Raw genomic sequence first — 72,089 nt, forward strand, 5'->3', positions numbered from 1 at the left:
ATGTTGGCTTAGAGAAAGAACATTTCTATTCAAGATGGTGGTAATTAGAACTTTTGTTTTAGTGCTCATACCTCAAGTGACGTGTGATTTTTCCAAAGTTACATGTAGCATCAGTGACCCTCTGCCTTTCCTTCACAAGCAATATCAGTCAGGAGACCTCATTGTTGTGGATTTTCTATCTCAGATCTACATCTTCTATACGATAATAAACTTCCGAAAGTGTCCCTCCAAAGAACTATTTGATGACATTGTGTAAGTTTTTTAAAGACACACTCAGAAAACAGATTATTTTGAATTGTTAGGCCTGTCTTTACATTCACATTAGCTTTAGCTCCATATCTGGTGGGTGGCATCTTCATCATCCTCCACCTCCTCCTCCATCCTCCACCTCCTCCTCCATCATCACGTTCCTTCTTCATAATCCTCACCCACTCAGCTCTGCTGAGACAATCTTTCAGCTGTGCTGAGAAGAAATCTTTCAATTGCCCCCCCCTTCCCCCTAATTATGTGATAATAATAAAAAATTCCACAGAAATGAATTTGTATTAGGAAAAAAAATAATAAAATAGAAAATAGGGAAGAGAACAAACGTTTGTGAGTTTTGTGAAACGATACTGTTAGGCTGTTCCTAAAGTAGAAGTACTTTAAAGGAATAGGTGAACTGGGAATATACATAATTTCCTCAAGTTGAAAAGGGGTCCTGTTCATTACTGGTTTAAGCTTTATGTTCAGTGCATAAATCCGTTGTGTAAATAAGAGTTTTCCCTGGTAAAGGGTGGGTTTTTCAGTATCAGCTCTTACTCATGGGAGTTGGATTTTGGAAACTGGGTGTTGCAGCAAACTACTCGTGTCAAGCACATTCTCAAGGAAGCCTTAGAACTACTTCTGTGATTTGTCCTTCCATCTGTTTGCCAAGTTTGTAAAAATAAAACAAAAAACCCACCATTTTTAAAACTTCTTTTTAAGTTAAATTATACAGGAAAGAATAAGCACTACTGAAATTAACATCTCTCCCAATTATCTCTCCCTTAATAAGCCACAGAAAACAAAATATAGTATAAATGTATGAAAATCACAGCTAGCATTACTATCCTTCAAAGACAGTATCTCTGATTTACTCATAGATGGAATGGAGGAAACTGAACTTCTAACTCTTTATTTCAAAAATGATATTGGATCCTTTATTAGTCATTGCGTTTGAACTCTGTTTTATACTTTGATGATGGGAAAGGTCAGAGTAGAATAATCATCCTGATATGTATTCATTTTAATTGATGCAAGTAAAGTTTTAAAGGAAATTGTGTGTCTGTCATTCTGAAACTGGCAACTTTATCCTTTTGGAAAGCAACAATAAAGGATTTCAATTTTTAAAAAAAAAATAGGAAAAAGATTATTACATGAGAGAATATGAATTGGAAGAATGTTGAGACAAAATTATTCTCAGCACCGATAGTTGGTGATAGAAAGAATATGATATTTGTCCTTTTGCAGGCTATTTTAAATAAATAAATTTCATCATATTCACCTGAAAGGAAGCATATTATCAGATTGTTTTAACTGAATGCATTTTAACTGAATATATCATTCCCATTCCAGGGTCATGACTCCAATCTACCAGCACATCTTGGCATTAGAATTTGCCATCAAGGAGACCAATAGAAATGCCCATATTTTACTGAATCATACCCTGGGTTTCCATGTCTACAATAGCTACTTCAGTTCAAGCTGGACCTACTGTGCCTCATTGGAACTCTTCTCTACAAAGGGCCAGTTCATCCCTAACTATAACTGTGATAGGCAGAACAGACCAATAGCAGTCATTGGAGGACCTACTTCTGAAGTGTGTCTCCACATGGCTACCATCCTGTCCCTGTACAAGATGCCACAGGTATGGTGTTTCTATGGAGCATACACCAAGTAGGTAAAAGTCTATCTACTATTTTCTTCTTTTTATGGAAGTATTCATGCCCTGGCATTTGGACTTTAACTATTCTGTTTCTTTGCTGTTCGGAGGTTGGGGGACTAGAGGATTCATGGGTGTGCTAAGCCTTCCCAATGAATAATGCTGTCATTTTCCCCCTTCTTTAAGGGAAACAGTTGCTAAAATGGTGGAGTATCCTCAGGACTACAGTCTAGAAGGAATATTTAAAGGGAGAATATACCACTTTGCCATTCCAATTCCCATGAACTCTATTGAAAGAAAGGAATGAGAGAGGAATGTGGGAAAAGATATATAGAAAATGAGATATTGGGCAGTTTTAACTTTTTATTTTTGTTTTTTGCTTTAATACGGACAGAGAAATAAGATCTTAGTGGAAATCTTGCATCAATTATATCTAATATACTGTAAGAGAAATTCTTGTATTGTTGTTGCAATATAACATTGGAAACCCCAGAGGTACGGAATATGTTACAAATGTTGCTTTAGGCACAGAACACTTTATGTTCACTTTCTATGAAATTTGCATGGTGTAGATACTAGGAAATTCTGGTCCAAGTATGTACCATAGGTCAATACTGTAATGCAGTTCAGCCTTGAGAGTGACAGCATACCAATTTCCATGTATATTTAAGGACAGATTTCACCATTTTTTCCCCTAGTCTATACTTTCATTAAATACTGGATAGATTCTGAACTTCCTGGTCTGATAGTATGCCCTGAGAATGAATGTTAAATATAGGCGAATTCATGAAATGCGGACTGGATCTTCATTTTTATTTTGAGGGTTAAAATGGAGAAATAGTGCAACTACTGTACAAGCCAACTTTTTTTATGTAAACAACTTGTTTCATTTGCTCAATGGCCTAAATATTTATTTTTTTTAGCTAATATACAGCTCAGCTCCAGAAAGTAATACAAAAAACCAGGTGGTTTTATACCAACAGTTGTTCCCAAATATGGACCATCATTACAAGGGCATTTGTCAATTATTGCTGCATTTCAGATGGAAGTGGATTGGGGTCTTGTCTATGGAAAATGACAATGTTGAGAAGTTCCTACAAAGTGTGGTTCCCATGTTTGCCCAGAGAGGGATCTACTCAGCCTTCGTTGAAACATTTCCAATAATTCATTATTCAAATAGCATTGCTGAGTTGGTTGAAACAGGACTTGAAATGTACAAGGTGGCTATGACTAGCACCGTTAATGTAGTAGTAGTTTATGGTGAAATTGAGGAAATGATCATTCTAAGACTTTTCAGCAATCTGAAGTCTGACGATGCACCACTACAGAAAACAAGTAAAGTCTGGATCATGACACCTGAGATGGATTTCTCATCACTTCCCTTTCTAAGAGATAGTGACCTAAGCTTCCTCCATGGTGCTTTATCTTTTGCAATTCACTCTGAAAAGGTGTTGGGATTCCAGCAATTTGTTCAGATGAGAAATCCTCTATTGGAAAAGGAAGACAGTTTCATCAAGATCTTTTGGAAAAATACATTTGAATGATCCTTCCCCACCTCTGGAATGGAGAAGGAGGATGGGGTCACCTGTACTGGAGAGGAAAAACTGGAGACTCTTCCTACATCTATGTTTGAAATGGACATGACTGGCCACAGCTACAGTGTCTACAATGCAGTCTATGTGGTGGCACACGCATTGCATGACCTCCATTCATCTATAATGAAATACAAAGTAGGAGAACCTGAAGACAAACTGGAACTTCTGAATCAACAACATTGGAAGGTAAAGTTTAAAACTAATTTCAGACTGTTCAATGTATCTGCAAAATAGACTAAATTGAAAATAAATTCTTTATTCCAAATGAGTAATTTAAGGTGTAATTTTGCTAAACATCATTTTGTCACTAACTATACTCCAGATAATTTCTTTTTTAAAATAGTATTCTGCATATTCATTTCAACCAATATCTTCAGTATGAAGGCTAAGGGTCAAAATTAGCTGAGTCTTGTAATGGTCATCAAAAATAACAGCAGCAACAATTGTTTAGGTATATGGGGGGCAATAAATGGTCGGTCTGCTGGTTGGAAAAAATGGTAAGATGGTGAAAGACCACAGGGAGAAATCTGTATGGATGAATCCCTACTTTGAATCTGCCTTTTTGTAAAAGGAAAAAAAAGTAGTCCAACTTCCAGAATCTGTATTGGGATGAAGAGAAGAGATATGCAGATCAAAATAGACAAGGCAGTGGTGAGAGAAGGCCTAGCTGCTTTGAAAGGCTTTAAGGTGCTGAGGATGGATGGATTACATCCCAGAGTGACAAAGGAACAGGTGGGTGTGACCTCAGAACCACTAACGGTCGTCTTTGAGAACTCTTAGAGTATGAGGGAAGTGGCTGAAATGTTGCACTTCTCTATTCGTCTGGGCGTTTTAATAGTTCCCAAAGGCACTGAAAATTGTATTTTTTAATTCCCTATTTTTTTCATCCTCCTAATAGTTAGGTCTATTATGTATGTTAATTAATTTACTGTATATCTTTGTGTTCTGATTGCCACATCATTATAATCATGATTAACACTACTTATTTATTAACACTTTAACACTATGTATTTATTAATAACACTATAAATAACATTTATTAATAACACTATGTATTTATTAACATTTTTATTACATTACATTTTATTACATTACCTAAGCTTCCTTCCTTAAGCTTTGAAAGCCTTATTATTGGTAAGTTTGAAAGGGGAATGAAGGTAATCACTTTGTTGTAACATTCTATGCATGGGATGCCCTTTCCTAATTTGAGCTCTCTGACTAGAGATGGAGAGCTGTGATGTCATCCTTTCATACCAGAAGGTTCATGACTCCTTCATCCCAGAGAGGGGGATATTTCTTGGCACTGCACTGCCACTTGGTAATCAGGTAATACTTAAAAGCATTGAGTGGCCACTGATACATCTCTGTTCGCTTGACTTTCTTCCAAATTTAGCTCAACCACTTTATGAGAAGCATCTCATTCAATAAAACTGCTGGGCAAACAATTTCTTTCAACCAAAAGGGAGAATTAGAGACTGGATTTGATATTATCAATTGGATCACATTCCCTAACCTGTCATTTCGAAAAGTCAGAGTTGGAAGAGTAAACCCCATGGATTCCCAAGAAGTAATCTTCACCATTGATGAGGATGCTATTATATGGCCAAGGACATTTAACCAGGTATGGTCCAGTTACATTTTGGCTTGTGGATAGACATCATTTCATCTTTCTGTGAGCTCTCTTCAATCCAAACTCCCATGCACCTGTTACATTAAGATGCATATACTTCAGATGCATATACTTCAGATGCATATTCTTCATATATTCCAAGATCTCTAAAGATTTTCCAATCCATCTGGGTGACCAGTCCAACTGGTGACCCCTTGGGCATCTTGTAAGGTCTGTGTCTGAACGGAAGGATGGGGGGGGGGGGACGTTCAGGAAACAATAGCTATGTGTTTTGGTGATTGGACTCAGAAATAGAAGATAATGTTTTTGCCAGGTCACACCAAATAAAATAAGTTGGTCAAATGAAAGATCTGAATCAAACATTCAAAAAACAAATGTTACACAAAGCTTTAGTGGATAAAAAGGAAATTTTTTCTGTGGCAATATAGAAAAACAAAACAGAACAAAACTCCATCCAGTTTGCAAACACCTGCATAACTTATAGTCCTTGTTTAATGCTATGCAGTCCTTAATATTGGTAGGTCTGAATTCTCTCTCTCCATTTGAAGGCTTCCTTCTCTCTTGCTATTGAACTGAAACAAAAGGCAGACCACACATGACAGCAGGTAAGCAAGCAAAGTAAAATGATACTTCTAAATCCGGTGTAACCATTAAATATTATTTTTTCATAAAGAAAAGGCATTTTTTTCTCCTTCTTGAACAGGTCTGGCCTCTATCTCTGTGGAATAATGAATGCCATCCAGGTTATACAAGGAGCAAGATAGAAGGGAAGCCATTTTGCTGCTATAATTGTCTTCAGTGTCCACCTGGGAAGATTTCCAACAGGGAAGGTAAGAGTTATAGTATACATATTTCCCAGAAAATACAACTCTATAGTATTTGAGCCAGAACAATACTGAATATTTTAGAAGAATGCTCAAGGTTAGCTGCTATATTTGGCATATGAATCCAGTAAGGAAAGTGATCATGACCTAATGAAAGATGGATTCAGCTCACTCAATTAATTCCAGCATCCATACAAAGCAGTGTGCATCACAGCAAAGACATGGAAATGTAACTATTGGAAATGTGCTAATGTAGACTTAAACAGCCCTCTTTTTTAACAATGGAACGTGTCATTTGCATATTTCATTGCAATTTGTAATTGGCTATTTAATTTTCCAGACACAGAGGACTGTTTCCAGTGTCCAGAAGATCAATATGCAAATGGAAATCAGGATTCTTGTCTTCCAAAAGTTATCACATTTTTGATGTATGAAGAGCCTTTGGGGATGGTTTTAGCCAGTTCTGCTTTTTTCTTTTCTATGCTCACAGCTGCAGTCCTTTGGATCTTTATCAAACATCAGGACACTCCCATAGTCAGAGCCAACAACTAGAATCTCACCTATGTTCTCCTTATTGTTCTCCTGTTCTCTTTTCTCTGTACATTGTTATTTCTTGGCAAGCCTTCCAAGGTGACATGTGTCCTTTGTCAAATTGCCTTTGGGATCATCTTCTCCGTGGCTATTTCTTGTTTGTTGGCTAAAACCATCATTGTGGTTCTGGCTTTCATGGCCACCAAGCCAGGGTCCCAGATGACCAAATGGGTGGGGAAAAGATTAGCCATATTTATTGTGTTGGGCTGCTCATTTATTCAAGGAATTATTTGTGCGACATGGCTGACAACCTCTCCCCCATTCCCAGATGCTGACATGAATTCAGTGGCAGAAGAAATAGTTCTGGTGTGTAACGAAGGGTCTGTCTTCATGTTCTACTATGTCTTGGGCTATATGGGCTTCCTTGCCATTATCAGCTTCACACTGGCTTTCCTAGCAAGGAAATTGCCTGATGCTTTCAATGAAGCCAAGTTTATCACCTTCAGCATGTTTGTCTTCTGCAGTGTTTGGTTGTCTTTTATTCCAACACACCTGAGTACGAAGGGAAAATATACGGTTGCTGTGGAGATCTTCTCCATTATAGCTTCTAGCGCTGGGCTACTGATTTGTATCTTTTCTCCCAAATGCTACATCATTTTGTTGAGGCCTGATCTGAACAAAAAAGAACAGTTGAAAAGAGGGGAAAAAACAGAATAATATAAATTCTATGGCTCTTTCCTATTTTGCAGCAGGTATGGGAAAATATTAGGAATCACATCTATTCTAGTAGCATTTACTAACAGGTAATCTCTCTTGAGTTTTAAAGATTAGAACTCAGGCTACATATATAATGTAATTGATTCTTTTTCCTTTCCAATTTATATCACTTTTTTTTATTTGAACTTGTTGTAAAAGTTGGACTGAGATCTATGATTCTGCTCCATTATTTATTACCTATGAGAATGTATGTATTCGTTGAAAAGAAATGGAAAAGTTAAATAGACTAGTTTCCACTTTCAGAAACTATTAGAAAGACATATTAGATACATATTAGATTAGATACATATTAGAAAATATGTATTTCAAGTCTAGACTTCTGGTGGGGAGTGATGTTGGGTATATGCTCTCCCAAGGCATGGAGAGCAACAGCAGCTGTGAACGCCAGCTGGGAGGTGGATTCTGGCTGGCATAATCTCCCTGGATCACACGTGCTCCGGACAGCGGTTCCTTCTGAGTGAACTGCAGAAACGGAAAAGTTTTTGTAGCAGGCTCGGGAGTTGAGGTGCCAGTAGTCCTGGAATTTCATTTATGCTCCTAACTGGAGTGGGACCGATATGGACATTAAAGCCTTGTTTTCCCCATTTCTTAAGCACTTTGGGAAGTAATTAAAATTATGGTTGAAGATAGATTTCCTCCGTGGTAAAAATAAGACTCCTTGCAGTGTGTTAAACGTCTGAGATTACACCCGCCCACCCACCACCCACGCACAAAAAGGGACTTTGATTTAAAGATTCAAAACCTATTTGCATAATAGTTTAATTAACAGAAGATGTAAGAGTTTTAAAATGGACAAGGGCATAGTCTTTTTTCTTATTTTTCTATTTTCTATTTTTATTTTTAGATTTTTTACTTTTGATGAAAATGCTTTGGCATAATTTTTCACTAAGCTAGTTAAAGAGGCTAGCCTAGCATGGGAACATTTGCTATTTGTCCTTACAGAGTGTATGCAATTGGCGGAATATGCATAACAAAAGATAAGGTAAAGAGACAGACTGTAGCATTTAGTTGTCCTGGAGATGTGATACCTGTTGTAGCTGAAGCTATCAGGAACGATTAATAAGGGGGAAAAAAGAGAGGCTTGTCTTTTTATTTTGCCTGCTTGGGACATCTTCACTTTGGGATTAAAAATGGCTACTATAAAAATGGCAAAGGAGGGCGGAACGGATTCCCTGGATCTGTCTGCAGGAAAACAAAAAAATAATTACACAAGATGTGCTTCAGAAAATTTTTGAACAGATGGAAAATAATTTAAGCAGATGGGAATAAAATGGATCCTTTGTAAAATAAGAGAGGAGATGAGAGAAGGTTTTAAAAAATTGAAATTTATATAAAAAAAATATCTGGAGAGGTAAAACAAATGACAGAGTGGAATGTTAGAGAGTAAGGCAAAGGTTCAAGGCAGAGAGTTGGAAAGAGAATTGGATAATCTTGCTTTACAGGAATTGAGAGAAAGCATCCTGTTTGAGATTTAGTGCTGATCCAGATGTTCAAGGTGAAAATATTAGAGAGTGGCTTGTCACTACTTTGGCAAATTTTTTTGGTCTGGAGCAAGAACATATGGAGGCAGAAATTGATAAGATTTATAGAATAAATTCCAATTTTGCCAGAATGAGGAATGTCCCTAAGGATATTTTGGTGCACTTTGTTAGAAAGAAGACGAGGGATCAAGTCCTTCAGCAGCATTTTAACAGAAGATCGGAAATGGATAATGGTGACATATTTGTTTTGAAAGAGATTCCTATTAGAACCTGGCATAAGAGAAAAGAATACTCCTTCTTGGCTGAACAACTGAAACAGAAAAAGATCCCATTTCAATGGAATAAACTGGAAGGGGTGATTTTTTACTTTTAAACAGCAAAGATTTAGACTGAATTCTGTTCAGAAGACAAGAGATTTTTTAGAAAGATACAAAGGAGAATTTGAGGAGAAAGAAATGCCAGTTGAGGGGAGGGGGGGTGGTCTGCACAAATCCATCTTCTGGGCCAGTTGTGCCATTCCTGGACTGGGGAGCCTTACTCACATTCACCTCCCATTTGCATTACTGCAACAGACTCTACATGGGGCTGCCCTTGAAGACCATCCAGAAGCTGCAACTGGCTCAGAATAGAGTGGCACGTGCAATTTTGGGTGCTCTGCAGTTCTCCCAAGTAACACCACTGCTGTGTGAGCTGCACTGGTTTCCAGTTGTCTTAGAGGTGCAATTCAAGGTGCTGCTTATCACCTTTAAAGCCCTACATGGCACAGGGCCAGGTTACTTGCAGGTCCACCTCTCCCTGAGCGTAACTGCCCATCATATTAGGTAAGAGAGTGTGGGCACATTCCAGATCCCCTCCATCAGATGTTGGCACACCTTCTCTGTGGCCATCTCAGCCCTTGGGAACAGCCTCCCACCTGAGATCCAAGGGATCTCTACGCCTTTTAACCTTCCGAAGGGCTGTGAAGATCTGGATCTTCCCCCCAGTGTTGGGCTAGGATGGGGTTTGAGTGCAAGGATGATTGGGCTGGCATCTGGGGGGGGGGGAGTACTTTTGTTTTTAACCATGTTTTTAACCTATTGTTTTGAGCCACCTAGGTTCATGGGGTCACGAAGAGTCGGACACGACTTAACGACTGAACAACAACAACAGGGTCATGATAGGTGGCTATATAAGTCCTGTAATTCAAGTAAAATAAAATAAGAAATGATAAAAAGAAAGGGAAAAGAAACGAAAAGAAAGAAAAGAAGAGTGATAACATAAGGTATCTATACAGCTGGATCTGGATCTGGATAATACCTCTTGAGGAGAAGTGGGATCCCAGCTGCTTTGAAAGAGACAAAGGCATGCTTTCTTCTGAAGAAGCCCTCTCTTAGCCTGAATGTATTGAACAATTTTGCTCAGTCTGGGACCTCTGCTTTTGGGGGAAGACTTTGAGAATGGAATGCAGTTAAGCTACAGAACATCCATGGGGACCAGCCAAGATGACAATGTTTTAAAAGAAAGTTCAACTAAAATTAAAAATGAGGCACTGTAAAAAAAATATGTTTTTTGCATATGAACTGGGAAGTACCCTTGAACAATTCAGGACTGATTACTTCTCAGCATTAGGAGACCTTCGATTTAAATGCAAATGCTTTCTCATGGTCTATATAAACTAACACACAAGACTAGAACTTACATTTTTCTGTTGTTTAGTCTGGTGTTTTATGTGAATGTAGACAGGCAGATTCGGAGGTATTTCCTTGAATGTTTCTGTAAACCGGATGTTAATGCTACATATCGAGCTATCTCCTTGAGGTGAGGTTACTTACAGATACTTTACTATTCTATTTAATGATGATTTTTTTCATTTTACTGAACATATACTTTGTACATATACTAGACTCCATGAGAAACAGAAATACATGGGTAATTGCACAGTTTCTTGGATAACATCTGCCGAATTATCCACTTCGCAAAACCCAGTTTACTGTTGCATATACCTGATATATCATAGCCATCCATTTCCAGAGAAAGCATTGCCAGGTCAATGCAAAAGAAGAAAATGAATTTCTACATGGAGCAGAATATTAAATCCAACAGTTAGAATTTAACCTGACCTCTTCCAACTCTATCATTGTATAAATACTTACAAATCTACTACTCCTCAGAGAGGATTTCCAATTTAGCCTAAGAATGTTTTATTATCCCATTTCCCAGTTCAGGTTTCCTCTTACCTTTCCGAATTTTACATGATGTACTTTTTTTTTTAAGACACCAAGCTGCATTTGTGCTAATGTTCTGATTCATTTCACAATGTTATGTGGAAAAAAAATCCCCTCAGCTGAGTTTTTGTCTCAGCCCAGCTATGTGTAATCATCACATTGGATGAGGATTATGAGGCAAGCAAGCCATCTGCAACAGCTCTTAACCTATATGAGTCTTTTTTAATCTTTGTGACCACAATCATACATGCATACATACGCATTAGGTCATGAGTTACTTCCAGCCCTCTGCTATCAGTTTCAAAGAGAAATATTATTCTAAGAGAAAAGAAACAAATCAAAGGGAGGGGGTGGTTAAGAGTGCCAAAATGCTAGGACAGATTGATGAGTTGCTGTGGGAATGCTCTGATAAAATAGGTGTAAGCCAGCTCCAAGGCTATTACAAATTGCTTCTGTTGCAATTGAATTTATGCGTTCCCATCTGAAAACTTATTTTCCTCACAGCTCTCCCCAGTTTCACATGCAGAATGTCAAACAAGATGTCTGACAGGGAAACTGGATTCAGCCTTGCACTTAAGGATTGTTTTAAATGTTTAAAAAAATACAGTAATGAATTTGGATTTAATTGCAAGAAAATCTGCCCTGGGAAAATTGGGCTTCTGAAAATAAACATAAGATAAGAAAGAGCCTTCAAAGTCAGAAGGGACGGACACTAACAATATTTCTCTTTTAACAATGGAGCAGTATCCTTCTTCCAAAGAATTTTTAGCTCTTTGGAATCAGTGTGTCCAGGAACTATTTGTAAAATTGGGGCTAACAGAGATTGGAGAAGAAGAAAAGATTTTACTGGACAAAATAGCAGTGGAGGATGACTGGAATAAGGACTTTAAACTGGACTTTAAACAAATGACAGGTTATAAGAGGGACATGGAAGATGGACTCAAAGTTGCTTGATTATGAGAATGATATGGAGAAAGCAGCTGTAATGGACTGGAAGAGTGACTTTGAGAACTATTCTATTTTGGACATCTTGAAGGGAAATACCAAATCTCTGAAACCTTTTTTGAAAATAGATGGGAAGAGAATGATAAGAGATTGTTATTTGGGGTTTTATTTGGAGAGGAGACTGAAGACTGAGCCTTTCAAAAAGAAGAGAAAGAAATTCAAAGTGGATTTATCAGATCAAGGTTCAATTGTCCATGTTTTGATTTTGGATTGTTACTGTTGAATTTTCTTTTTCTGCTCAGGACTGTAAGATAATGCTTTATACCTGTAAAAGTAATTTATTTGGTTTATCTTAAAACACATATGTGATTATTAGTGATCTTTTGTATGGTTAAGGGGAGAGATCATTTAGGTTTCACTTCTCAGAAAAAAACTTAGAAGCTAAAATGCAAAATTGACTTATTTGTTGAAGCTTAAAATGTATACTTTATTATTATTGGCACTCTTAATCCTTTTGCTGATTCGACTGATTGCTAAATATTTTTTTACGATTCTGTTATTATTTAGGGATGAGAAAGGGGATAGAGGTTTTTTTGTTTTTGTTTTAGTAGTAATAGAGAAGGTGTTAAGTTACTGTTAATACATACACTTGTTTGGAGGGAGGGGGAAGTCATCTTTTCTATTTCTTTTTTCTCTTTTTCTTTCTTTGTTTTCTTTTTGTTTGTAGGTTTTTTAGTTTTGTATTACTTTTTATTTATATAAATTTTAATTAAGATATGGAAAAAAACAGGGGGACAGGTAAACAAAAACAAATATATGGCTCTATTACGTACATATTTTAAAATGAAACAAAGACTAATTATACTGAGTTTAATGCCATATTAGTAGTTTATGCTGGGAAAATCTTCTATTTGCTTTGATGGTTTCAAATTATAGACTTGCAATAATCGCCCTAATCTTTTCAATTGGCTTATTATTCTATGTTGAGAAATATTTTTGAGGAACAAAATAAATCTGAAATTGAAAATTGCTATAGCTTTAATGTCTTTTTGATGTCTCATTCTGTTATCACTAAGTTGCGCACGCTTCAAAGTTCTTTCAATGTTTGGTGTAAAAGGCATCATGAGTTTCATCAGAGCTCTGAACAATTGATTTCCTGGTATTTCTTTGAGTACTCTCAATAGGGTCATTTTTGCCAAATTACAAGGAGAAGTCGTACGATCTGCTTCTGGATTGTAGGGACAAATCTCATCCAGAAGTTGAAAGAAGAAATAAGAAAGTAGTCTTATTTTTTTATTTCATCTTATTCTTGACAACAGTTAAAAGTTCGCCATTCTGGCCAATTGTTTACCATAATTTTCCAGAAATCTCTGCCAGTTTGTGCCAGCAGATTTTTTTTTTCTGAGCCATTTTAAGTTGAACCAGGAACTTTCCAGTGTTCCAAGCCTACAGGAATATTCTTAAGTAAACTTGATGTAGGATTTTGAAAGGGAACAGTCTAGCTGATTTGTGATGGTGTTGACTGTTATCAGTTGTGCTAGCTGTTCATGTTGTTGGTTGTTTTTGTGATTCCATTGTCTGCAGCTGGTTTACTCACAAAGCAGGTAGCCCAAGAGGCTTCCCCCCATGCTGTAAACTCCCTCTCAAATACCTGATCTGTTCTGTCAGAGCTGATTACATTTCCTTCTCCACCAGGTGAGGGGTTTACAGGTGAAAGTGCCTGCAAGATCGAAGGTCCCACACTCCCATTCTGCTTCCCCACAGCTCCTCCCCAGAGGACACAAGACTGGAGTCAAGTCATCCTCACCCCTTTGGAAGTAGGACAGGAGTAGCAGATCTTCCCTTGAAGTGGAGGGCCTAGTCTTTTGAACCATCATCTGGGTGATTTGTCATTCAACCACATCAGCCCACAGGACACAAAAGTCCATTTGGCAGAGATGGTTCTGCTCAATTTGCACTCAAATGGCCTGCAGCAGTCCTGAGGCAAATGGAGCCCCACTGTGACCACCTCTCCTCCTGTGAAAGGTATCCATAGTATTTGTCCACTCCCCTGTCTATGGAATGACCACTCTGAGCACAGCTCTCCACTCTCATTTTGCATAACAATTCTCTGCCAGGCAATGGGGATCCAGGCACCTTCACAAACTGACTGACAAAGTCAGTCTTCTCTCCCAAAATGCAATCCATTGATGAAAGAGACATTCCAATTAGCCTTTCCCCTGTTGCTTCAACCATGGGGGTGTTTCCAGTCTTCCCCCCTTGTTTCATTTTGACCAGGAACTTGGAGGGGAAAGAGGAATTGCAGATCCTGCAGCCTCTGTTAGCTCACTCCTCTGTGTCACTGTTAACTTCTTCCTTACTGATCATTTGGGCTTCTGACTGTAATTTTTCACAAGTGTGTTTGCAGATCTTCATCCAAATCTGTGTTGCATGTGGGGCTTCCTTCGACTCATGCTTTGCTTGAAAATTATCGACTTCTTTCTCTTTTTTTCCTTTTCCTTTTCTTTTCTCTCCCTTTTCCTCCCAGAGATTCTAAATTCCCATTCAGATTTACTTATCTGATTTTGCGATCTCTGCTCATGTCTGACTTCTGGAGTTTATCCTTGCCAGATTCTCTCTCTCTCCTGAATCGATTATTTACCTTCATAGATTCATGTAACAGGTTGCTGGTTCTGAACAGGGAGGATCAGCTGTTTCATGATCCCTCATGCTTTCATTCACTCTCTCTTTCACAGTCGATGGGGGCACGGATGTGGTCCTAAGACTGATACCAAGCCCTAGGGAATGAGAGGTTAACTAAAAGGGGAAGCAAAACATTCATAGTCGGTACCAGGGTTTTAAAAAAGGAATGTAACAATCACTTATGACATAACAAAAACAATACAAGATCTATAATTAATAAAAGGATGCCATCCTCATCCCCACAATGCAAACCCACAAAGGTTTCAAAGGTCTTGCCACTGAAACATAACCCCAATTCTAGTACTGACAGCACCCAAAACGGTACCTCTTTTGAGGACCTATCATGGTGGTAGACAACTTTGGGATTAGGCAGTCAATAAGATAATTTTTAATGCTATTTCCTCCTTAGGTACTTCCTGCTATTTAGCTCAGGTCTCAGTACAAGAATATATATTTTTGGGAAAAAGATGCAGACCAGTAAGCCAGCACTGGAGGCCAAGATGGAAAAGATCTCCACAGCCACCATGTATTTGCCCTTTGTGCTTAAATAAGTGGGAACAAAGGACACCCAGACACTGCAGAAGACCAACATGCTGAAGGTGATAAACTTGGCTTCATTGAAACTGTCAGGCAAGTTCCTGGCCAGGAAGGCCACCGTGAAGCTGATGGTAGCCAGAAAGCCCAGAAAGCCCAGGACACTGTAAAACATGGTGACAGATCCTTCATTACACTCCAGGATAATTTCTTCCATCATGGAGTGCATGTCAACATCTGGAAAGGGGGGTGCAGTTACCAACCATACACTGTAAATCAAGGCTTGAGTAAAGGAGCAGGAAAGAACAACAGAGCTGGCCAGGTGTTTCCCAGACCATTTTCTCATCCCAGGTCCTGGTGTGGTGGCCATGAAAGCAAGGACCACAATGATGGTCTTGGCCAAAACTGAAGAAACGGCTATTGAGAAGATGATGCCAAAAGCTGTTTGTCGAAGGAGACACATAAGCTTTGTGGGTTGTCCAATGAAGAGCAAAGTGCTAAGGAAAGAAAGCAAGAGGGAAATGAGGAGAACATAGCTGAGGTTCCGGTTATTGGCTTTGACAATGGGAGTCTCCCTGTGCTTAATGAAGAGGTGAAGCACCAAAGCTGTGAGGAAAGAGAAGAAAAGGGCAAAAGCAGTGAGCGTGATTCCAAAAGGTTCTTCAAATTTCAGGAAGCTTATTGTTTTTGGAAGGCAGAGATTCTGGTCCTTGTTGGGATGCTGATCATCCAGACATTGAAAACAGTCATCTACATCTGTTAAAAAAGAAGAAGAAGCTACTTCACAGACTACAGCTGTATGCATAACAAATATATAATATATTTTTGTACATAAGTCTCAGCTGTGAAAGAAAAAAGACACAATAAAAGTAACAACACAGATCATAGGATCACATTAAGAGGAACCTGAATAAATCATTATTTTTGGGTTGTCACCAAATATTGCTCCCTTTCTCCTTTTTATTTAAGAACCTAAAACAGCTTTGCTTATTTTGGTGTTTTTTTGTATCATTATAAAAGGATACAATAAATAAGTTTCCACATTTGATTACACTTTAATATTTTTAATTTATGTAATATAATATTGCTGCTTTTAACTGCCAAGGTGGGCATAAAATAAAGATGCCCCACAGTCACCGAAATGGTGAAAGACACATGAGTGAAGCTCCAACCTTTGTGTCCCAATGTTTGACGCAAGTATCTATGTTGCCATTTTATGTCATAACATTAAGGTGCAGTTTCTGTCTTTTGCCCTCTCCCACAGACACTTAAAGGCTTTCTCCAAGCAACATGTGATAAATGTGAATTTGGTGAAAGTGAAAAGAAAGTAAGACCCACAAGTTGCTCTTCAAACTCCATGATCTCCCAAAATATTCAGTCTTCAATCAACCCTTTTTAGTGACTCCTCAAGACATAGGGGATGATATGAACCTGACAGGTTGTACATGAATACATTTTGCTACAGCAGTTCTTACTCTTTGGATTAGAAATCTTCCCCTCTGGGCATCGATGGCAATTGTAGCAGCAAAACGATTTCCCTTCAATCTTGGTCCGACTGTAACCAGAATTGCAATGGGCATTACACAGAGAAAGAGGGTGTCCCTGCCCAGAAACATGAGAGGAGAATTTTTTATCCTTCCTAAAACAGATATTGCAAGTATCTGCCTAAAGATTATACCCAGGGACCTTTTACAAAAATATTAATTGATGGTAGCCTTGAAATGAGCCATGCAATGAAAGAAATTCAAAGAGATGATAAAGTGATGAGCACAGGTGAGTGTAAACATCACATTTGTCAACACCCCTGAAAGAAGCTAGATATTCCACCCAAAAGATTTATTTGATTTAACAAATAGCCCACAGATGTGACCTTTTCCCCCCCTTCAGATGAGTACCTTAGCAGAATCCAAAGTTGGATTAAAAAATAGATTAGCTCGTGGCTTAAATTTCACTGAATTGTACAATTATACATGTACGGTGAGAATTGGAGGATAGTTGCATCTGGCCATTAAGTCTGTTCTTTACATACAGAAATAAGCCAAATATTTGTCGATCCCCACTATATACTCTTCACCTGCAGCAACTCTTCAAGAAAGCAAAGAACCTGCATGCTGCAGATTGTGTAATTCAGAAATTAAATTAAGAACACGGAAAAAAAAGTTATAATGGTGGGATGGGAAGCAATGAAACATATAACATCCATAAATACACGGTGGGAAAATGATTGACATGTTTTAGTACGAGATCCACCTGATTAAAAGCCTTGGGCCATTTGATCGCATCTTCATAAATGGTGAATATTTTGTCAGGGACATTCTGTGGTGCCATTCTTCCAACTTTGACTCTAACGAAGGACTGATTTGGAAATGTGATCCAATTGATAATATCAAATCCTGCGATCAGTTCCCCTTTTGAAGTAAAGGAAAGCGTTTCTCCAACACTGTTGTTAAATGAAACACTTCTCAGGTAGTGGTGAAGCTACATGAAAATGAGGTCAACAAATCATCATCATAATCATATTAAATAAATACAGTTACAATCAAAGTGAATGTTAATGGCATTCTTTCTGTGAAAACAAATAGTCTGGCATACAGATTTATCCTATATATTTCAAATAGCCAATTTCAATTCATTCTTTCCAGCTTTCCTTTTGGAGATTCTGTTGCTGTTGAACTAGGCAATCTTAATTTTGTTTGCAGTAATTGTTGCCCTGGAATGTATGGGATTACTTCTAGGCTGGGTCACTTACTTTAAGCAAATGGAATCTCCTACTCTGGCTACAGAGATACTAATTGAATCTCTAGAATAATTATTTCCATTGCTTTCTAGGATAATGTATGCTCCTTCACTGCCAGGAATGATTAAAGATTTATATCAAGTCGATCATAACCTTTCCATCCAGGCAGGTCACAATAAATATTTCACAAGTAAAATAAAAGACAATAAGCTCTAATTCTCTATCCTCCATGCAAAGTTAGGGCTGAGTTAACTTCATATATTCTGAGAAAGGAAAGATGTCAATATTCAGTAGTTTGCTAGAAGATGAGCAACTTTATGCAAGGCTTTCCTGTTCATCTATCCTGCCAGGCTATGAACACAAAAACAAAAACAAAACCTTAAAAGGAAAAATATTTTAAAAAATGAAGTTGATCATCCTCATTATCTTCGTTCCATTTATCAGGAATGGCCAATCAGCTTCCACATTGTTTTAAGGCAATGCTATGAACTGGGTGTGAAAAGGCAGCCAAGACACAAATTCGAAATTCTGCAGTGATGTCAGAATTTGAACCACTGTGTTCAAGTGCCTGGAGCTCCCAAAAATGTGTGTAGGTGTTTTCTCCTGCATTATTGATCTCAGGAAACTACCTGCCAAGGTTGTTGCTTGAGAAGTTGCTGCCTCTGCTTATCTCGTCTTGCTCCTTGTTTCACTGTAGACAAGTGCATCACATGCAAAGCTTCTGCCACGACATGGACAGCGTTATAGATGCTGTAGCTGTGGCTGGTCATGCTCATTTCAAAAATCGACCCAGGAAGATGCTCCAGGTTCTCCTCTCCAGTGCAGAGTTCTTCTGCCATTGTTTCTCCAGCAGCACTGGAGAAAGAACACTGAAATGCCTCTTTCCAGAAATCCCTGGAAAAAAGATCCTGTTTAGATGTGAGCTTCCAGTGCTGAAGGAACTGATGGAATCCCAGCACTTCCTCACTGTGAACTGCAAAGGAGAGTGCACCATGGATGAAGTCCAAGGGCCAGCTTCGTTGAAAGGACATTGATGTGAAATCCATCTGGGCTATGAAAATCCATACTATGGGTTTTATTAGGTTCTCCTCGAATTCAGCCATATAAAGCATCACCCTTAAAATCACCATAGTTTGAATTTCACCATACACAAGGACTACATTAGCAGTTGATCCTATAATGATTCTGGTAGTTTTCTCTCCCTCCGCAACCATTTCAGAGATTGCAGTTGAAAACTTCTGTTGTGGAAATGTTTCTATAAAGTCAAAGCAGATACCTCCCTGGGCAAATATGGGGAGCTCATTTTCTGCAAATCTCTCCCCACTTTCATCATTAGTGAAAATCACTCCAATCCACGTCCACTGGAAATGTAGCAGCAAGTGGAGAATCCCCTTATATTGTTGTCTGACGTCTGGAAATATCTGGCGAAGGAACACGTTTTGGTTTCTATCACTCATCACTGGAGAGCATCCATATGCCAACTAAAGAATACAGCAAGCAGTCAAGAAGGAAATATGTTTGAGATATTTTGTGAATACAATTAATTTGAGTACTTTCACCATTTCTAAATTGCTAGGCATGTGCTCAAGCATTAATTGTTTTTCAGTGCAGACTTCTTTCAAATTCAGTGATACTTTGGGGTTTGGATGGCCATGGATTTACCTACTCTGAAATAAACAGAAGAAACTTTTCTCAGGACATGATCAGTAACATAAACCCCAAGTAATCACATATTCATACATGACATTTCCCTAGGAATGGAAGGACTTAAATTCTCTCCCACTGATATGTGTGTGGGGAATGTAGAATTTTATGCTAATTGAAAGTTTGAATGGACTTTTCATATGATGTCTATACAATCATCTATATTAATATTCCCATACATTCTGAAGAACCTACTGTCTAGTTTAGGTCCTTTGTAATGTCACACGTAACTGAAGTTGCCATAAAACCTCAACATCAAACCAACAGAATCTAGATCCACTGCCTGGAACAGTAGCAGTCACCAATTTTTGATTACAGCCTGCAAAATCATCTGTTCTTTCTCAGAAATGGGCCGGTTTCCTTAACTGTTGCACATATCTGTTATTCTTTGGGAGCTCAAAGTCTCTGAAATGGGAAAATGTGCTTTTGAATTTAAGCTATGTGAGCAGGAAAATCGGAACTCATTGGCTGATAAGCCAGTATCGACAGTAAAGAGTGAAAACTGTACTGGTACAGGGTGCTCTTGAATCAGGACCTGCCTCTTTTAGTTTCATCCTATCTCCATAATGGTATCAAAGCCATTTCTCAAAAGTATTGCTTGCTTAACAATATTGCATGAGGCCAACTCACCTGTGGAATCTTATACATGGACAAAATGGGTGCCATGAAGAGACATGCATCAGCACTGGGTCCCCCTATAACCGCTGCTGTGTTAGTCTGCCGATCACACTTGTAGTTTAGAATAAAGTTGTCCCGTGTGGAGAGAAGTTCCATTGAGGCATAATAAGTCCACTTAGCCCGGAAATGATTGTTCAACACATGGAAGCCCAGCGTGGCATTAGGTAAGATCCTTGGACTTTCATTAATGGTCTCTATAGCAAATTGCAAGGCCAGCAGATGCTGGTAGTTCTGAGTTACTACACTGCAATGAGAAGACTGCCTTATGAATAATGAAATCTTACAGTCTAAACAAATGACTGTCTCTCCATGGAACAAATTTCTTGGAAATTTCTTCTTTCTAAGAATAAACATTTAATAATAATACAAGAGGGGAGAGATTTTGACTACTTATTTTTTTCTGTATTTATCCCAGGTTTTCAGTACATTACTTATTATTATGAACTGTTCTCATAGATTGCTTGTTTCTGGCTTTGTCGACCTAGAGATATTTATTCAAGCCACCTGGAAGCTTTGCCCGTTCTGTCGTGGTAACCAAGCTGCAGAAGGGTGAACTCCCCACCTGGAGTGAGCAACTAATTTTTCTCTCCTGGGATCCAGAGTTTGGTGCTACGTGGAAAGGAGGGTCCAAGCAGCCCCACGCTCTCCTTCATTGGAGAGTTTCTTTTATGAAAAGGGGACTGAAAGCCAGCATGTGCCTGGCTGTGCCAAGGAAGGGTTAAGCCAGGGAGACAGCAGAGCCTTGGGAAAGAGAAAGCCTCCAGTGCAAAGACAACCACTTCAGCAGTAGGCTTCAGATAGGAAGAGAACACTTCAGTTCTTGGAGCTGCAAGACCGCTGAGAGGCAGAGCTGAGAAATGGGGGAGCAAAGAGCCTGCCGAGAATCTGCAAGCCTGCAAACCGAGCCAGGCCTCCTCCGTGCAGCAGCCCAGGGCAGAGCTCTACAAACCAGAACCAGGGGACTATGAGTGCTGGGCGGGAGGGGGGGACCTCAAAGCCCATTTGCAAGTCTACAAAGGGAGAGAAGGGTTTTCACATGCAAAGTGGACTGAGATTGGCCACAAGAGCTGAAGACCTGGGGGAAAAGGAAAAGATTTAAACCGCTAAGCAATAGTTCAGATAGGAAAACATTTGCCTCGAACATAGGAATAGGCACGTAGAAATAGAACATAGATATTGATAGGTTAAGTAAGAATAGAAATAGATAGTAGAATAAGACAGGAGTTTAATTTTGCACACTAAAAAAGTCTTTGTGTCTGTGTTCTGTACCTTATTAAGAAAAACCCTAACACACAAAGGGATACCACCCACTCTGAGATCCATAATAAGCAGTAATAATAAGCATAATAATTTAGTGCTTGGAAGGGTTAATCTAAGCTCATTTGAACCCTGTAGAATCTTGAATTTAATCCTGCTCTTTTATTAGACCATATCTAGTTCATTAAGTCGTTAGACCTAATACCTTGTTATCAAAATGTACTCAAATCATTGGAAAAAGAAATTTGAGTTTTTGTAAAATGTTCATTTGAATGAAGGCAATTCCACCTGGCCAAGCAATTTAGGTTCATTTTTTTCCATCCAGAGAAATCTGCTGTTATTTTTCTCAGTAAGAAGATTCCTTAAGTTGTAATTATTCCCTTTATTAGTCTTCCTTTGTGGGTAATTCTTCTGAGCATGACTATTTGTTCCTGATTCTTTCAAGGTTCATGCCTCCTTAGTTAACACTTCAATGAAGCTTCCATGTTTTGTAACACCCTAAATATTGGAATATTAAACCTTCTAATGTTTACTTCCACAATGCTAGAAGAGAGAAGGCTATGAAATGACTGGAGGTGCCTTTCTGTAACAAGTCCTTTAAGCAAAAACTCACACATGAACTCCTTTGCATAACACTCTGAGTGCAAAAGAGCCAATACATTTGAAAACCCCAAAGGAGAGCAAGCTAGTTTGAATAGGGATGTTTGGATGCAAAAGAAAACTGCAAGCCGTTTATCAGCGTTAGAGGAATACTTAGTGCTAAATATTGCCTTTTAAGGTATTAATAACTTTGAGTATCAATCTTTGCTCAATCATAGCATGGTTGAAGCATGAATGAGACTGAAGCTTACAAGTTTGATTTATTTGGGATAATAGCTGAAAGCAAAAATATGCATATTTCCATGAATAGCTACATAATTATTTAACCCTGGAAATAAATTTTTAAAATGGTGAAAACTCTATCTCGCTTAATCAGTCCGCTCCTGGGGTTAATTGTGTGCTACTTAAAATGTTCTGAATGAACGCTATTGCAAACCCTGGATTCAATGGGGCTGTGTTCCAGCAAGGAGCAGTTGCTGCATTGTTTCTATTAAATTTTCCTTTAACTTACCTGGCATGAAAAGAAAAAGGGGATTTTGAGACAGAATTGCTCCCCATACTCTATGTTTCAATCAATCTCCTAAGTCTCCCTATTGTTATACTCTTTACAGTAGGCATACAATGACAGACTATGATGCAATAATGGCCCCGTTAATTCAGAAAGAATCTCATCACTTGACCGTTAGACAGGGGCTTGCCAGGAGATGTAATGTGCTTACAAATCACGGGAAAACATGAAAAGCCTTACATGATATTGTCAAACACCTCAAAAGAGGGATTTCTTTCAAAGGTTGCTGGAGTGGAAAATAGATAGATCTGAGAGAGAATGCCACCAATGATAAAGTCTCCAGGATGGTAATGTTTGTGAAGAATAGAAACAGGGTGGCTTGTAGGGCATTTCACAGGAGGACTGTTATAGGTTTCTACAAACATCAGTATCATTAGTATTGAAACCACGAACATCCCCATCTTACACGTAGATCTTTCTTCAAGATTTTCTGACACATATACCTTCCTTGTTGAGCTGGACATGCTGACTTGAGTAAATACTTGGATGTCTAGCTGTAATAATAAATATAATCAAACAGATAAAATATTGTCCGTCTCTGTCCTAGCTCAGAATAGATATTAATAGCAGTTAATTAGTCCTGCTTCAGTGTTTTGTTATTGATTATTTGGATTCTCTAGGGAGTTGTACAAGTAACTTGTAGAACTTCCTTGAGTGCAAAATTATACAGAAGAGAATCACCAGTGTAATGTTGTTGATCTATGCAGCTCATCAAAAAGATTTATCTGATCTCTAAAGTTGACTCTTGCAGTCTTCCACCAGACGTTTTATAAATATATTTTATTAGACATGGAAAAGTGAAAATAAAAATTAAACATGAATGCCCATTTCAAAAAGATACTTAAGAAGTGTTCTAAGTTCTCTTCTCCACTGCAGTTTCCCCCAACTTCATTTTTTGTAGTTGTTGAGATTATTATATGGTTGATGGTTAGTCATTAGTCTTCTTATTGACTCTGTCAAGAATAAGCCACTCAAGGGTTACAAGCTGTATGAAAAGAATGAAATGGAAAGGGAATGTATAGCATATGAGCTGAAGTGTTATGCTGGCTGAAATTTCATTTTTAGATGAAATCCCAAGCTTCTCTGCACTTCAGCTTTGTGGACTTTGAAGATTCAAAGCCCACAAAGTTGAAGTGCAGGGAAGCTTGTAGAATGAATCTCTGTTTATGCACCTCAACATTTCTTGTGATAATCTGACAATATAGAGTTGCCATGAGCTCATTTGACAGTTATTTAAGGTGGAGCTTTCTCGGTGGTCACTGAAGTTCTTTTGAAGGAGTTCCCAGGAGGCTTGAGGGGCCCAAGATATTTTTTACTCTGTGAAAAGACTCTTCCGATACATCTTTCAGTTTTTTTTCACCTAATTTTATTAAAGATTATAATTACAATAGTAAAAACTAGTATAAACCAAAAGAAAGTTAAACAACAGAAAGAATAAAAAGTAGAAAGGGAGAAGTAAAAAAGTAAAGAATACAAAGAAAAGAAGAAAAGAAAGTAAGGACATAATAAAGAAAAAGAAAAGAAATATATAAAGAAGTGACTTCCAACCATCATAACAAGAATAAACAATTTTAGTAACTTTTTACCTCCTCTTAAATTACACAAATGATCTCTTCTTCCCATATCCCATCTCTTATCTATAAAAAAAATCCATAAAGCATTGTCATTTCAGTCCTGGTATAAGCAAAATCCATTAAGAGTTACCAGAAATTACAACATATCTATTTAAACCTGGATCAAATAGATAAACGTAATATTCCTTCCTTTACTTCTAACAGTCTTAATCTCTACTCCATTCAGATAATGCTGTAGAACTTGATTTCATTTCATTTCTTCTTCATCCCTTCTCACAAGATTCTTCAAAGCTTTGTGAAGTCTCTTTCATAAGTCCAATATAGAAAAATGATTCAGGTCACTCTTTTGGTTTCTTGTTTGTATATCCCTTTTAATTATTAAAACATCAGCTGGTTTCTTTTGTATGTCCAGTGTAACGTCTTTTACCATGTCATTCCTGTAACCTCCACTTTCAAATGCACTTCAAGTCAGTCTTGATCTTGTCAGGAAGAATTTGTTCTTCTTCCATTACATCTTTTTGGCACCATCTACCTATAGAGGCAGATACTATTGAAACTAATTTCTAGGACCATGTTTCAAAAATATCCTTCAATATGCCCAATGTTAAAATATTTTGCTTCATTCACTAATTGTAAATTGAGCTTGAGTGTTCTTCTCTTTTAATTGTAATCTTTAGTTCCCTCTAGTTCCCTCTAATGTCCAATTTTTAATGTTTTATCTTATTATTTTTTTTAAAAAAAATCAAAATAAAAGGGTTTTCCACATAATGCCCCTGGCAAAGTATTCACCATTTCTGAAAATGCGATCAAATGGTCCAAGGCTTTAAATCAGGTACAGCTCATAGATATGTCAATCATTCCCCCTTCACATACTTACAGATGTGAAATGTCCCATTTCTTCTCATTCCACCATTGTAAAATTCCTTTTCATGTTCTGAATTGCACACTCTACCTATAGCATGTTGATGTTTGCCCATGTTTCTCTGCTTTGTCGAAGACCTGCTGCAGTGTTGGGCATAGAATGTGGACCAAGAAATATTTGGGGTGTTTCTGTATTGAATAAACAGAAGTAATGGCCAGATGCAACTACCCTCCAAGTCTGTCAAAGTCACCTTATGTGTATAATTATACAATTCAGTGAAATTTAAGCCAAAAATCAGTTTATTTTTTCATTCAAACCTAGGAATCTAAGATACTGAACTGAAAGGGAAAAAAGGGTCACATCTCTGGGCACCTCTTTCAATCAAATTATTCTCTTTGGGGCAAATATCCAACTTTTTCAAAGGGTTGTTGACAAATTTTATGTTTGCTCTCACCTGTGCTCATCAACTCATGAGCCCTTTGAATTTCTTTCTTTGCACAGCTCTTTTCAAGGCTAAAACCTGCAAAAGTTTTTGGCAGGTGTGAAAAAATGCTGTAAAGTAAGAAAGCTTTCAAAAACATATATTGTAATTGTGTATATTTATCAATTTACAAAATGCAAAGTGAGCGAACAGAAGAGAAATCCAAATCAAATCAATATTTGGTGTGACCACCCTTTGCCTTCCAAACAGCATCAATTCTTCTAGGTACACTTGCACACAGTTTTTGAAGGAACTCAGCAGGTAGGTTGTTCCAGACATCTTGGAGAACTAACCACAGATCTCCTGTGGATGTAGGCTGCCTCAAATCCTTCTGTGTCTTCATGTAATCCCAGACAGACCTGATGTTGTGTGGGCTCTGGGCTCTGTGGGGGCCAAACCATCACTTCCAGGACTCCTTGTTCTTCCTGACACTGAAGATAGTTCTTAATGACATTGGTTGTATGTTTGAGGTTTTTGTCCTGCTGCAGAATAAATTTGGGCCCAATCACACGCCTCCCTGATGGAATGGCATGATCGATAAGTATCTGTCTGTATTTCTCAGCATTGACGATATCATTGATCCTGACCAAATCTCCAACTCCATTTGCAGAAATGCACCTCTAAACTTGCAAAGAACCTCCCCCATGCTTGCCTGTTGCCTGCAGACACTCATTATTGTACCGCTCTCCAGCCCTTCAGCAAACAAACTGCCTCCTGCTACAGCCAAATATTTCAAATTTTGACTCATCAGTCCAGAGCACCTGCTGGCATTTTTCTGCACCCCAGTTCCTATCTTTTCGTGCACAGTTGAGTCACTTAGCCTTGTTTCCATGTCAGAGGTATGGCTTTTTGGCTGCAATTCTTCCATGAAGACCACTTCTGGCCAGACCTCTCCGGACAGTAGATGGGTGTACCTGGATCCCACTGGTTTCTGCCAGTTCTGTGCTGATGGCACTGCTGGACATCTTCCTATGTCGAAGGGAATTAAGCATGATGTGTCTTCTATTTGCTGCATTAAGTTTCCTTGGCTGACCACAGCGTCTACAGTCCTCAACGTCGCCCGTTTCTTTGTGCTTCTTCAAAAGACCTTGAACAGCACATCTTGAAACCCCAGTCTGCTTTAAATTTTTTGCCTGGGAGAGACTTTGCTGATACAGTCTAACTACCTTGTGTCTTGTTGCTGTGCTCAGTCTTGCCACGGTATATGACCTGTGACATCAAACTATCTTCCACAACCTCACCTTAGTAGCAGAGTTTGGCTGTTCCTCACCCAGTTTAAAGCCTCAGACACCGCTGTTTCTGTTTTAGTTAATGACCACATTTCAACCTGCATATGAAATTGATGATCATTAGCACCTGCTTGGTATAATTGGTTAATCATACAACTGACTAATCCTACAAGATCCCTGACTATGTGCAAGTGTACAAAGTGTGCAAGTGTAAGAATTGACGCTGGTTTGAAGCCAAAGGGTAGTCAAACCAAATATTGGTTAGATTTTGATTGTTCTTCTGTTTGCTGACTTTGCATTTTGTAAATTGGTAAACATAAAACAATTACAATATATATATTGAAAGCATTCTTACTTTACACCATTTTTTCACACCTGCCTAAAACTTTTGCACAGCACTATAAGTTTAGGCAAACAGAAAGAGCTTTGAAGAATCCAGGGAAAATATCCCATAGGAACTCTGCTCAATAAGCAAAACTTGATCTGGTCAGTTCATGGTGGGTGGAGAAAGGATGAAGCATTGTTGTTGAGCCATCTTGATCCATTTTCCTGTCCAGATCATTTATTTGATTTATTTCCTATTTTTATGGCAATAATAGCAGGACACACAGACCTCGTTGCCCAAAATACTCATCTGGGCATGGTTCTACCCTAGGGATGGCAAAGCTCATATTCCAGAGTATTCCGCACACATTGTCAGATTCCAAAGCTCCAAAGAATACCACCTCTGGGGTTGAGGAGTGTAACATCTTCTCTGATGTTGACTGAGTAACTGGCTAATGAGTTTGATCCACTCCCTAAACTATCTGCTTGACACAGCTCTTCTGGTTGCAATGCTATATTTTCTTTTTGTTACTTATGATAGTGGATTCCAACAAAAATGACTTCAAGAATGATTTGAATATGTTTTGGAGCACATAAATAATGAAGTCGGGGAAGTCGCCACTTTGGAGGGCAGACTCGCAAGAGAGCCAATGCTTCATGCAGCACCATTTTGTCCCCATCTTCACCCATCCTGCTCACACAAATCCAGATGAGAACAAAAAAGTGCAGAAGTAGCAAAGTGGAGAATGCTTAAGACAAGTTGGTGGGTCATGACTATGATACCCTAAGAGGGTCAAAGGTTCTGGTGTAGGACATCATAGGACATCACACTGTGTCATTGACAGAATTGTCAATGGAAAGTTTTCTAAAGTTGTCATTAGACATAAGGGTTTTTTTTTTTTTATTGCTGTCACTAATTACACCTTCTCTATCTCTTGCCATGACAGTGAGGAAGACCAGAGGTCATGACTGCTGTGGTGAAAAACTTTTTTTTTTTAAGGTGGAACGTCTCCTATGACTTTGATTCTGAATTGATGACTATTCTGCCGTAATTATCAATTCACACATAACTATTTCAACTTCACCTCTTTGCCCTGGAGACTTGCCATAGCCATAAGGAAAAGTAGAAAAATATTTAATGAAGGATAATGTAGACTTACAGAAAGAACATTTTTATTCAAGATGGTGATAATTAGAACTTTGGTTTTAGTGCTCGTACCTCAAGTGATGTGTGATATTCCCATAGTGAAATGTAGCATCAGTGACCCTCTGCCTTTCCTTCACAAGCAATATCAGTCAGGAGACCTCATTGTTGTGGATTTTCTATCTCAGATCTACATCTTCTATATGATGATAAACTTTCAAAAACGTCCTTCCAAAGAACTATTTGAGGACATTGTGTAAGTTTTTTAAAGACACATGCATAAAACAGATTATTTTGAATTCTTAGGCCTATTTTTACATTCACATTAGCCTCAGCTCCAGTATCTGGTGGGTGGCATCTTCATCATCCTCCACCTCCTCCTCCATCATCACCTTCTCTTCTTGTTCCTTCTTCATAATCCTCACCCACTCAGCTCTGCTGAGACAACCTTTCAGCTATGCTGAGAAGAAATCTTTCAGTTGCCCCCCCTTCCCCCCTAATTATGTGATAATAACCAAGAATTCCACAGAAACAATTTGTATTAGAAAAAAAAATAGAACATAGGAAAGAGGACAAACGTTTGTGAGCTATGTGATAAGATACTGTTAGGCTAGAATGTTCCTAAAGCAGAAGTACTTTAAAGGAATGGTTGAACTGGGAATATACATAATCTCCTTAAGATGAAAAGGGGTCCTGTTCATTACTGGTCTAAGCTTTATGTTCAGTGCATAAATCCGTTGTGTAACTAACAGTTTTCCCTGGTAAAGGATGGGTTCTTCAGTATCAGCTCTTACTCATGGGAGTTGGATTTTGCAAACTGGGTGTTGTAGCAAACTGCTCATTGTGTCAAGCACATTCTCAAGGAAGCCTTAGAACTACTCCAGTGATTTGTGTTTCCATCTGAAATGCATGTATTTCTCAAGTTTCTCAAAAAGACAAAAAACAAAAAACCATTATGTATGCATTTTAATTGATGCAAGCAAAGTTTTAAAGGAAATTGCATGACTGTCATTCTGAAATTTGCACCTCTATCCTTTTGGAAAGCAACAATAAATGATTGCAGTTGAAAAAGGAAATCAGAAAAAGATTATTACATGAGGGAATATGAACTAGAAGAATGTTGAGGCAAAAATTATTCTTAGCAGAGATAGTTATTCAAAGAATATGAAATTTGTCCTTTTCCAGGCTATTTTAAATAGATAGATAGATAGATAGATAGATAGATAGATAGATAGATAGATAGATAGATAGATAGATCGTAATGATAGTTTATCATATTCACCTGAAAGGAAGCATATTAGCAGATTGTTTTACTGAATGCATGTTAACAGAATATATCATTCCCATTCCAGGGTCATGACTCCAATCTACCAGCACATCTTGGCATTAGAATTTGCCATCAAGGAGATCAATACAAATGCCCATATTTTATTAAATCATACCCTGGGTTTCCATGTCTACAATAGCTACTTCAATCCAAGCTGGACCTATCACGCTTCATTGGAACTCTTCTCTACAAAGGGCTAGTTCATCCCTAACTACAAGTGTGATAGGCAGAACAGGCCAATAGCAGTCATTGGAGGACCTGTTTCTGAAGTGTGTCTCCACATGGCTACCATCCTGTCCCTGTACAAGATGCCACAGGTATGGTGTTTCTATGGAGCATACACCAAGTAGGTAAAAGTCTATCTACTATTTTCTTCTTTTTATGGAAGTATTCATGCCCTGGCTTTTGGACTTTAACTATTCTGTTTCTTTGCTGTTCGGAGGTTGGGGGACTAGAGGATTCATGGGTGTGCTAAGCCTTCCCAATGAATAATGCTGTCATTTTCCCCCTTCTTTAAGGGAAACAGTTGCTAAAATGGTGGAGTATCCTCAGGACTGCAGTGTAGAAGGAATATTTAAAGGGAGAATATACCACTTTGCCATTCCAATTCCCATGAACTCTATTGAAAGACAAGACTGAGAGAGGAATGTGGGAAACGATATATAGAAAATGAGATATTGGGCAGTTTTAACTTTTTATTTTTGTTTTTTGCTTTAATACGGACAGAGAAATAAGATCTTAGTGGAAATCTCGCATCAATTGTATCTAATATACTGTAAGAGAAATTCTTGTATTGTTGTTGCAATATAACATTGGAAACCCAAGAGTTAGGAAATATGTTACAAACATTGCTTTAGGCACAGAACACTTTATGTTCACTTTCTATGAAATTTGCATGGTGTAGATACTAGGAAATTCTGGTCCAAGTATGTACCATAGGTCAATACTGTAATGCAGTTCAGCCTTGAGAGTGACAGCATACCGATTTCCATGTACATTTAAGGACAGATTTCACCATTTTTTCCCCTAGTCTATACTTTCATTAAAGATTGGGTAGATTCTGAACTTCCTGGTCTGTTAGTATGCCCTGAAAATGAATGTTAAATATAGATGAATTCCTGAAATATGGATTGGATCTTCATTTTTATTTTGAGGGTTAAAATGGAGAAATAGTGCAACTACAAACCAAATTTTTAAAATGTAAACAACTTGTTTCATTTGCTCAATGGCCTAAATATTTATTTTTCTTAGCTAATATATGGCTCAGCTCCAGAAAGTAATACAAAAAACTAGGTGGTTTTATACCAACAGTTGTTCCCAAATATGGACCATCAGTACAAGGGCATTTGTCAATTATTGCTGCATTTCAGATGGATGTGGATTGGGGTCCTGTCTATGGAAAATGACAATGTTGAGAAGTTCCTACAAAGTGTGGTTCCCATGTTTGCCCAGAGAGGGATCTGCTCAGCCTTTGTTGAAACATTTCCAATAATTCATTATTCAAACCGCATTGCTGAGTTGATTGAAATGGGCCTTGATATGTACAAGGTGGCTATGACTAGCACCGTTAATGTAGTAGTAGTTTATGGTGAAATTGAGGAAATGATCGTTTTGACACTTTTCATCAATCTGCAGTCTGATGATGCACCACTAAAGAAAACAAATAAAGTCTGGATCATGACACCTGAGATGGATTTCTCATCACTTCCCTTTCTAAGAGATAGTGACCTAGGCTTCCTCCATGGTGCTTTATCTTTTGTAATTCATTCTGAAAAGGTGTTGGGATTCCAGGAATTTGTTCAGATGAGAAACCCTCTATTGGAAAAGGAAGACAGTTTCATCAAGATCTTTTGGGAAAATGCATTTGAATGTTCCTTCTCCACCTCTGGAATGGAGGAGGAGGATGAGTTCCCCTGTACTGGAGAGGAGAAACTGGAGACTCTTCAAACACATCTGTTTTCAAAACAGGGACATTTTCCCTACACATCTGTTTTCAAAAAGGTTTCTAGGTTCCAGCATTTCTTCCAGCTCCAAGAAAGGAACTGATCTCATTTCTGCAATTTATGTTTTATGTGGACATGTATGCAGGCTAAATATGAAATAATGGTTCATATTCTTATTCATTATTGAAAACGTGGAGGATGGAACTAGGTGATCAGCTATACTGGGCTTGATACTTGCTAACAGTAAAAACAAAAACAGCTGAAGGGGTGGAAGCCGTAGGAACCCTGGGAGAGGGGGACTATGGGATCCTAGAATTCCCTCTATTGCAGGCAGGGACAACCGAAGGTGGCCAGATTAGTGTTCCAGACTTCAAGACACCTGCCTTCAACACCCTAAGAGAAGAAGTAGGAGGGATTCCATGGATGGAGATCCTGAAGGGAAAAATAGTTCAGAAGGGTTGAGAAATTCTGAAAAATGAGATTATTAAGGCCCAAACGGAAGCAATGCAAAAGGTAAAGACAAATGAGAGACAGTTGATGAGGCCAACAAGGTAACATAAGGAGCTTTCTGAGAAACTGAGAACCAAAAAGGGCAAGTTTGAAAAATGGATAAAGGGTCAGAAACAGAAGCAGAATATCAGGAAATAGCCCAGGTCTGAAATGGTGGAGGCAAGAAGGCTAAGGGTCAAACTTAGCTGAGTCTTGTAATGGACATCAAAAATAACAGCAGCAACAACCACTGTTGTTTAGGTATATGGGAGACAATAAATAGTTAGTCTGCTGGTTGGAAAAAATGGCAAGAGGTGACAGACTACAGGGAGGAGGCTGAACTCTAAATTCTAAAAAATGGGATTATTAAGGCCCAAATGGAAGCAATGCAAAGGAGAAAGACAAATGGGAGATAGTTGATGAGGTCAAGATGATAGCATAAGGAGCTTCCAGAGAAACTGAGAAACAAAAAGCACAAGTTAAAAAAAAAAATGGAAAGAGGGTCAAAAACAGAAGCAGAATATCAGGAAATAGCCCAATCTGCAAGGATGGAGGCAAGAAGACTAAGGGTCAAAATTGTCCCTTCTAATGAACACCAAAAATACCAGTAACAACAACAAGAACGATGGTTATTTAGGTATATGGGGGAGAAAAGAAAAGTCAATAAATAATCACTCTGCTGGCTGGAAAAAATGGCAAGATGCTGACAGACCACAGGGAGGAGACTGAACTGCTGAATTCCTATTTTGCATCTGCCTCCTCCCTGTGGAAAAAAAAAGTAGTCCAACTTGCCAGAAGCTGCATCATGAGGAACAGAAGAGATATGCAGATCAAATTGGACAAGGCAGTGGTGAGAGAACACCTAGCTGCTTTGAAAGGCTGTAAGGGGCTGAGGATGGATGGATTACGTCCTAGAGTGTGAAAGGAAGGGATGTGACCTCAGAATGGCTAACGGTCATCTTTGAGAACTCTTAGAGTATAAGGGAAGTGGCTGAAATGTTGCACTCCTCTATTCACCTGGGCATGTTAATCGTTCCCAAAGGAACTGAAAATTGTATTTTTTTATTCCTTAATTTTTTTCATCCTCCTGATATTTAGGTCTATAATGTGTGTTAATTGTTTTACTGTACATCTTTGTGCTCTGATTGCCACATCATTATAATCATGATTAGCACTATTTATTTATTAACATTTTAACACTATATATTTATTAATAACACTATAAATAACATTTATTAATAACAATTGTAATCAACAATGTTACAATTAAACAATTTAAATGTTATTAATAATAATAATAATTACTAATAGCACTAGTAATAACACTATATATTTATTAGCATTTTTATTACGTTACCTAAACTTCCTGCTTTCAGCTTTAAAAGCCTTATTATTGATCAGTTTGAAAGGGGAATGAAGGTTACCTCTTTGTGTTAACAGTTTATGAGTGGGATACCCTTTCCTTATTTGAACTCTCTGACTAGAATGAGAGCTGTGATGTCATTCTTTCATACCAGAAGTTTCATGACTCCTTCATCCCAGAGAGGGGCCTATTTCTTGGCACTGCACTGCCTCTTAGTAATCAGGTAATGCTTAAAAGCGTTGAGTGGCCACTGATACATCTCTGTTCACTTGACTTTCTTCCAAATCTAGCTCAACCACTTTATGAGAAACATCTCATTCAACAATACTGCTGGGCAAACAATTTCTTTCAACCAAAAGGGAGAATTAGAGACTGGATTTGATATTATCAATTGGATCACATTCCCTAACTTCTCTTTTCTGAAAGTCAGAGTTGGAAGAGCAAACCCCATGGATTCCCAAGAAGTAATGTTCACCATCGATGAGGATGCTATTATATGGCCAAGGAGGTTTAACCAGGTATGGTCCAGTTACATTTTGGCTTGTGGATAGACATCATTTCACCATTCTATGAGTTCTCTTCATTCCATACTCCCAGACAGCAATTATGTTCAGACACACAGTATTTCAGAAATGACAAGGTCCCTAAAGATTTTCCAGCACATCTGGGTAACCATTCCAATGGGTGATTCCTTGGGTGCCTTGTAAGATATGCGTATGAACGGAAGGTTGGGGACATTTATGGAAGAGCTTTTTTGCAATTTGACTCAGAAATAGAAGAGAACATTTTTGCCAGCTCTCACAGAATAAAATAAGTTGGTCAAATAAAAGTTCAGAATCAAACATTCAAAGCTTACACAAAGCTTCAGTGGGTAACAAGGAAAGTTTTCTTGCAGCAATTTGGATTTCATAGAAAAAGAAAGCAGAACAAAAATCTATCCAGTTTGCGAACACCTGCATAACTTATAGTCCTTGTTTAATGCTATGGAGTCCTTAGTATTGGTAGGTCTGAGTTCTCTCTCCATCTGAAGGCATCTTTCTCTCTTGCTATTAAACTGAAACAAAAGGCAGACCACACATGACAGCAGGTAAGCAAGCAAAGTAAAATGATACTTCTAAATCTGGTGTAACCATTAAATATTATTTTTTCATAAAGAAAAGGCATTTTCTTTCTCCTCCATGAACAGGTCCAGCCTCTATCTCTCTGCAATAATAAATGCCATTCAGGTTATACAAGGAGCAAAATAGAAGGGAAGCGATTTTGCTGCTATAATTGTCTTCAGTGTCCACCTGGGAAGATTTCCAACAGGGAAGGTAAGAGTTATAGTATAGATATTTCCCAGAAAATACAACTCTATAGTATTTGAGCCAGAACAATACTGAATATTTTAGAAAAATGCTCAAGGTTAGCTGTTATATTTGGCATATGAATCCAGTAAGGAAAGTGATCATGACCTAATGAAAGATGGATTCAGCTCACTCAATTAAATCCAGCATCCATACAAAGCAGTGTGTATTACAGCAAAGATCATGGAAATGTAACTTTATTGGAAATGTGCTAATGTAGACTTAAACAGCCCTCTTTTTTAACAATGGAACATGTCATTTGCATATTTCATTGCAATTTGTAATTGGCTATTTAATTTTCCAGACACGGATGACTGTTTCCAATGTCCAGAAGATCAATACGCAGATGGGAATCGGGATTCTTGTCTTCCAAAAGTTATAACATTTTTGATGTATGAAGAGCCTTTGGGGATGGTTTTAGCCAGTTCTGCTTTTTTCTTTTCTATGCTCACAGCTGCAGTCCTTTGGATCTTTATCAAACATCAGGACACTCCCATAGTCAGAGCCAACAACCAGAATCTCACCTACATTCTCCTTATTGCTCTCCTGTTGTCTTTTCTCTGTACTTTGTTATTTCTTGGCAAACCTTCCAAGGTGACGTGTGTCCTTCGTCAAATTGCCTTTGGGATCATCTTCTCCGTGGCTATTTCTTGTTTGTTGGCTAAAACCATCATTGTGGTTCTGGCTTTCATGGCCACCAAGCCAGGGTCCCAGATGACCAAATGGGTGGGGAAAAGATTAGCCATATTTATTGTGTTGGGCTGCTCATTTATTCAAGGAATTATTTGTGCGACCTGGCTGTCAACCTCTCCCCCATTCCCAGATGCTGACATGAATTCAGTCACAGAAGAAATAGTTCTGGTGTGTAACGAAGGGTCTGTCTTGATGTTCTACTGTGTCTTGGGCTTTATGGGCTTCCTTGCTATTGTCAGCTTCACACTGGCTTTCCTAGCAAGGAAATTGCCTGATGCTTTCAATGAAGCCAAGTTTATCACTTTCAACATGTTGGTCTTCTGCAGTGTTTGGTTGTCTTTTATTCCAACATACCTGAGTACGAAGGGAAAATATATGGTTGCTGTGGAGATCTTCTCCATTATAGCTTCTAGCGCTGGGCTACTGATTTGTATCTTTTCTCCCAAATGCTACATCATTTTGTTGAGGCCTGATCTGAACAAAAAAGAACAGCTGAAAAGAGGAAAAAAACAAACAGAATAATATAAATTCTATGGCTGTTTCCTATTCTGCAGCAGGTATGGGGAAGTATTAGGAATCACATCTATTCCAGTAACATTTACTAACACGTAACCTCTCTTGAATTTTCAAGATTAGAACTCAGGATAAACACATAATGTAATTGATTCTACTTCCTTTACAATTTATATATATAGTTGTAACAAAAAGTATATGAACCTTTTGGAATTTCATGGTGTTTTGCATTAATTTGTCATAAAATGTGATCTGACCGTCATCTAAGTCAAGAATATTGACAAATATAATGTGCCTAAAATAATAACACAAAAACAATTCTGATCCTTCATGTCTTTATTGAACACACTCATTCAACATTCAAAATGCTAGTGGAAAAAGTAAGTGAACCCTTGGAATCAATAACTGGTTGATTCCCCCCCCCCCCCCTTGGCAGCAGTAACCTCAACCAGGCACTTCCTGTAGCTGTGGATCAGACCTGCACATCGTTCAGGAGGGATTTTAGCCCATTCTTCCTGACAGAACTGCTTTAGCACTGTCATATTCTTTGGACGTCTCATGTGTATGGCTCTCTTCAAGTCATTCCATAGCACCTCTGTTGGGTTGAGGTCTGGGCTCTGACTTAGCCACTCCAAAAGGCGGATTTTGTTTTTCTGAAGCCGTTCTGTTGTGGACTTGCTCTAGTGTTTTGGGTCACTGTCCTGTTGCATCACCCAACTTCTACAGAGTTTCAGCTGACATACAGACATTCTCACATTATCCTGAATAATTTTCTGATAAACTTGGGAATTCATCTTCCCCTCAATGACTGCAAGCTGGCCAGGCCCTGATGCAGCAAAGCAAGCCCAAATTATGATGTTTCCTCCACCATACTTTACGGTTGGGATGATGTTTTCCTGATGATATGTAGTGCCCTTTTTACACCAGATGTAGTGCTGCATGTTCTTTCCAAGTAGTTCAATCTTTGTTTCATCAGTCCACAAAACATTTTGCCAATACTGCTGTGGAGTGTCGATGTGCTCTTTCGCAAACTTCAGGCGTGCAGCAATATTCTTTGTAGTAAGCAGCAGCTTCCTTCGTGGTGTCCTGCCATAGACACCCTGCTTGTTCAATGTTTTACGTACTGTAGAGTCATGAACACAGATATTTTTGGCTAAACAGCTGCATAAAAAGCTTGAAAGTTTCAATTCTCAATAGCTTTAAAATAGATTTTAAGAAATATTTAGTTCAAGTCTAGGCTTTTGGTGAAGAGTTATGTTGGGCAGATGCTCTCCCAAGGCATGGAGAGTGGCTGCAGCTGAGTACGCTGGCTGGGAGGTGGATTCTGGCTGGCATAATCTCCCTGGATCAAAGGGAGATTGTGAGATAAACCACATGTGCTCCAGACAGCGGTTCCTTCTAAGTGAACTGCAGAAATGAAAAAGATTTTGTAGCAGGCTCGGGAGTTGAACTTCTGGTAGTCTTGGAATTTCATTTATCCTCCTAATTGGAGTGGAACTGATATGAACATTAAAGCATTGTTTTCCCCATTTCTTAAGCACTTTGAGAAGTATTTAATTACAGATGAAGGTAGATTTCCTCTGTGGTAAAAATAAGACTCCTTGCGGTGTGTTAAACATTTGAGATTACACACACACAAACACACACACACAAAGGGAAACGTTGATTTAAAGATTCAAAGCATATTTGTATAATAGTTTAATTAATAGAAGATGTAAGAGTTTTAAAATGGACAAGGGCACAGTCTTTTTTCTTATTTTTCTATTTTTATTTTTAGACTTCTTACTTTTGATGAAAATGCTATGGCATAATTTTTCACTAAGCTAGTTAAAGAGACTAGCCTAGCCTGGGAACGTTTGTTTGCCCTTAAAGAGTATATGTGATTGGTGGAATCTGCATAACAAAAGATAAGGTAAAGAAACAGATTGTGGCATTTAGTTGTCTTGGGGATGTGATACCTGTGGTGGCTGAAGCTATCAAGAACTATTAATAAGGGGGGAAAAAAGAGAGGCTTGTCTTTTTATTTTGCCTGCTTGAGACATCTTCACTTTGGGATTAAAAATGGCTGCTAGAAAAATGGCAAAGGAGGGAAGAAGGGGTTCCCTGGAGCAGTCTGTAGCAAAACAAATAAATAATTACACAAGATGTGCTTCAGAAAAATTTTGAACAGATGGAAAATAATTTAAGCAGATGGGAATAAAATGGATCCTTTGTAAAATAAGAGAGGAGATGAGAGAAGGTTTTAAAAAATGGAAAGTTCTATAAAACAAATATCTGGAGAGGTAAAACAAATGACAGAGTGGAATGTTAGAGAGTAAGGCAAAGGTTCAAGGCAGAGAGTTGGAAAGAGAATTGGATAATCTTGCTTTACAGGAATTGAGAGAAAGCATCCTGTTTGAGATTTAGTGCTGATCCAGATGTTCAAGGTGAAAATATTAGAGAGTGGCTTGTCACTACTTTGGCAAATTTTTTTGGTCTGGAGCAAGAACATATGGAGGCAGAAATTGATAAGATTTATAGAATAAATTCCAATTTTGCCAGAATGAGGAATATCCCTAGGGATATTTTGGTGCACTTTGTTAGAAAGAAGACGAGGGATCAAGTCCTTCAGCAGCATTTTAACAGAAGATCGGAAATGGATAATGGTGACATATTTGTTTTGAAAGAGATTCCTATTAGAACCTGGCATAAGAGAAAAGAATACTCCTTCTTGGCTGAACAACTGAAACAGAAAAAGATCCCATTTCAATGGAATAAACTGGAAGGGGTGATTTTTTACTTTTAAACAGCAAAGATTTAGACTGAATTCTGTTCAGAAGGCAAGAGATTTTTTTAGAAAGATATGAAGGAGAATTTGAGGAGATAGAAATGCAGGTTGAGGGGAGGGGGGCGGTCTGCACAAATCCATCTTCTAGGCCAACTGTGCCATTCCTGGACTGGGAGACCTTGCTCAGAGTCACTTCCCATTTGCATTACTGCAACAGACTCCACATGGGGCTGTCTTGAAGACCATCCAGAAGCTGCAACTGGCTCAGAATAGAGTGGCACATGCAATTTTGGGTGCCCTGCAGTTCTCCCAAGTAACACCACTGCAGCGTGAGTTGCACTGGTTTCCAGTTGTCTTCCAGGTGTCATTCAGGGTGCTGGTTATCACCTTTAAAGCTCTACATGGCACAGGGCCAGGTTCCTTGCAGGACCGCCTCTCCCTGAGCATATCTGCCCATCATATTAGGTAAGAGAGTGTGGGCACATTCCAGAGCCCCTCCATTAGATGTTGGCATGCCTTCTTAGTGGCCGCCCCAGCCCTTGGGAACAGCCTCCCACCTGAGATCCAAGGGATCTCTATCCTTTTTAATCTTCTGAAAGGCTGTGAAGATCTGGCTGTTCCCCCCAGTGCTGGGCTAGGATGGGGTTTGAGTGCAAGAATAATTGAGCTGGCATCTGGAGGGGGGGGGAGTGCTTTTGTTTTTAACATATTGTTTTGAGCCACCTAGGGTCATGTTGGGTGGCCATATCAATCCTGTAATTTAAATAAAATAAGACTTTCAGAAGGTAATGCAGTTAAGCTACAGAACATCCATGTGGATGAGCCAAGATGACAATGTTTTAAAAGAAAGTTCAATTAAATTTAAAAAATGAGGCACTGTAAAAATATGTTTTTTGCATATGAACTGGGAAGTTCCCTTGAATAATTCAGGACTGATTATTTCTCAGTGTTACGAGACCATAGATTTAAATGCAAATGCTTTCTCATGGTCTATACAAAATAGCACACAAGACTAGAACTTACATTTTTCTGTTGTTTGGTCTGCTGTTTTACATGAATCTAGACAGGCAGATTCAGAGGCATTTCCTTGAATGTTTCAGTAAACCAGTAATGTTTCAGTAAACTGGATGTTAATGCTACACATCGAGCGATCTCCTTGAGTTTATTATTACTGGCACTCTTAATACTTTAGCTGATTAGATTGATTGTTGAATATTTTTTTTTACAATTTTGTTATTATTTAGGGATGAGAAAGGGGATAGAGGTTTTTTTTTTTTTAGGAATAATAGAGAACGTGTTAAGTTACTGTTAATACATACACTTGTTTGGAGGGAGGGGGAAGTCATCTTTCACTTTTCTTTTTTTCTCTTTTCTCTTTGTTTTCTTTTTGTTTGTAGGTTTTTTAGTTTTGTATTACTTTTTATTTATATAAAATTTTAATTAAGATATGGAAAAAAACGGGGACAGGTAAACAAAAACAAATATATGGCTTTATTATGTACATATTTTAAAATGAAACAAAGGCTACGTATACTGAGTTTAATGGCATGTTAGTAGTTTATGCTGGGAAAATCTTCTATTTGCTTTGGTGGTTTCAATTTATAGACATGCAATAATCGCCCTAATCTTTTCAATAGGGTTATTATTCTACCTTGAGAAATATTTTTGAGGAGCAAAATAAATCCGAAATTGAAAACTGCTACCCAGCTCTAGGGAATGAGAGGTTAACTAAAAGGCGAAGTAAACCATTCACAGTCGGTACCAGGGTTTTTAAAAAGCAATGTAACAATCACCTATGACATAACAAAAACAATAAAAGATCTATAATTAATAAAAGGATGCCATCCTCATCCCCACAATGCAAAGCCACAAAGGCTTCAAAGATCTTGCCATTGAAACATAACCCCAATTGTAGTACTGACAGCACCCAAAATGGTACCTCTTTTGAGGACTTATCATGGTAGTAGACAACTTTGGGATTAGGCAGTCAATAAGATAATTTTTAATGTTATTTTCTCCTTAGGTGCTTCCTGCTGTTCAGCTCAGGCCTCAGTACAAGAATATAAATCTTTGGGGAAAAGATGCAGACCAATAAGCCAGCACTGGAGGACAAGATGGAAAAGATTTCCACAGCCACAATGTATTTGCCCTTTGTGCTTAAATAAGTGGGAACAAAGGACACCCAGACACTGCAGAAGACCAACATGCTGAAGGTGATAAACTTGGCTTCATTGAAACTGTCAGGCAGGTTCCTGGCCAGGAAGGCCACCGTGAAGCTGATGGTAGCCAGAAAGCCCAGAAAGCCCAGGACAATGTAAAACATGGTGACAGATCCTTCGTTACACTCCAGGATAATTTCTTCCATCATGGAGTGCATGTCAACAACTGGAAAGGGGGGTGCAGTTACCAACCACATGCTGTAAATCAAGGCTTGAATAAAGGAGCAGGAAAGAACAATGGAGCAGGCCAGGTGCTTGCCAGACCATTTTCTCATTCCAGGTCCTGGTGTGGTGGCTATGAAGGCGAGGACCACAATGATGGTCTTGGCCAAAACTGAAGAAACAGCTATTGAGAAGATGATGCCAAAAGCTGCTTGTTGAAGGAGACACATAAGCTTTGTGGGTTGTCCAATGAAGAGCAAAGTGCTGAGGAATGAAAGCAAGAGTGAAATGAGGAGAACATAGCTGAGGTTCCGGTTGTTAGCTTTGACGATGGGAGTCTCCCTGTGCTTAATGAAGAGGTGAAGCACCAAAGCTGTGAGGAAAGAGAAGAAAAGGGCAAAAGCAGTGAGTGTGATTCCCAAAGGTTCTTCAAATTTCAGGAAGCTTATTGTTTTTGGAAGGCACTGATTCTGGTCCTTGTTGGGATGTTGATCGTCTGGACATTGAAAACAGTCATCCAAGTCTGTTAAAAAAAAAGGAAGAAGCAGCAACAGCTGCTTAATAGACTACAGCTGTATGCATAACAAATATATAATACATTTTTGTACTTAAGTCTCAGTTGTGAAAAGAAAAAGACACAATAAAAGTAACAACACAGATCATAGGATCACATTAAGAGGAACGTGAATAAATCATTATCTTTGCATTGTCACCAAATATTGCTGTCTTTCTCCTTTTTATTTAAGACCCTAAAATAGCTTTGCTCATGTTGGTGTTTCTTTGTATCATAAAAAGATACAATAAATAAAGTTTCCACATTTCATTACAATTTAATATTTTTACTTTTGGTACTATAATGTGGCTGGTTTTAACTGCCAAGGTGAGCTTCAAATAAATGTGCCCCACAGTCACCAAAATAATGAGACACACATGAGTAAAGCTCCATCCTTTCTGTCCCAATGTCTGATGCAAGTATCTAAGTGGCTGTTTTTGTGTCATGAGATCATGGTACAGTTTCTCTCTTTTGCCCTTTCCCACAGACACTTATAGGCTGTCTCTAAGCAACATGTGATAAATGTGAATTTGGTGAAAGTGAAAAGAAAGTAAGACCCATAAGTTGCTTTTCAAACGCCATGATCTCCCAAACCACTAAGTCTTCAATCACCCTTTTTTAATGACTCCTCAAAGCATTGACATGACATGAAGCTCCCAGGCTGTAGGTGAATGCACTTTTCTGGAGCAATTCTTACTCTTTAGATAAGAAATCTTCCCCTCTGGGCATCGATGGCAACTGTAGCAGCAAAACGGTTTCCCTTCAATCTTGGTCCGACTGTAACCAGAACTGCAATGGGCATTACACAGAGAAAGAGGGTGTCCCTGCAGAGAAACATGAGAGGAGAATTTTTTATCCTTCTTAAAACAGATATTGCAGGTATATGCATAAAGATTATACCTAGGGATCTTTTATAAAAGTATTAATTAACAGTGGTGAGGAATAGAGCTGCAATGAAAGAAATTCAAAGGGCTGATGAGCATAGGTGAGTGCACACATCACATTTGTCAACCATCACTTAAGGATGCTGGATATTCCCCCCAAAAACATTTATTTGATTTAATGAGTACCCCACAGATGTGACCCTTTTTCCCCTTTCAGATCAGTACCATGGCAGAATCCTAGGTTGGATAAAAAAATAGATTGCCTTATGGCTTAAATTTCACTGAATTGTACAATCACACACATAAGGTCACCTTGACACACTTGGAGGGCAGTTGCTTCTGGCCATTAATTCTTTTCTTCACATACAGAAACACCCCAAATATTTGTTCAGCCCGACTCTATACTCTTGCACTGCAATAAGGCTTCAATAAACTAGAGAAATCTGGGCAAACGTTAATATGCAGTAGGCAGATTGTGTAATTCCAAAATGAAATTAAGAACATGCAAAAGAATTTTATAATGGTGGAATGGGAAGAAATGAGATATATAACATCCATAAATACATGGTGGGAAATTGATGGACATGCCTTACTAAGAGGTCTACCTGATTAAAAGCCTTGGGCCATGTGATCGCTTCTTCAGAAATGGTGAATATTTTGCCAGGGGCGTTCTGTGGTGCCGTTCTTCCAACTTTGACTCTAACAAAGGACTGATTTGGAAATGTGATCCAATTGATAATATCAAATCCTGCTATTAGTTCCCCTTCTGAACTAAAGGAAAGCATTTCGCCAACACTGTTGTTAAATGAAACACTTCTCAAGTAGTAGTGAAGCTACATGAAAATGAGGTCAACAAATCATTGTCTTCATCATGAGCATCATATTAAATAAATACAGTTACAATCAAATTCTTAAAGGCATTCTTTCTGTAAAAGACCTAGTCTAGTGTCCCGATTTATCCCAGGTGTTTGGAATAGCCGGTTTCAATTCATTCTTTCCAGTTTTCCTTTTGGAGATTCTCTTGCTTTTCACCTAGGGAAAGCTCAAATTCTCATTCTTCTATTTAAATGTTACGGCAGAGTTAACTCCCTATTTTCCGAAATAGCAAATATGTCAGTTTTGAGAACGTGCGAGCTGTCCATGTTCATCTATCTTGCTAGAGCATGAAATGAAGGGAAAAGGAAAAGGAAAAAGAAAAACAGAGAAGAAATGAAGCAGATCATCTTCATTATCTTAGTTCCAGTTATCAGGAATGGCTAATGAGTTGAACACTCTTTTAAGGCAATCCTATGAACTGGGTGTGAAAGGGCAGCCATACCATAGCTATTGTCTGAATGTCTAAAACTCTGCAGTGATGTCAGAATTTCAACCACTGGGTTCAAATGCCTGAAGCTCCTAACACTGTGTTTACATCAATTCTCCAGTATTACTGATCTCAGGGAACTACCTGCCAAGGTTCTTGCTTGAGAAGTTCCTGTCTCTGGTCATATCGTCTTGCTCCTTGATTCATTGAGTGCATAGCGTGCAAAGCTTCTGCCATCACATGGACAGCATTATATATACTGTAGCTGTGGCTGGTCATGCTCATTTCAAAAACTGACCCAGGAAGGTCCTCCAGGTTCTCCTCTCCAGTGCAGAGTTCTTCTGCCATTGTTTCTCCAGCAGCATTGGAGAAAGAACACTGAAATGCCTCTTTCCAGAAATCCCTAGAAAAACCATCATCTTGTTTAGATGTGAGCTTCTGGTGCTGAAGGAACTGATGGAAGGTCAGCACTTCCTCACTGTGAACTGCAAAGGAGAGTGCACCATGGATGAAGTCCAAGGGCCAGCTTCGTTGAAAAGACATTGAGGTGAAATCCATCTGGGCTATGAAGATCCATACTATGGGTTTTATTAGGTTCTGTTCAAATTCAAAGACATGAAGCATTACCCTTAAAATCACCATATTTTGATTTTCACCATGTACAACTACTACATTAGCAGTTGCTCCCATAATGGTTCTAGTAGTTTTCTCTCCTTCTGCAACCATTTCAGAGATTTCAGTGGAAAAATTTACTTGTGGAAATGTTTCTATAAAATCAAAGCAGACACCTCCCTCAGCAAACAAAGGGAGCTCATTTTCTGAAAATCTCTCCCCACTCTGGTCATGAATGAAAATCACTCCAATCCACGTCCACTGGAAATGTAGCAGCAGGTGGAGAATTCCCTTATATTGTTGGTTCATGTCTGGAAATATCTGGTGAAGGAAAACTCTTTGGTAGATGTCACTCATCACTGGCGAGGACCCATATGCCAACTAAAGAATACAGCAAACAGTCAAGAAGGACAAGTGTTTGAGATATTTTGTGAATACCATTAATTTGAGGAATTTCACCATTTAGGAATTGCTGGGAGTGTCCTCAAACATTAATTATTTTCCAGTGCAAACTTTCAAATTCAGTGATAATTTGGGGTTTGTGAAGCTTGAATGGACTTTTCTTATGATATGTGTAGAATCATCTATATTAATGTTCCCATGCATTCTGAAGATCATAGTAGTTTACGTCCTTTGTAATTTCACACATAGCTGAAGCAAAACAGCATAAGAAAACAGCAACAAACCAAGAGAATCTAGATTCACTGCCTAGAGGAGTAGCAGTCACCTATCTTTGGTTAGAGCCTGCATCAACTTCAGAGTACTACAGGGGAAAGGGAATATGGCCAAAATTTTCTTACTCAGAAATGTCCCGGTTTCCTTAACTGTTGCACATGAGCGTTTCTCTTTGGGAGTTCAAAGTCTCTGAAATGACACCCAGTTTGCTTTTGAACTTAAGCTATATGAGCAGGATAATGGGAACTCAGTCGCATGTCAAATATGAATCACTCAACTCTCGGTCATATTTCTACTGCTAAGAAGAGGCATGAATGGTTGTTTTATTATTTTGGCTCATAAGCCAGGATCAGCAGTAAAGACAGAGAGCTGTCCTGGAATAGGGTTGCTCTTCAAATAGGATCTGCCCCTTTTAATTCCATCCTAACTCCCTAATAGTATCAAAGTCAAAAGTAGTGGGTGCTTAACAGTATTGCATGAGGACAGCTCACCTGTGGAATCTTGTAGATGGACAAAATGGGTGCCATGAAGAGACACGCATCAGCATTAGGTCCCCCAATAACCGCTGCTATATTAGCCTGAACATCACACTTGTAGTTAGGGATAAATTTGTGCTGTGTGGAGAGGAGTTCCACTGAGGCACGGAAAGTCCACTTGGCCTGGAAATTGCTGTTCAACACATGGAAGCCCAGCGTGGCATTAGGCAAGGTCCTTGGACTTTCATTAATGGTCTTTATGGCAAATTGCAAGGCTAGCAGATGCTGGTAGTTCTGAGTTATTACTCTGCAATGAGAAGATTGCCTTTTTAGTAATTAGATCTTGTAATCTGAACAGATCACTGGCTCTCCATGGAACAAATTTCTTGGAAATTTCTTCTTTCTAAGAATAAATATTTAATAATAATACAAGAGGGGAGAGATTTTGACTACTTATTTTTTTCTGTATTTATCCCAGGTTTTCAGTACATTACTTATTATTATGAACTGTTCTCATAGATTGCTTGTTTCTGGCTTTGTCGACCTAGAGATATTTATTCAAGCCACCTGGAAGCTTTGCCCGTTCTGTCGTGGTAACCAAGCTGCAGAAGGGTGAACTCCCCACCTGGAGTGAGCAACTAATTTTTCTCTCCTGGGATCCAGAGTTTGGTGCTACGTGGAAAGGAGGGTCCAAGCAGCCCCACGCTCTCCTTCATTGGAGAGTTTCTTTTATGAAAAGGGGACTGAAAGCCAGCATGTGCCTGGCTGTGCCAAGGAAGGGTTAAGCCAGGGAGACAGCAGAGCCTTGGGAAAGAGAAAACCTCCAGTGCAAAGACAACCACTTCAGCAGTAGGCTTCAGATAGGAAGAGAACACTTCAGTTCTTGGAGCTGCAAGACCGCTGAGAGGCAGAGCTGAGAAATGGGGGAGGAAAGAGCCTGCCGAGAATCTGCAAGCCTGCAAACCGAGCCAAGCCCCCTCCGTGCAGCAGCCCAGGGCAGAGCTCTACAAACCAGAACCAGGGGACTATGAGTGCTGGGCGGGAGGGGGGGACCTCAAAGCCCATTTGCAAGTCTACAAAGGGAGAGAAGGGTTTTCACATGCAAAGTGGACTGAGATTGGCCACAAGAGCTGAAGACCTGGGGGAAAAGGAAAAGATTTAAACCGCTAAGCAATAGTTCAGATAGGAAAACATTTGCCTCAAACATAGGAATAGGCACGTAGAAATAGAACATAAATGTAGAAATAGATAGACAGTAGAATAAGACAGCAGTTTAATTTTGCACAATAAAAGAGTTTTGCATGGGAAAAAGAAATACAGTTTTTGTGTCTGTATTCTGTACCATATTAAATAAAACCCTAACACACAAAGGGATACGTCCAATCTGAGATCCATAATAAGTAGCAAGCACTGGAATACAACTTAGTGCTTGGAAGTGCTAATCCAACTTGCTCATTTGAATCCTGTAGAAAATTGAATTTAATCCTGCTCTTTTATTAGAACATCTGCAGTTCATTACCTCTTTAGACCTAATACCTTGTTAACAAAATAAATTTGAATCATTAGAAACAGAAAATTGAGTTTTGGTAAAATGTTCATTTTAATGTCAGCAATTCTACCTCGCTGAGCAATTCAGGTTTATTGTTTTCCCATCCAGAGAAATCTGCTGTGATTTTTCTCAGTAAGAAGATGCCTTAAGTTGTAATTATACCCATTATTCGTCGTTCTTTGTCGGTAGCTCTTCCGATGGTGACCATCTCTTCCATATTCTCCTAATGTTCATGCCTCCTTACTCCCTACTTCAATGAAGCTTCCATATTTTCTAACAGACTGAATATTTGAATATTATTGTGACTAATGTTTACTTCCCCAAGGAAGGAAGAGGGAAGACTATGAAATGACTGGAGGCGCCTTTCTGTAATAAGTCCTTTAAGCAAAAACTCACACATGAACTCCTTTGCATAACACTCTGAGTGGAAAGGAGCCGATACATTTGAAAACCCCAAAGGATAGCAAGCTAGATTGAATAGGGAAGCTTGTATGCAAAAGAAAACTGAAGGCCTTTATCGTTTTATCAGTGCTGCTAAATATTGCCTTTTAAGGTATGAACAACTTTGAGTATCAATCTTTGCCAAATCATAGCATGGTAGTAGAATGAATTAGAATGAAGCGTACAAGTCTGATTTAACTATGTTAATAGCAGAAAACAAAGATACACGTATTTCAATGAATAGCTACATAAATATTTACTCCTGGAAATAGATTTCTAAAATAATGAAACCTCTTTCTTGGTGAATCAGTCTGCTCCTGGGGTTAACTATGAGCTTCTTAAAATATTTTGAATAAACACTGTTTAGTCCAATCCCTTGTACACCCTGGATTCAATGGGACTTTGTCCAGCAAGGAGTAGTTGCTCCATTGTTTCCATTACATTTTCCCTTAACTTACCTGGCATAAAAAGAAGGGGATTTTTGATACGGAATTGCTCCCCATACCCCCATTATTTCACTAAATCTTCTAAGTCTCCCTACAGTTTAGTTAGAATTGTTATAACCTTTATACTGGGCATACAATGACAAACAATGATGCAATGATGGCCCCATTAATTCAGAGAGAATAACATCACTTGAGCATGAGACAGGGCTTGCCAGGAGATGTAATGTGCTAACAAATCAAGGGAAAATATGAAAGGCCTTACATGATATTGTCAAACAACTCAAAAGAGGGATCTCTTTCAAAGGTTGCTGGAGTGGAAAATAGATAGATCTGAGAGAGAATGCCACCAATGATAAAGTCTCCAGGATGGTAATGCTTGTGAAGAATAGAAAGAGGGAGACTTGTAGGGCATTTCATAGGAAGACTGTTACAGGCTTCTTCACACACTAGCATCAGTAGTATTGATGCCACAAACATCATCACTTTCAATGAAGACCTTTCTTCAAGATTTCCTGTCACATATACTTATCTTGTTGAGTTGGCCATGCTGACTTCAGTAAACACCTGAATGTCTAGCTGTAATAATCATTATAATCAAAGTGATAAAATATTGTCTGTCTCTGCCCGAGCTCAGAATGGATATTAATAGCAGGTATTAGTCTTGGTTCAGTGTTTTGCTATTGATTATTTGTATTCTCTAGGGAGTTGTACAAGTCATTGTGCTTGAGTCGAAAATTATAGAGAAGAGAATCACCAGCGTAGTGTTGTTGATCTATTTGGCTCACAGGAAAGGGAAGGGAAGGGAAGGGAAGGGAAGGGAAGGGAAGGGAAGGGAAGGGAAGGGAAGGGAAGGGAAGGGAAGGGAAGGGAAGGGAAGGAGGGAAGGAGGGAAGGAAGGAAGGAAGGAAGGAAGGAAGGAAGGAAGGAAGGAAGGAAGGAAGGAAGGAAGGAAGGAAGGAAGGAAGAAAGGAGAAAGTTTATGGTTAGTCACGTAGCTGTATTTTAGTCTTCTTATTGACTCTGTCAAGAATAAGCCACTCAAGGGTTACAAGCTGTATGAAAATAATAAAATGGAAAGGGGACATATAGCATATAAGCTGAAGCGTTATGCTGGCTGAAAATTCATTTTTAGATGAAATCCCAAACTTCAGTAGTTATCTTCAAAGCCTGCATAGTGGAAATGCAGGGAAGCTTGTAGAATGTATCTCTGTATATGTACTTCAACACTTCTTGACATAATCTGACAATATCGAGTTGCCATGAGCTCATTTCAGTTTCTTTTGTATGTCCAATGTAATATCTTTTACCATGTCATTCCTGTAACCTGCATTTTCAAATCCACTTCCAAGTCGGTCTTGATCTTGTCATGCAGAACTTATTCTTCTTACATAACATCTTTTCGACATACAGTGGTACCTCGGGTTATGAACACCTCTTTTAATGAATTTTTCGGGTTACGACCAGCTCCGGCCGCAAAAATTTACCTCAGGTTGCGAACCGGATCTGCAGCCATTTTCCCTGCTGCCACACGGTCGCGGCTTCCTGTGGGCGAGATCGTGGTAGCAAGGAGACGTTCGGTGAGGCTTGTGGTGTGTTTTGTGGCGTTTTGGAAGGTTTTGGGTGTGCTTGTCAGCATGGCTCCAAAGAAAATGCAGAGCAGGCTTGGCAAGAATAATGATGACGAACGATAATATGTTCTCTCATTTCCAGAGGGTTATGCAGCTCAGGAAAAAACAACTGACTTTAGACAGGTTTTTCCCCAGAACTGAGCCTGCAGCTAAGAGGCAAAGAAGAGAGGAAACCCCTGAAGGAGATCTCTCCGATGTCCTTTTGGAGGTGGACTCTCCCTCCAAACAATAATTGCCTCCCCACCCCATTCTCCCTCTTCATACTGTGCTGTACTGCACTTTTTTTCATGTTTTTGTGGTTTAAAAATAAAATGCATATGTTTCAGAACGGATTAACCGTATTTACATTGAACCTTATAGGGAAATTTGCCTCAGGGTGCGACCAAATTCGGAGGGCGGAACAGATTAACCATATTTACATTGAACCTTATGGGTAAATTTGCCTCGGGTTGCGACCAATTCGAGTTGCGACCAGAGTCACAGAACGGATTAAGTTCGTAACCCGAGGTACCACTGTAGTCTATCGATAGAGGCAGATAGTATTTAAACTAACTTCTGGGACCATTTTTCAAAAATATCTTTCAGTATGTCCAATGTTAAAATATTTTGCTTCCTTCACTAATTGTAACTTGTGTTTGAGTGTTCTTCTCTAATTGTAATGTTTAGTTCCCCCTAGTTCCCTCTAGTGTCTAATTTTTAAAGTCTTATCTTAATGTAAAACAAAAATCAGAATAAAAGCATTTTCCACATATTGCCCCTCGCAAAGTATTCACCATTTCTGAAGATGCGATCAAATGGCTCAAGGCTTTTAATCAAGTCAAGCGCATAGATGTGTCAATCATTCCCCCTTCACATACTTATGGATGTGAAATGTCCCATTTCTTTTAATTCCACCATTTTAAAATTCCTTTTCATGTTCTGAATTGCACAATCTGCCTACAGCATGTTGATGCTTGCCCAGGTTTCTCTGCTTTGTTGAAGACCTGCTGCAGTGCAAGGGCATAGAATGTGGACCAAGAAATATTTGGAGTGTTTCTGTATTGAATGAACAGAAGTAATGGTCAGATGCAACTACCCTCCAAGTCTGTCAAAGTCACTTTATGTGTCTAATTAGACAATTCAGTGAAATTTAAGCTGAAATCAGTCTTTTTTTTGTTGTTGTTCAAACCTAGGAATCTGCTAAGATACTGATCTGAAGGAGAAAAAAGGGTACCTCTTTCAATCAAATGATTCTGTTTGGGGCAAATATCCAGCTTCTTTAAAGAGTTGTTGAGAAATATTATGTCCAGATGTTGTATGTGTGTCTAGATACTATTCAAAAGAGGCAATAAAAAGGAAACAAAGGACCAGAATAAGTGCTCACCAGCAATCATCACCCAGATAAGCAGAGATTAACACCAAGATTATCACCAAAGAATCAAGCAGTAAACCATACTCTAACCAAGGAACTACCAGGAGAAGTAAAAAATAAAAATAACCCCCCCTCCACCCGCAACATTGGCAGGGCAAGCCACTGTATGTAAACAGAGAGCAAATCCCACTCCATTACAGTACTGAAGATGTTACCTAGCTGGGTAATGCAATGTTTGCAAGCAAACAACCAAGATCAGAGAACCCCAAGGACTCCACAGTTCAACCCTGAGCTACATCTACAGTATACCCTTCTATTGGTAGATATTTTTTTTGTGAGATTATTTATTATTATAATATTTATATATTAATTTTAAATATTATTATTATTATTATTATTATTATTATTATTATTTAAGTGTCTACCAAAGGATATAACTCAGCAACATGTAATATAGGTTAAATATAGAGAGGTTTCTTCAGATATTGATAGATGGGAGTCATTTAAACTCCCCCTTTGGGGAAAGGGGAATGCTCTCAAAATGCCCTTTATTCCCAAATTAATTTATATTCTGAGAGGAATTCCAGTTTTTATAACTGGAAATTATGTTCAGAAAATAAATTCTTTGTTTAGAACATTTCTATGGGGTTCTTCAATTCTGAGAATATTTTTACAGAAAATACAATTATCAATTAATGATGGAGGATTCAGTTTTCTGAATCTGCGGTTATATCATCATGCTTACTTATTGTCAGGTATTAAATACTGGAAGTCAACAAGTGGTATTAATTTTTTGATTTGGGCAAATCAGAATATATATATATACAAGTGGTATTAATTTTTTGATTTGGGCAAATCAGAATATATATATATATATATATATATATATAAAACACCTTTGCTCTGATGAAGAGTATTAGGATCTAAATATACTAAAATTCTAATATCTCTGGAAATAATTTTGTCCGTTAGAAAGCTATGGAATGCAATGTCTAATAAAAAGAGTTTTGACCCTTTTTCCCATGCCAAACTGACTTTATGGGGAAAACCAACTTTAAAAATTGGGGAAAAGATGGTGATATGGAAAAACTGAATGGAAGTGAGGATATTGACTTTGGACCAACTGATAGATGAAGATGGACTTTTAACATACTCTGTCTTAAGAGATAAATACCATCTATCAGATGTAACCCAATGGCAATATTTCCAGCTACAACATTTGCTAACAACGTTGTTTGGACTAGCAGCATTTTCAGCTTCTGAGGCACCTGAGATATTAGAACAAATTGTTAAATCCTTTAAAACTAAAAACCCACTATCAGTTTGCATAGGTATTTGTTATCAATAAATTAGTTTGATATACAGATCTTAAGGGATGAGTGGAATAAAGAATTAGAGGTTTCTATATTGCCTAGACAATGGGAGAGTATCTTAACTTCTATAGCAAGAATGTCAAAGGACCTTAAACTACAACTTATACAATAGAAAAAATAAGAATTTATTGGACTCCATTATGTCTGTATAGAAAAGAACTGTCAAAAACAGCATTTTGTTGGAGATGTAATATGGACAATGCCTCTTTAAAACACATCTTTTAACACTGTTTAATACTTAGTCAGTTATGGGAGAAAGTCCTGGACCTTATAAATGTGACTGTGTGAGAAAAACTAAAATTTTCAGAGGATAATATTTTTTTGAACTATACATCTATACATAGAACTTGACAACTGGACAACATAAATGGATTCTCCGTGCCCTTATTATGGTCAAAAGACTGAACATCGGAAAGATAAATATATGGCCCCATTCACTCAATAGATTGAGGACCTGTTTGTGCTTGCCACTATGAGTGGATTTCCCATAGCTGTAGACTTTGTACAGACAAGTATAAAGACATATGGGACTCATTTGTACAAAATACATTGGGTTAAAAAAAAACAAAAACATGATAGTCATAAATCTATCACATGAATACATATGGCAGCATCAATTTTCCCTTCTCCTTTACTATAAATCTCAGTGCACCCCTTTTGTTTGCAGAGGTGTCTCTCACTATCACTTCGTGGGGCCCTGTATATTATGTACTGCTTAATAAACACTGCAGTGCTTCTTAAAACACTAAAAAAAATCTTAGTCCTAATGCTTGAAATCAAAAATTATTGAGTATCAAACAGAAAAGCCAGTCCAGTTGAGTTTAAAAATGAAATAAACCACACTCTGCCAAATTCAAGTCCATAAAAAGGGAAAGTTAAATAACTAAAAATTTTTTTCCCAAAGGCTTAATCTCGCCGCTTAGACCCACTTTTCTTCACTTTTAAAAATTCACTTTGGATTACTTAGGGTGTTCTCTAAGCAAAATTGAATAATAAAGGTCCATCTCACCCGGTTGACACACTTTCTTCTTCCATTTGGAGCTGTCCTGGCTTTTGCAGTCTCAATGGCTGCCGCTCCGTCGCTGGTTTCAGGGACTTCTCCCGGATCAACCAGAGATTTTGCGATATCCCTGGGATCAACAGGACGTGCCCTATCTAGTCACCGTCTCTACGGGACGGCTTAGGTCCTTCGGGACCGTCCAGCATCGGAGATATCAGCTGCGATCTTGGGAGCTCCAGATCGCACACCGTACCGCCGCGACGCCAGCTCCGCCTCCCCCAATTGGAACAAATGGGCTTTGGTAGAAAATTTACCCAAGCCATTGAAACAATATATCATAAGCAGACTGCAAAAATCATGATAAATGGAGATTTAACAGATCAGATAGACATAACAAAAGGGACGAGACAAGGTTGTCCACTATCGCCCTTGTTGTTTGTCTTAACATTAGAAGTGTTGAACAGGAATATAAGAGAAGAGAAAGAAATAAAAGGAATGAAGATCAAAAAGGAAGAGTACAAATTGCAAGCCTTCGCAGATGACCTAGTATTTATACTAGAGGACCCATTGGAAACAGCACCTAAATTAATTGAAAAGATAGAAGAATATGGGAAAGTAGCAGGATTAAAAATAAACAAAGATAAAACAAAGATATTAACAAAGAATATGCTAGCAAGGCAAAAGAAAGAATTGGAAGAAGTCTTGGAAATACAGGTCACAAACAGGGTTAAATACCTAGGGATATATATTACACCAAGATGTAGTACATTGAAGGAGGATAATTATGTTAAACTTAAACGACAGATTGCAATAGATCTGACAAAATGGGAGAATTTACAATTATCAATGATTGGGAGAATATCCACTATTAAGATGAATATATTGCCTAGGATGTTATATCTATTCCAGACAATTCCAATTCGTTTAGGGAAAGAGTTTTTTGATGATTTAAATAAAATTGTATTGAAATACATCTGGCAGGGTAAAAAGGCAAGAATAAAGCTTAAATTATTACAAGATGCAAGAGTAAGAGGTGGGTTTGCCTTGCCTAACTGGGAATTATACTACCAGGTGACAAATCTGATGTGGGTAAAGGACTGGATAACTTTAAGAAATAATAGACTATTGACCTTAGAGGGACATGACCTGTTGTTGGGCTGGCATGCTTTCTTATGGTATAAGGGAACAAAAACACAGGGCTACTTTAGAATGCACTATATTCGAGAGGCATTGTTTTTAAACTGGGAGAAGACAAGAAGACAATATTATTTAAAAGTTCCACGATGGATATCCACTATTGAAGCCTTTTCTTATTCAATAACATATAAAAAGGAACAAACAGTTAGATATACTGAGATATTGAATGAAAAGGGTGAACTTAAAACTATGCAAGCGTTGGAAGAACAAGGTATAAAAATGAACTGGTTCTCATATTTGCAAATACAATCTAGATTCGATAAAGGTTTTAAAGCAGAAGGTATTTATGATGAGCTGACTGTTTTAGACAAAATTTTGATGGGTACTGATGAAAAGGTGATTAAAAAACTTTATGGACATTTACTAGAATTTAAGATGGAGGAAGAACAGGTTAAAGATACAATGATCGCATGGGGGAAAAACTTTGGATACGGAATTGATTTAGAGAAGTGGCAAAAATTATGGTCTCAAAACTATAAAATGACAATGTCAACTGCATATAAAGAAAACTTGTATAAGATGTTTTACAGGTGGCATTTACCTCCAGCAAGGATTGCGAGAATGTACAAGAACAAGTCTGATAAATGTTGGAAGTGTCATCAGAAGCCCGGTACATACTACCATATGTGGTGGACATGCCCAGAAGCTAAAAGATATTGGATTAAAATCCACACATGGTTGGAAAAAATGATAAAACAACATATAGACTTTAAACCAGAGATATTCCTATTAGGAATTATACCTGAAACATATAGTAAAGAACTGAAATATTTGATTGTAAATGTTCTGACAGCGGCTAGAATTGTATTTGCTAAAAATTGGAAAAATGAAAAAGTACCTATGCAGGAGGAAGTCATTAAGAAAATTATGGAATGTGCAGAGATGAGTAAATTAACATTTGAAATTAGAGAGCAAGAAGATAAACAATTCTATATGATATGGGATTTGTTTTATCAATGGTTGGATGAAAAGATATAGTAATGTAATAGATCAGCAAATTATATAATAGAAACTTGACAAACTGATATAAATTATTATATATATATATATATATATATATAATCAATGGATAAAAATGATATAAATCCTATTATGAAAGCTGGTGTTATAGACTAGTAATAAATGAATAATAATTGATAATTGATAAATATATAAATATGTGTTGGATAGATGACATGAGATTCTATATAAATGATGAGTGAAGATTATGAAAGGATGGCACAAATGATTGGTAACTGGCTGACACACGGTTTAAAATGGAAGATGGTTTTTTTTATGCTTTTTATGTTATTGTTTGTTTGTGTTTGTTGTAAAAAATAAAAAAATTATTAAAAAAAAAAATAAACACTGCAGTGAAGCCTTGATTATTTGCTTTTGAGTCCTGCATTTTGATTCCTCAATTCAGTCAGTCAGTCAGTCAGTCAGTCAGTCAGTCAGTCAGTCAGTCAGTCAGTCAATTTATATAGCTGCCCATCTCACATTCATGACTCTGAGTGGGTTACAATTAAAACATGAACATTTCACACACACCCAAATAATAAGTCAACCTTTACAAACACTATAACCATTAAAAACAAGCAAATAAAGCCATAAAATACAGTCACTGGAACAGCACAGACATTGAAGAACAGTACAGGCATTTTATGGGCTCTCCACCACTCTCTGATCCCCATCTCTGACTCTGGATGGGTAACACTTCCATGCATAGATAAGGTGTGCAATTGGCTGCTCCTCTTGGACTCATGGCTGCTGCCGGAGGAGCAACTGGCAGCTGTGGCAGGGTGTATGTGTGTGTGTGTGTGTGTGTGTCTTTGCACAAATCCATCTTGTGTGCCAATTGTGCCCATTCCTGGACTGGGATTGCTTACTTGCTCAGAGTCACCTCCCGTTTGCATTACTGCAACAGCCTCTGTATGGGGCTGCCCTTGAAAACCATCCAGAAGCTGCAATTGGCTCAGAATAGAGTGGCACATGCAATTTTGGATGCCTTGTAGTTCTCCTGAGTAACACCGCTGCTGTGTGAGCTGTACTAGTTTTCAGTTGTCTTCCAGGTGCAGTTCAAGGTGCTGGTTATCACGTTTAAAGCCCTAAATGGGACAGGGACAGGTTACTTGCAGGACCACCTCTCCATGAGCGTATCTGTCCATCATACTAGGTAAGACAGTGTGGGCACGTTCCAGATCCCCTCCATTAGACTTTGGCATGCTTTCTCAGTGGCCATCCCAGCCCTTGGGAACAGCCTCCCACCTGAGATCCAAGGGATCTCTACCCTTTTTAACCTTCCAGAGGGCTGTGAAGATCTGGCTCTTCCACCCAGTGTTGGGCTAGGATTGGGTTTGAGTGCAAGAATGATTGGGCTGGCACGTGGGGGGGGGGAGTATTTTGTCTTTAACCATGTTTTTAATGTATTGTTTTGAGCCACCTAGGGTCATGATAGGTGGCCATATAAGTCCTGTAATATAAGTAAGATTAAGATAAAAAGAAAGGAAAGGGAAGGGAAGGGAAGGGAAGGGAAGGGAAGGGAAGGGAAGGGAAGGGAAGGGAAGGGAAGGGAAGGGAAGGGAAGGGAAGGGAAGGGATGATAATATAAGATAGGCATGCAAGATGATGTTTGGATTCTTTGGAGCATTAAAGAATGGGGTCTGTCACCTCAAGGATGGTTTCTTATCCAACTTGGCACTTTGGGGCAACCAGGTTAGTATCTATATAGCTGGATCTGGACAATACCTCTTGAGGACAAGTTGGATCCCACCTGCTTTGAAAGAGACAGAGGCACACTTTCTTCTGAAGAAGCCCTTTCTTAGCCTGAATGTATTGAACAATTTTGCTAAGTCTTGGACCTCTGCTTTTGGGGGAAGACTTTGAGAAGGTAATGCAGTTAAACTACAGAACATCCATGGGGATGAGCCAAGATGACAATATTTTAAAAGAAAGTTCAAGTAAAATTAAAAAATGAGGCACTGTAAAAAAAATGTTTTTTGCATATGAACTGGGAAGTACCCTTGAACAATTCAGGACTGATTACTTCTCAGTGTTACGAGACCATAGATTTAAATGCAAATGCTTTCTCATGCCCTATAAAAAATAACACACAAGACTAGAACTTACATTTTTCTGTTGTTTGGTCTGCTGTTTTACGTGAATCTAGACAGGCAGATTCAGAGGCATTTCCTTGAATGTTTCAGTAAACCGGATGTTAATGCTACATATCGAGCTATCTCCTTGAGGTGAGGTTACTTACAGATGCTTTACTATTCTATTTAATGATTTATTTTTTTTTCATTTTACTGAGCACATACTTTGTACATATACTACACACCACGAGAAACAGAAATACATGGGTAGTTCCATAGTTTCTTGGATAACATCTGCTGAATTATCCACTTTGCAAAACCCAGTTTACTGTTGCATATACCTGATATATCATAACCATCCATTTCCAGAGAAAGCATTTCCAGGGCAATGCAAAAGAAGAAAATGAATTTCTACATGGAACAGAATATTAAAACCAAGAGTTAGAATTTAACCTGGCTTCTTCCAACTCTATCATTGTATAAATACTCACAAATCTACTGCTCCTCAGAGAGGATTTCCAATTTAAGCTAAGAATATTTTATTATCCCATTTCCCAGTTCAGGTTTCCTCTTACCTTTCCAAATTTTACATGTTGTATTTTTTTTTAGACACCAAGCTGCATTTGTGCTAATGTTCTGATTCTTTTCACAATGTTTTGTGGAAAAAATTCCACTCAGCTGAGTTTTTGAGTTTTTGTCCTAGCAATTTGCAAAATGTTTGGACAGATTCATGAGTTGCCATGGGAGTGCTCTGATAAAATTGGTGTAAGCCAGCTCCAAGTCTATTGCAAATTCCTTATATCTTCCTCACAGTTCTCCCCAATTTGACCTCCAGAACATCAAAAGACCTGTCTGACAGGGAAACTGGATTCAGCCTTGCGCTCCCCTTGAGGCAATTGCTGAACAGTCCCACTAAACATAGCCTAGCGCAAAGCAATAGGACTGTTGCATCTAGGAGAGCGAGGCATCTGAGGGCCCAATATTGCAACGAGCCTGTGGCAGGCAACTAAGAGGTAAGCCAAGTCCATAAAGTACTAGGGGCTTGTTCTATAACTCACTTTGCCAGGTCCCTTAGATCTTGCACAATGGCTGTTACTGGTAAGGAATTGTCAGGTTAAAACAGCACAGACCTGGAAATTCCTCATACCATGGGCCATTTTGAACTACATAAAGTCAATGGCCAACGATTTTGCAAGATTGCTGTTTTTAGCTATTCCTGGTCTACATGTAGCAGAGCTATAGTGTTTGAATTCTTATTTATACTCTCTATAACTAAACAAACCAATTTTCGGAGATCAAGGTAGGCACGGGTTGCTAAAGCTGGTGTATGGAGATGGTAAGACCACCTAGAATGGAATGGATGGTGGCTTTCTGCTTACAAAGGTGTCAGGCAAAAGAAAGGCATGCCTCAAAAAACGATGCACCAACATCTGCCAGATTTCCCAGTCAAATCCTTTCTCCCCCACTTCAACCATTCTTCCCAATCATTGCAATCAAAAATCAATTTTCCCCGGGTGCCAATAAGGAACAAGGAACTCTGCATCAAGCAAACCCCTGTAATCTTCTCCCTCAATTTACAATGGAATACGAGGTCATCTCTATCAGGACATTCAATAGGCAAAACTGTAGTTTCATTAATCAATTCTTTCCCTTTTCATATACTCATCTGCTTAACAAGAGATTGTGCATCGGAGCAGCTGGTGGTGGTGAAATGTAGTATCAATAGCTATTTTTTTTAAAATTGTGGCCTGAAAAGAACTATAGCCACTGGAAACAAAGTGGTAATTCAACAGAAATCCATTTTTTCAGTCCCAAAATTGCAGGGATAAGGCACTTTCAATCTAACATGATTTGCACTTTGCACACGTAGAGACACTCAGTCCAATCTTAGTGCAAGTTCAAAGAATTGAAGTTGATGTATGTAAAAGTATTGCAAAAATCCTGAAAAGGGGTGGGGGTTTTCTTTGAAAACTGTGCTGCATTTCCTCTCTGGCCTCCTCCTCCTCCCCCTTTCGACCTTCCATCAATGTAACAAGCAGGCATGGTGAGAGCAAATCTTGCAGGGGAGGAGGGGGGCTTTGAGCCTGGGTGAGGCTAAGGCAGATAGGAAAAAAAATCTCACACACACTTCAAACAATTGTAAGGCACTCTATGCTACCCAGGTTTCAGAGAGCCAAACAAAAACTTGAGATGAGACTTCTGTAACAATTTACATACATTTATTGATCAATATGCATCTGGGTAGCCCAATCAACATCATGGCAAGAAATGCTGAAAGAAACCACAGCTTGCAAAGCAAACATCAGAGGTTTTATAGAAAGGTACAGGTGTAAAAAAATTCAAATCAGATAGTGCATCCTCTCATGCCCATACAAAGGATTTTGGGGATGGTCTAGGGGAGGGGTAAAGATGGGTCCTAAAGAGGTGAATCTAACTTTTTTCTTCTAGTTACCAAGGAAACACCCCATGTTGGTCCTTATCTCTTTGTTATTCAGGGTCTCTCTCTTGGCAACTTTCTCTACCTGGTACCAAGCTAATTTACAGCTTGTTTATTCAAAAACAGTCAGGCATCTAATGGATAGCTGTTTCTGGGTAAAAGAACGAAATGGGGTGGAGGAAATGCTGTGCTCTTTAAAAAGCAAAAAGCAAGTTAAAGTTTTAAACATCATGTGAGGTAGAATGCACTGTTAAATGTATGTTATACATTATGTGAAATGTATATAGAGTATAAAATTCTGTATTCAAATAGTGCCCTTCACAATGAAGAATAAATGGCAGCAATAAACAACAAAAACTTCTTACTTCTAACATGCATTCAAATACACAGAAATCACAATGCACAAATGTACACAAAACCTAGACACCAAAATAAATGGTGGATGGAGGCGTGGCCAGGCCCTGCATTCACCGCAGGGAGACTCAGCTTTTAAAGGGCAGACTGACACATATTTTAAAGTTTCTCTTTGCAATTCAACACAGTTTCTCAACCTGACACGAACACACAAACCCACAAAGACAAATGCCCACAAACAGAAAGCACCGGCTCCTTAACACTGACAATTCAACAACCTCCCCCCCCCCGCCTGTTCCTACCTGCAAGCCATCCCAGCTAGCAGGAATGCAGGAATTCATCCTCCCCACCTCTCAACCGGGAGAAAGAGAATCCAATCAGGTGATGCCACAGGGAGACAGGGAAACTAAAATAACTTTATAGTTTTGTTACCCAAATATTGTTAAATGAAAACAAAGGCTTAGTATACTGAGTGCAGTGGCATGTTAGTATATTTGCTGGGCAAATCCTTCTATTTGCTTTGATGGTTTCAAATTACAGCCTTGCAATAATCGCCCTAATCTTTTCAACTGGCTTATTGAGCAATAAAGAAAAAAATTAATTCACAAAAAGAAACCTGCGATAGCTTTAAGGTCTTTTTCCTGTTTCTTTTTGTTAACACTAAGTTGTGCATGCTTCAAAGTTCTTTCCGTGTTTGGTGTAAAAGGCATCATGAGGTTTGTCAGAGCTCTGAAAAATTGGTTTCCTGGCATTTCTTTGGAAACTCTTAAAAGGGTCAGTTTTGCTTCTTGGCCAAATTACAAGGAGAAGGTCTAGAGACAGTCACACAATCAGCTTCGTTTTACATATTTCATTCACAGATCTCATCCAAAAGTTGTGTCCAACAATACCAGTAGTCTTGTTTTTATTATTATTTCATCTTATTTTTGACAACAAGTAAAAGTTTCCATCCTGGCCCATTGCTTACCGTAATTTTCCAAAAATCTCTGCCAGTTTCTGGCAGGGGAAAAAAAACAAAAACACCCTTGTTTCTGATCCATTTGAAGTTGAACCAGGAACTTTCCAGCATCCCAAGCCTGAAGGACTTTTCTTAAGTAAGCTTGTTGTAGGATTCTGAAAAAGAACAGTTCAGCTGCTTCTGTGATGGTGTTGGTGTTATCAGTTGTGCTAGCTTTTCATGTTGTTGGTTGTTTTTGTGATTCCATTGTCTGCAGTTGGATTATTCATGAAGCCCAAGAGGCTTCCCCCCATGCCTATAAATTCCCTTTCCAATACCTGATCTGTTCTGTCAGAGCTGATTACAGTTCTTTCTCCAACGGGCAAAGGGTTTACAGGTGAAAGCACCCGCAATATTGGAGGTCCCACACTTCCACTCTGCACCCCCGTGGATTCTCCCCAGAGGATGTAAGACTGGAGTCAGGTCATCCTCACCCCTTTGGAAGTAGGAGTAGCAGATCAAGGGAAGCAGTGGAGGGCCTACTCTTTTGAACCATCATCTGGGTGACTTGTTGCTCAGCCTCATCAGCCCACATGACCCAATAGTCCATTTGGCAGAGATGGTTCTGCTCAATTTGCACTCAGACTGCCCCCAGCAGTCTCAGGTCAAAGGAGCCCCACCATGACCACCTCTCCACCCATGAAAGGTTTCCAGTCTATTTGTCCTTTCCCCTGTGCACAGTATGACAACTCTGAGCATAGTCCTCCACTCTCATTTTGCATAACAATTATCTCCTAGACCATTGACCTATATAGGCACATTCACAAACTATCTCACTTCTGGATTTTATCCTTGCCAGATTCTCTCTCTCTCCTGCATTGATTATTTACGTCCTTAGATTCAGGTAATGGGCTGCTTATTCCAACCAGGGAGGATCAGCTGTTTGATGATCCCTCACGTTTCATTCACTCTCTCTTTGACAGTCCATGAGGGCATGGATGTGGTCCTAAGACCGACGCCCAGCCCTGGGGAATGAGAAGTTAACTACAAGGGGAAGCAAAAAACCACCACTCACAATCGGTACTAGGGTTTTAAAAAAGCAATGTAACAATCACCTATGACATAACAAAAGCAATAAAAGATCTATAAATAATGAAAGGATGCCATCCTCATCACCACAATGCAAAGCCACAAAGTCTTCAAAGGTCTTGCCCCTGAAACATACCCCACTCCTAGTACTGACAGTGCCCAGACTGGTAACTCTTTTGAGGACCAATCACAATGGTAAATTCCTTTGGGGTCAGGTATTCACTAAGGTCAGTTTTAATGTTATTTTCTCCTTAGGTGCTTCCTGCTCTTCAGCTCAGGCCTCAGTACAAGAATATAAATCTTTGGGGAAAAGATGCAGACCAGTAAGCTAGCACTGGAGGTCAAGATGGAAAAGATCTCCACAGCCACCTTGTATTTGCCCTTTGTGCTTAAGTAAGTTGGAACAAAGGACACCCAGACACTGCAGAAGACCAACATGCTGAAGGTGATAAACTTGGCTTCATTGAAACTGTTAGGCAGGTTCCTGGCCAGGAAGGCCACCGTGAAGCTGATGGTAGCCAGAAAGCCCAGAAAGCCCAGAACACTGTAAAACATGGTGACAGATCCTTCGTTACACTCCAGGATAATTCCTTCCATCATGGAGTGCATGTCAGCATCTGGAAAGGGGGGTGCAGTTACCAACCACACAGTGTAAATCAAGGATTGAGTAAAGGAGCAGGAAAGAACAATGGAGCTGGCCAGGTGCTTGCCAGACCATTTTCTCATCCAGCTCCTGGTGTGGTGACCATGAAGGCAAGGACCACAATGATGGTCTTGGCGAAAACTGAAGAAACGGCTATTGAGAAGATGATGCCAAAAGCCATTTGTCGAAGGAGACACACAACCTTCGTGGGTTGTCCAATGAAGAGCAAAGTACTAAGGAAAGCAAGCAAGAGGGAAATGAGGAGAACATAGCTGAGGTTCCGGTTGTTGGCTTTGATGATGGGAGTCTCCCTGTGCTTAATGAAGAGGTGAAGCACCAAAGCTGTGAGGAAAGAAAAGAAAAGGGCAAAAAGAGTGAGGGTGATTCCCAAAGGTTCTTCAAATTTTAGGAAGCTTATTGTTTTTGGAAGGCACAGATTCTGGTCCTTGTTGGAATGTTGATCGTCTGGACATTGAAAACAGTCACCCAAGTCTGTTAAAAAAAAGGAGGAAGAGAAGAAGCTACTTAATAGATTACAGCTGTATGCATAACAAATATATAATATATTTTTGTACTTAAGTCTCAGTTGTCAAGAGAAAAAGACACAATAAAAACAACAACAAAGATCTAGGATCACCTTACGAGGAACGTGAATAAATCATTATCTTTGCATTGTCACCAAATATTGCTGTCTTTCTCCTTTTTATTTAAGACCCTAAAATAGCTTTGCTCATGTTGGTGTTTGTATCATTATAAAAAGGTACATTAAATAAAGTTTCCACATGTCAGTAAACTTTAATATTTTTACTTTTTGTACTATAATGTGGCTGGTTTTAACTGCCAAGGTAGGCATCAAATAAAGGTGCCCCACAGTCACCAAAATAATGAGACACACATGAGTGAAGCTCCAACCTTTCTGTCCCAATGTCTGATGCAAGTATCTAAGTGGCTGTTTTTGTGTCATGAGATCATGGTACAGTTTCTGTCTTTTGCCCTCTCCCATAGACACTTATAGGCTTTCTCCAAGCAACATGTGATAAATGCAAATTTGGTAAAAGTGAAAGGAAAGTAAGATCCGCAAGTTGCTCTTCAAACTCCATGATCTCCCAAAATATTCAGTCTTCAATCACCCCTTTTTAATGGCTCCTCAACACATTGGCAATGACATGAAGCTCCCAACGTGTACATGAACACACTTTTCTACAGCAATTCTTACTCTTTAGGTTAGAAATCTTCCCCTCTGGGCATCGACGGCAATTGTAGCAGCAAAATGGTTTCCCTTCAATCTTGGTCCGACTGTAACCAGAACTGCAATGGGCATTACACAGAGAAGGAGGGTGTCCCTGTCCAGAAACATGAGAGGAGATTTTTTTATCCTTCCTGAGACAGATATTGCAAGTATCTGCCTAAAGATTATACCTAGGGATCTTTTACAAAAACTTTAATTGACAGTGGTGTGGAATAGAGCTGTGCAATGAAAGAAATTCAAAGGGCTGATGAGCACAGGTGAATGCACACATCACATTTGTCAACCATCACTTAAGGATGCTGGATATTCCCCCAAAAAACATTAATTTGAGTTAACAAGTAGCTCACAGATGTGACCCTTTTTCCCCCTTCAGATCAGTACCATGGCAGAATCCTAGGTTGGATAAAAAAATTGATTGCCTTATGGCTTAAATTTCACTGAACTATACAATCACAAATATAAGGTGACTTTGACACACTTGGAGGGCAGTTGCATCCGGCCATTAATTCTTTTCCTCACATACAGAAACACCCCAAATATTTGTTCAGCCCCACTCTATACCCTTGCACTGCAATAAGGCTTCAATAAACTAGAGAAACCTGGGCAAACGTCAATACGCTGTAGGCAGATTGTGTAATTCCAAAATGAAATTAAGAACTTGCAAAAGAATTTTAAAATGGTGGAATGGGAAGAAATGAGATATATAACATCCATAAATACATGGTGGGAAATTGATTGACACTCCTTACTAAGAGGTCTACCTGATTAAAAGCCTTGGGCCATGTGATCGCTTCTTCAGAAATGGTGAATATTTTGCCAGGGGCGTTCTGTGGTGTCGTTCTTCCAACTTTGACTCTAACAAAGGACTGATTTGGAAATATGATCCAATTGATAATATCAAATCCTGCGATCAGTTCCCCTTCTGAACTAAAGGAAAGCATTTCGCCAACACTGTTGTTAAATGAAACACTTCTCAAGTAGTAGTGAAGCTACATGAAAATGAGGTCAACAAATCATTGTCTTCATCATGAGCATCATATTAAATAAATACAGTTACAATCAAATTCTTAAAGGCATTCTTTCTGTAAAAGACCTAGTCTAGTGTCCCGATTTATCCCAGGTGTTTGGAATAGCCGGTTTCAATTCATTCTTTCCAGTTTTCCTTTTGGAGATTCTCTTGCTCTTCACCTAGGGAATCTTAATTTTCTTTGCAGTGATTGTTGTACTGGAATGTATGGGATTACCACTAGGCTGGATTGTTTGCTTTTAGTGAGTGGAATTTGCTAATCTGGCTATAGATATACTAGCAAATATAGAATTTTTTTCTTTTGCTTTCTAGGAGCATCCATGTTCCTTCCCAGGGAGGAGCAATTAAAATGAGTTACTAATGTCATAGAAAATCAACATGAGTGATATTGAATTGATCATAAAATTTTCAGTCCAGTTATGTAGCAATATGTATCTCACAAATCACAATGAAATGCAATAAGCTCAAATTCTCATTCCTCTATTTAAATGTTAGGGCAGAGTTAACTCCCTATTTTCTGAAATAGAAAATATGTCAGTTCTGAGAAGGTGCGAGCTATCCTTGTTCATCTATCTTGCTAGACCATGAAATGAAGGGAAAAGGAAAAGGAAAAAGAAAAACATAGAAGAAATGAAGCAGATTATCTTCATTATCTTAGTTCCAGTTATCAGGAATGGCTAATGAGTTGAACACTCTTCTAAGGCAATCCTATGAACTGGGTGTGAAAGGGCAGCCATACCATAGCTATTGTCTGAATGTCTAAAACTCTGCAGTGATATCAGAATTTCAACCACTGGGTTCAAATGCCTGGAGCTCCTAACACTGTGTTTACATCAATTCTCCAGTATTACTGATCTCAGGGAACTACCTGCCAAGGTTCTTGCTTGAGAAGTTCCTGTCTCTGGTCATATCGTCTTGCTCCTTGTTTCATTGACTGCATAGCATGCAAAGCTTCTGCCAACACATGGACAGCATTATAGATACTGTAGCTGTGGCTGGTCATGCTCATTTCAAAAACCGACCCAGGAAGATGCTCCAGGTTCTCCTCTCCAGTGCAGAGTTCTTCTGCCATTGTTTCTCCAGCAGCATTGGAGAAAGAACACTGAAATGCCTCTTTCCAGAAATCCCTAGAAAAACCATCATCTTGTTTAGATGTGAGCTTCTGGTGCTGAAGGAACTGATGGAAGCCCAGCACTTCCTCACTGTGAACTGCAAAGGAGAGTGCACCATGGATGAAGTCCAAGGGCCAGCTTCGTTGAAAAGACATTGAGGTGAAATCCATCTGGGCTATGAAAATCCATACTATGGGTTTTATTAGGTTCTCCTCGAATTCAAACATATAAAGCATTACCCTTAAAATCACAATATTTTGATTTTCACCATATACAATGACTACATTAGCAGTCGCTCCCATAATGGTTCTAGTAGTTTTCTCTCCCTCTGCAACCATTTCAGAGATTTCAGTTGAAAACTTCAGTTGTGGAAATGTTTCTATAAAGTCAAAGCAGATACCTCCCTGGGCAAACATGGGCAGCTCGTTTTATGCAAATCTCTCCCCACTCTGGTCATGAATGAAAATCACTCCAATCCACGTCCACTGGAAATGTAGCAGCAGTTGGAGAATCCCCTTATATTGTTGGTTGACGTCCGGAAATATCTGGTGAAGGAAAACTCTTTGGTAGATGTCACTCATCACCAGCGAGGACCCATATGCCAACTAAAGAATACAGCAAACAGTCAAGAAGGACTTATGTTTGAGATATTTTGTGAATACCATTAATTTGAGGAATTTCACCGTTTCTGAATTGCTGTGTATGTCCTCAAACATTAACTATTTTCCAGTGCAAACTTTCAAGTTCAGTGATAATTTGGGGTTTGTGAATATAATGGCCATGGATTTACCTACTCTGAAATAAACAGAAGAAACTTTCCTCAGTACATGATCAGTAACATAAACACCAAGAAATCTCGCATTCATCCATAACGTTTCCCTAGGAATGGAAGGACTTCAATTCTCTCCCTCTGATGTTTGTGGGGTATGTAGAACTTTATGCTAAATGAAAGCTTGAACGGACTTTTCTTATGATATGTGTAGAATCATCTATATTAATGTTCCCATGCATTCTGAAGAACATACTATCTAGTTTAGGTCCTTTGTAATTTGACACATAGCTGAAGAAAAACAGCATAAGAAAACAGCAACAAACCAAGAGAATCTAGATTGGCTGGTGTGGGTCTTCCGGGCTGTATGGCCGTGTTCTTGAAGTTTTGTTTCCTAACTTTTCGCCAGCATCTCTGACCGGCATCTTCAGAGTGCAGGAGCAGAGACAGGAGCAGTTTTCTCTGTGCCCAGGGTGATGTGACCCTTCTGTGGGTATTTATAGAGATCTGAGGGGGGGGGGAAGGGGGGGATTAGGGTTGTGTGTCGGGAGGTGAGTTACTGAGTGGCTGCTTGTTTTGGTGTCAGAATCTGTGTGTATCTTCCAGGGGATTAGGCAGGGTTTTTTCTTCCATTGAATTGTTAACGAGGGACTGCTGGGGGTGATTAGCAAGTTCATTGTGTGAACTGTTCACATGTCCTGGTGGTTGAGCTGAGTTTGTTGACCTTTTGCAGGCTGTACTTTTCAGGATTGGTAGCCAGGTTTTGTTGATTTTTAGACTCTCCTCTTTTTTATTGAAACTGTGCTGGTGTTTGTGAATCTCAATGGCTTCCCGGTATAGCCTGGTATAGTGGCTGTTGGTATTGTCCAGTATCTCTGTGTTTTCAAATAGGATTTTGTGTCCAGTGTGCTTGAGAGCATGTTCAGCTACTGCAGATTTTTCTGGTTGCTGTAGTCTGCAGTGTCTTTCGTGTTCTTTTTTCCTGGTCTGGATGCTGCGTTTTGTGGTCCCGATGTATACTTGCCCGCAACTGCATGGTATGCGGTATACTCCTGCGGCGGTGAGGGGATCCCTTTTGTCTTTTGTTGATTTTAGCACTTCTTGTACTTTTCTGGTGGGTCTGAAGATTGTTTGGAAATTGTGTTTTACCATCAGTTTTCCCATGCGGTCTGTGACCCCTTTGATATAGGGCAGAAATACTTTGTTGGTGGGTGGCTGTTTTTCTTCTTCAGTCGGATGTTGCTTTCTTGGTTTGATGGCTCTTTTTATTTCATTCTTGGAGTAGCTATTCGCTTGTAGGACCCAATTAAGGTGGTTAAGTTCAGAGTTTAGGAATTGGGTTTGGCAGATCCGATTGGCACGATCCATGAGGGTTTTGATAATGCCTCTTTTCTGACGTGGGTGGTGCTTGGAGGTTTTGTGTAGATACCGGTCTGTGTGGGTGGGTTTTCTGTAGACTTTGTCCTAATTTGAGGTCTGGTTTGCGTATGACCAATATGTCTAGAAATGGAAGTTGGCCGTCCACTTCTTTTTCCATGATGAATTGTATATTGGGGTGGACGCTGTTTAGGTGGTTCAAGAACTTCTCCAGATTCATTGCCTAGAGGAGCAGCAGTCACGAATCTTTGGTTAGAGCCTGCATCAACTTCAGAGTACTACTGGGGACAGGGAATATGGCCAAAATGTTCTGTTCTTACTCAGAAACATCCCGGTTTCCTTAACTGTTGCACATGCGTGTTTCTCTTTGGGAGTGCAAAGTCTCTGAAATGACACCCAGTTTGCTTTTGAACTTAAGCTATATGAGCAGGATAATGGGAACTCAGTCGCATGTCAAATATGCATCACTCAACTCTCGGTCATATTTCTATTGCTAAGAAGAGGCATGAATGGTTGTTTTATTATTTTGGCTCATAAGCCAAGATCAGCAGTAGAGCTGCCCTGGAATAGGCTTGCTCTTCAAATAGGATCTGCCCCTTTTAATTCCATCCTAACTCCCTAATAGTATCAAAGTCAAAAGTAGTGGGTGCTTAACAGTATTGCACGAGGACAGCTCACCTGTGGAATCTTGTAGATGGACAAAATGGGTGCCATGAAGAGACACGCATCAGCATTAGGTCCCCCAATAACCGCTGCTATATTAGCCTGAACATCACACTTGTAGTTAGGGATAAATTTGTGCCGTGTGGAGAGGAGTTCCACTGAGGCACGGAAAGTCCACTTGGCCTGGAAATTGCTGTTCAACACATGGACGCCCAGTTTGGCAATAGGCAAGATCCTTGGACTTTCATTAATGGTCTCTATGGCAAATTGCAAGGCTAGCAGATGCTGGTAGTTCTGAGTTATTACTCTGCAATGAGAAGTTGGCCTTTTTAAGCATTAGATCTTGCAATGTAAACAAATGACTGTCTCTCCATGGAACAAATTTCTTGGAAATTTCTTCTTTCTAAGAATAAACATTTAATAATAATACAAGAGGGGAGAGATTTTGACTACTTATTTTTTTCTGTATTTATCCCAGGTTTTCAGTACATTACTTATTATTATGAACTGTTCTCATAGATTGCTTGTTTCTGGCTTTGTCGACCTAGAGATATTTATTCAAGCCACCTGGAAGCTTTGCCCGTTCTGTCGTGGTAACCAAGCTGCAGAAGGGTGAACTCCCCACCTGGAGTGAGCAACTAATTTTTCTCTCCTGGGATCCAGAGTTTGGTGCTACGTGGAAAGGAGGGTCCAAGCAGCCCCACGCTCTCCTTCATTGGAGAGTTTCTTTTATGAAAAGGGGACTGAAAGCCAGCATGTGCCTGGCTGTGCCAAGGAAGGGTTAAGCCAGGGAGACAGCAGAGCCTTGGGAAAGAGAAAGCCTCCAGTGCAAAGACAACCACTTCAGCAGTAGGCTTCAGATAGGAAGAGAACACTTCAGTTCTTGGAGCTGCAAGACCGCTGAGAGGCAGAGCTGAGAAATGGGGGAGCAAAGAGCCTGCCGAGAATCTGCAAGCCTGCAAACCGAGCCAGGCCCCCTCCGTGCAGCAGCCCAGGGCAGAGCTCTACAAACCAGAACCAGGGGACTATGAGTGCTGGGCGGGAGGGGGGGACCTCAAAGCCCATTTGCAAGTCTACAAAGGGAGAGAAGCGTTTTCACATGCAAAGTGGACTGAGATTGGCCACAAGAGCTGAAGACCTGGGGGAAAAGGAAAAGATTTAAACCGCTAAGCAATAGTTCAGATAGGAAAACATTTGCCTCGAACATAGGAATAGGCACGTAGAAATAGAACATAAATGTAGAAATAGATAGACAGTAGAATAAGACAGCAGTTTAATTTTGCACAATAAAAGAGTTTTGCGTGGGAAAAAGAAATACAGTTTTTGTGTCTGTATTCTGTACCATATTAAATAAAACCCTAACACACAAAGGGATACGTCCAATCTGAGATCCATAATAAGTAGCAAGCACTGGAATACAACTTAGTGCTTGGAAGTGCTAATCCAACTTGCTCATTTGAATCCTGTAGAAAATTGAATTTAATCCTGCTCTTTTATTAGAACATCTGCAGTTCATTACCTCTTTAGACCTAATACCTTGTTAACAAAATAAATTTGAATCATTAGAAACAGAAAATTGAGTTTTGGTAAAATGTTCATTTTAATGTCAGCAATTCTACCTCGCTGAGCAATTCAGGTTTATTGTTTTCCCATCCAGAGAAATCTGCTGTGATTTTTCTCAGTAAGAAGATGCCTTAAGTTGTAATTATACCCATTATTCGTCGTTCTTTGTCGGTAGCTCTTCTGATGGTGACCATCTCTTCCATATTCTCCTAATGTTCATGCCTCCTTACTCCCTACTTCAATGAAGCTTCCATATTTTCTGACAGACTGAATATTTGAATATTATTGTGACTAATGTTTACTTCCCCAAGGAAGGAAGAGGGAAGACTATGAAATGACTGGAGGCGCCTTTCTGTAATAAGTCCTTTAAGCAAAAACTCACACATGAACTCCTTTGCATAACGCTCTGAGTGGAAAGGAACTGATACATTTGAAAACCCCAAAGGATAGCAAGCTAGATTGAATAGGGAAGCTTGTATGCAAAAGAAAACTGAAGGCCTTTATTGTTTTATCAGTGCTGCTAAATATTGCCTTTTAAGGTATGAACAACTTTGAGTATCAATCTTTGCCAAATCATAGCATGGTAGTAGAATGAATTAGAATGAAGCGTACAAGTTTGATTTAACTATGTTAATAGCAGAAAACAAAGATATGCATATTTCCATGAATAGATACATAAATATTTACAGTAAAGGAAAATCTAATTCCCACAACTTCATTTTTTGTAGTTGTTGAGATTGTTATATGGTTTATGGTAAGTCATGTAACTGTATTTTAGTCTTCTTATTGACTCTGTCAAGAATAAGCCACTCAAGGGTTACAAGCTGTATGAAAATAATGAAATGGAAAGGGGACATATAGCATATGAGCTGAAGTGTTATGCTGGCTGAAAATTCATTTTTAGATGAAATCCCAAACTTCAGTAGTTATCTTCAAACCCTGCACAGTGGAAATGCAGGGAAGCTTGTAGAATGTATCTCTGTATATGCACCTCAACACTTCTTGAGATAATCTGACAATATTGAGTTGCCATGAGCTCATTTCAGTTTCTTTTGTATGTCCAATGTAACATCTTTTACCATGTCATTCCTATAACCTGCATTTTCAAATCCACTTCCAAGTCAGTCTTGATCTTATCATGTAGAGCTTATTCTTCTTACATAACATCTTTTCGACATAGTCTATTGATAGAGGGAGATAGTATTTAAACTAACTTCTGGG

At 38.9% G+C, this 72,089-nt stretch overlaps 4 protein-coding genes across 4 annotated transcripts in view; 1 reads left to right on the plus strand and 3 right to left on the minus strand.

Annotated features, from left to right (window-relative positions):
• Positions 1-14,966: 14,966 nt before the first annotated feature.
• LOC148215261 (vomeronasal type-2 receptor 26-like) lies at positions 14,967-20,321 on the minus strand. The gene is made up of 5 exons (XM_088143963.1): positions 20,178-20,321; positions 18,473-19,324; positions 17,348-17,584; positions 16,582-16,708; positions 14,967-15,862 (listed from the first exon to the last, which is right to left on the minus strand). The coding sequence occupies exons 1-5, from the start codon at positions 20,319-20,321 to the stop codon at positions 14,967-14,969; spliced, it is 2,256 nt and encodes a 751-aa protein (XP_088000089.1).
• A 10,593-nt stretch (positions 20,322-30,914) lies between these two features.
• LOC148215262 (vomeronasal type-2 receptor 26-like) lies at positions 30,915-35,947 on the plus strand. The gene is made up of 2 exons (XM_088143964.1): positions 30,915-31,506; positions 35,037-35,947. The coding sequence occupies exons 1-2, from the start codon at positions 30,915-30,917 to the stop codon at positions 35,945-35,947; spliced, it is 1,503 nt and encodes a 500-aa protein (XP_088000090.1).
• Positions 35,948-40,429: 4,482 nt separating this feature from the next.
• On the minus strand, positions 40,430-48,090 carry LOC148215263 (vomeronasal type-2 receptor 26-like). Its single transcript, XM_088143965.1, has 6 exons — positions 48,038-48,090; positions 45,605-45,896; positions 43,971-44,819; positions 42,337-42,463; positions 40,975-41,609; positions 40,430-40,498 (listed from the first exon to the last, which is right to left on the minus strand). The coding sequence occupies exons 1-6, from the start codon at positions 48,088-48,090 to the stop codon at positions 40,430-40,432; spliced, it is 2,025 nt and encodes a 674-aa protein (XP_088000091.1).
• Positions 48,091-63,187: 15,097 nt separating this feature from the next.
• The window catches only part of LOC148215264 (vomeronasal type-2 receptor 26-like), an 11,924-nt gene continuing 3,022 nt past the window's right edge, over positions 63,188-72,089 (minus strand). The window contains exons 2-6 of the mRNA XM_088143966.1: positions 69,321-69,612; positions 66,945-67,101; positions 66,253-66,593; positions 64,325-64,451; positions 63,188-63,450 (exon numbers count right to left, since the gene is read on the minus strand). Of these exons, the coding sequence (XP_088000092.1) occupies positions 63,188-63,450; positions 64,325-64,451; positions 66,253-66,593; positions 66,945-67,101; positions 69,321-69,612 (1,180 nt within the window). The remainder of the gene's footprint in view (positions 63,451-64,324; positions 64,452-66,252; positions 66,594-66,944; positions 67,102-69,320; positions 69,613-72,089) is intronic.

The sequence above is a fragment of the Python bivittatus genome, unplaced genomic scaffold, assembly GCF_059951505.1.
Source record: "Python bivittatus isolate LINGU-HERP-01145 unplaced genomic scaffold, Pbiv_v1 ctg000430_np1212, whole genome shotgun sequence".
Taxonomy (NCBI): domain Eukaryota; kingdom Metazoa; phylum Chordata; class Lepidosauria; order Squamata; family Pythonidae; genus Python; species Python bivittatus.

Bases quoted from the DNA above. Each gene is read 5' to 3' on its own strand.
- LOC148215263 (XM_088143965.1), bottom strand. From the start codon at position 48,090: ATGGGGGTATGGGGAGCAATTCCGTATCAAAAATCCCCTTCTTTTTAT. The intron at 44,820-45,604 runs GTGAGCTGTCCT...TGTATTCTTTAG, and splicing joins CCATCTACAAGATTCCACAG to TTGGCATATGGGTCCTCGCC. The intron at 42,464-43,970 runs GTAGTTCCCTGA...GTTTCTCTGCAG, and splicing joins TCAAGCAAGAACCTTGGCAG to GGACACCCTCTTTCTCTGTG.
- LOC148215262 (XM_088143964.1), top strand. From the start codon at position 30,915: ATGGACCATCAGTACAAGGGCATTTGTCAATTATTGCTGCATTTCAGA. The intron at 31,507-35,036 runs GTACTGGAGAGG...TTAATTTTCCAG, and splicing joins GGAGGAGGATGAGTTCCCCT to ACACGGATGACTGTTTCCAA.
- LOC148215261 (XM_088143963.1), bottom strand. From the start codon at position 20,321: ATGGAACTTCTCTCCACACGGGACAACTTTATTCTAAACTACAAGTGT. The intron at 16,709-17,347 runs GTACTAAAACAT...GTTTCTGGGCAG, and splicing joins CTTTTAATCAGGTGGATCTC to GGACACCCTCTTTCTCTGTG. The intron at 15,863-16,581 runs GTAAGAACTGCT...CTTTTTTAACAG, and splicing joins GAAGATTTCTAATCCAAAGA to ATGTAGATGACTGTTTTCAA.